Below are 72,089 nucleotides of genomic sequence, written 5' to 3' on the forward strand. Positions count from 1 at the left end.
GGACAAGGAGAGGGGGCGGCGCGCCCCCTTCCTTCCTCTCTCCCTCCTATTTCCCCCTCCCAAGTCCTAATCCAATTAGGAAAGGGGGGAGTCCTACTCCCGGTGGGAGTAGGATTCCTCCTGGCGCGCCCTCTCTCCTGGCCGGCCGCACCCCCCTTGCTCCTTTATATACAGGGGCAGGGGGCACCCTAGAGATACAACAATTGATCAGTTGATATTTTAGCCGTGTGCAGTGACCCCCTCCACCATAGTCCACCTCGATAATATTGTAGCGGTGCTTAGGCGAAGCCCTGTGTCGGTAGAACATCATCATCGTCACCACGCCGTCGTGCTGACAAAACTCTCCCTCAACACTCGGCTGGATCGGAGTTCGAGGGACGTCATCGGGCTGAACGTGTGCTGAACTCGGAGGTGTCGTGCGTTCGGTACTTGATCGGTCGGATCGTGAAGACGTACGACTACATCAACCGCGTTGTACTAATGCTTCCACCTTCAGTCTACGAGGGTACGTGGACAACACTCTCCCCTCTCGTTTCTATGCATCACCATGATCTTGCGTGTGCGTAGGAATTTTTTTGAAATTACTACGTTCCCCAACATATGTTACTAGTGTATGCTACTCTCCACTGTGGCTGGTCTAAAAGTCCCTCCTGTTTGGTATAGATGGGACTGAAAGGGACTTTTTTTAGTCCCTACACCAAAAAGTCCCTGTAAACAAACACCCTCTAATAATGCCGCTAGAAAATTGATGCAATGCCACAGTTAAAAGCAAATTACATGTTTAACGAATTTTATTGTTAATATAATCTCTCTATTAATATGAATCAATGCCACCGTTTGAGAAATGCTATTGTCTTGCTTTCTTTCCCATTTAGATAAGTTAGATGCTTCTTTTTGTTGGCTTATGTGTCACTCCACCGTTATTGACCACGTGTTGTTTCCTTTGAACCTCTGTGTAAACAGGGTTATCTACTTCACCTCGTTGCTATTGTGACCTTTTGTTGCATTGAACAAAACACTTTTGTTTTAAGAGTGTTTTGTGCAGTTCAACCAAAATGTCACACCGACAATGTTGCTTGATTGCTTGATCTTAGCGGAACTGCACAAGAGGAGATCTTACTTCCTATCCGTGTTGGCAAATTTGGTTCAGATCTTCTTCTTGTGAGTTGTTTGAATTCCGCGTCACGAGACGTCAGTACTAGCCTTCTTTCACATGATTGTGCAGTGTGCTTTCATATGGTGTGCTACTTGTATGGTAATGTTGCTTGATTTTAGTGAAGTGCACAAATGGAGACAAGACTTCCAATCTATATGTGCACCATAATATCCCATTGAGGTAAGATAAGGTTATTTCAGAACTGTTGGCCTGTATTTTGCCACTTTCATCAGAAAATTAATGTCGTTGTTTAGTACTATACTTGTGCTCCCTTATTGACATGCCAAATCTTACATTGAAGGCGAAGCTTGTCTGTTATTGAACCAAGTGATGAAGGGAAAGAACAAGCGGAAGAAAAACAAAAATCAACTGTCGATGCTGTAATGAAGCACTGGAACTATGATGACACAAGTAATGATATAGTTTTGCATCTTAATTTATTGCTATGGCTGGAACGAGCAACTATTTTGCCATTGATTTGATGTCACTCTTAATGTAATATGTAATTATCTCTACTTGTGCAAACAGGGATCTTCTTTGAAGATACCATATATTTTAGTGGAACTGCACAAGAAGATGTTGGAAACATTAAACTAATCGAGTATATAGTAAGCATGGCAACCACAGTAGATAACAACAGATGGTTCCGGAGAAGTGCTTGATCTGTATACTCTACACAATAAGCCTCCTCACAAAGGTTGGTACTCGCCCACGGATTTCATCCATATGATTGAGCTTTGTCATCTCTATTGGTATTGTGCTACTATTTAGATATTGTCATGAGAAAGTGGTATTTTCCTTGAGAAGTGCTTCATCTGTGTTGTTTTAAATATTTTCTTTCCTTTTTCGAGCAAACAGGGATGCTAGCATTTAGTTGTCCTCTTGTCTTTGCACAACAGGATCATCCTCCTCTGAAGAAGAATATGGAGTACGTGAAGTGACTAGATCCGATTATGCCAGGATGAAGAAGCCATGTCTATCTTCTCGTCAGAAGGAGCAGTTGAAGGATGGTTACATTACTCCCCACAAGACCAAACTAACTTCAGCTCAGAAGGACTGGCAGATCTCCATCTTTTTTGCTGTGATGCGCAAGTACAATGTTGTTCTAGGATTCTTTCTGGTGAGTTCCATTTTTTTAAAGTCCGCTCTACATGGACCATGTAGGTGCCTATTTAAACTGTCAATTCATAGTACAATTTGCTTTATACTAATCACTTATTTTGTATTTGTGCAAACAGGGGTGCTCAGCTTGATTTCAATGGGAACTGCACAAAATGTTCATGAATACATCGAATCATTCATTTCCACCACAAGAGAGGTGGTGCCGATATGTTCAAGGCATTGCAACATATAAAGGCGAAATGATACAAGCTATGTGCGAATTTGGTTGATTTTGGTGGAACTGCACAAAAAGAACAGCTGGTTTATTTAGCAGGAGGTGCCATGTCAATGTCCGTACTGATGGCAAATCCTGCCCATTCCACAATCATAGGCATTTGATATTTTGGAATGGGAAAACCTTGTCAAAGTTTGCTCATTGATGTGTGCAAAACAACACGCATTTGACATTTTGGAATGGGACAACCTTGTCAAATTTTGCTCATTGATGTTAGCAAGAAGACATGCGTTTGATATTTTCGAATGGGACGCCCAGCATCGATTGATTTTTCTTTATTCTTTACTTGTGAAGTAAATATTGGCTCTGACATGTGAATCACTGAGATGCATAATCATCGATTGTTTTGAATGTTCTCTATGAATTGCCAGGCCTGTGTGTTTGATTGCAATGTACAGGAACGCTAAAAAGCTGCTCAAACTCTTTGTAGTCCCTCTGTTCCTTTTTACTTTGCATATTATATTTCTTTCAAGTCAGGTGATTTTACATTTTGAATGTTCATACTTCTTTCTATAAGATTGGTCAAAGTAGAGATACTTTGACTACACACAAAACTTGTATGCAGACTAAAAAGCACTGGAGGGAGTGCATGTGAAACTGCTGCAAATGAGGTGATCACCCTGGGAATAATGCTAGTACGTATTGTTTTGCTTGTTCATCCAATGCCAGTGATACAAGAATTCAAACTAATCAAACTAAATTCATTCATACACGGTCGGATTTCATATAAACATGCTGGATTTCATTACATTTCATGCATTCTTGAACTAAAAAGGAGTGCGCTGGAGGTATAATTAATTAACCGAAGCTACCCACATGTGTCTGGCTGAGTCGAACATAAGCTTCTTCTCCAACGGACCAAGCTTCAGTTACTTAACTGCTAGTGCAGTTGGGTCACTGACACATTGTTGGCGCAGCAGGTCCTCGGCGGAGAAGGGCCTCGCCAAAGCCGGCAAAATCCTTCACTTCGGTGCCAGTGGGGCAGGGCATCGGTGGAGCCGGTGATGTCCTCTGCCTCGTTGTTGGCGCCGCGGCGCCTCGGCTGAGCACAGCCTCGTCAACGCCAGCGGAGCGGGGACTCATCAAAGCCGGCATTGTCCTCTGCCTCGGCCTCGCCGAACAGCGCCTCACCCGCTTCATCGCCCTCTTTGTAGGCGGCCGCAGCCTCCGCCACCCGCATGCGGTACCGCTAGCGCTCGAGAAGGATGACTGGGCCACATGTCAGTTACGCAACTGCACCTACAGTTAAGTAACTGAAGCAAGGTCCTTCTCCAACATAGCTCTCCGCCTCCACGTCGCCGCCAAGAAGCTAATCGGCCATCAATGGTCAACCCGCCTAGCTTGGCTTCAACCGGAGGGTAGCAGCGGTGGCCTTACTTGGACGCGAGTAGTGGCGACCTACCGTGTTCTACTCTTCCTCGCTTTCTGTGTGGCGTGGCCTCGTTGGTAGCGGGGCGGGGCCTCGGCGGAGCCGGCGATGCCCTCTATCTCGTTGCCGGCGGGGCGGTGCCTCAGTGGAGCGGGGGAAATCCTCCCCCTCGTTGCCGGCAGGGTGGGGCCTCGGCTGAGCCCACGATGTCCTCTGCCTCGTTGTTGGCGGGGCGGGGCCTCGATGGAGTAGGGTGAGGGAGTCCTAGATTAGGGGGTCTCCGGAGAGACGGATTATATCCTTTGGCCGGACTGTTGGACTATGAAGATACAAGATTGAAGACTTCGTCCCGTGTCCGGAAGGTACTCTCCTTGGCGTGGAAAGCAAGCTTGGTGATACGGATGTGTAGATATCCTCCCTTGTAACCGACTCTGTGTAACCCTAGCCCCCTCCGGTGTCTATATAAACTGGAGGGTTTAGTCCGTAGGACAATAGACAATCATACCATAGGCTAGCTTCTAGGGTTTAGCCTCTACGATCTCGTGTTAGATCTACTCTTGTAATACTCATATCATCAAGATCAATCAAGCAGGACGTAGGGTATTACCTCCATCAAGAGGGCCCGAACCTGGGTAAATATCGTGTCCCCTGCCTCCTGTTACCATCCGCCTTAGATGCACAGTTCGGGACCCCCTACCCGAGATCCGCCGGTTTTGACACCGACATTGGCACTACTAGAAAAAGGGCTGCTAGTGGCGCACATGTTTTCGCTACTAATGGCGCACTACAGGTGCGCCACTAGCACCACGCCATTAGATTTTTTTCTAATGGCGCACTTGTGGTGCGCCATTAGTATCTGGTAAACTAATGGCGCACCGCTGGTGCGCCATTAGTATAGCCCACGGTGCGCCATTAGTATCTGGTATACTAATGGCGCACCACATAGAAGTGCGCCATTAGTAACAATTTTTTTCAGAATTTTTTTTAAAAAAAAATTCCAAATTCTTTTTTTTTCTTTTTTTCTTAATCTCCGGTCACTATGGCTTAATCTCGGGTCAATATGCTTAATCTCAGGTCTAATCGCACTCCGTGGTCAAACTTCCAGAAAGGTCACCCATCCTCACACTACTCCAGCCCAAGCACGCTTAACTTCAGAGTTCTATCCAACCCCAGCAACAGCTCACTTCATAGGCACTTGTTGATATATCTAGCATATCAATCCTATTACACCTTGTTGATGTCTAGGACTTTATTCATGTTCATGAAAATGATGAAATTTTGAAAAATATTTCAAACTTCCCGGTCATATTACGTATCATTTTTTGAAAAAAAAATCAAAACCATTTTTTTCTGTTACTAGTGGCGCACCACATCCACGGTGCACCATTAGTAAGTTTGAATTTTTTTGCCTCTAGATCTTGAAAGCCCCATAACTTTTTTTCTGTTAGGTTTTTGGGGATTAATCTGAGTTCGTATGCAAAAGTTATGCCCATTTTACAAATTTCTAGAGAGATTTTGCAAATAAAGTCAAAATTCATATTTGTAAATTTTGCCAACAACTAGACCACATATCACATGGGAAACTTATTTTCTTTTATTTTTTGACATTTTTATCATTTTATTTTATTTTTTAAACTGAAAAGCCGGTCCACGGGGGGATTTTGGGCCAAGTTAGTAATGGCGCACCGTGGGAGTGGTGCGCCATTACTAGTTCAACTAGTAATGGTGCACCACTCCCACGGTGCGCCATTAGTAGTTTTGAGAAAAAAATAAAAAAAATTGAAAAAAATTTACTAGTGGCGCACCGTGGATGTGGTGCGCCATTACTAGTTAAAACTACTAATGGCGCACTATCCCCTGGTGCGCCATTACTAGTTTTGAAAAAAAAACTTCGAAAAAAAACATTGAAAAAAAAACTTTAAATTTTTTTTACTAATGGCGCATCGTGGATGTGATGCGCCATTACTAGTTTAACTAGTAATGGCACACTATCCCCTGGTGCGCCATTAGTAGTTTTGAAAAAAAATAAAAAAATTGTTACTAATGGCACACCAGGGATGTGGTGCGCCATTAGTATTTGGACACTAATGGCGCACCAACACATGGTGCGCCATTAGAATATAGTAGTGGCGCACCACATGTCTGGTGCGCCATTAGTGTCCATTTCATCTATAGCCCTTTTCCTAGTAGTGTGGTGCTTTCATTGAGAGTTCCACTGTGCCATCACCGTAAGGCTCGATGGCCCCTTTGATCATTGGTAACGATGCGGTCCAGGGTGAGGTTTTCCTCCCCAGACAGATCTTCGTATTCGGTGGCTTCGCACTACGGGCCAATTCGCTTGGCCATCTGGAGCAGATCGAGAGCTACGCCCCTAGCCATCAGGTCAGGTTCGAAAATTTAAACTACACTGCCGACATCCGCGGAGACTTGATCTTTGACGGATTCAAGCCCATGTTAGGTGCGCCGCACAATCACGACGAGCATGTCGTAACTCTGCCGTCGGACAGTGTTTGGGAGATCGCATCTGCAACTACTCCGGCCTTCAATCTGGAGCAAATTGCACCATCCGAGGACGGAGGGATAGACCCCTCCATGAAGGCCGCACTCTCAGTGGCGATAGATCCAGATACTGACTTCACCCCTTACGACAGCCGTGTTGCCGAACCACTAGATTCGTCTCCGGCCACGGACTCCGAGCCGCCTGTATCCACGCCTATCGAATCCGATTGGGCGTCGATCAGGGAGTTCACCTCCGCGGATATCTTTCAGCACTCGCCTTTCGGCGATGTGCCAAATTCATTAAGGTCTCTCTCCTTGTCAGGAGAACCTTGGCCGAACTATGTCCGACTAGAATGGGATGCGGACAATGAAGAAATTCGCTGCCCACCCACCACCCACTTAGTAGCCACTGTCGACGATTTAACCGACATGCTCGACTTCGACTCTGAAGACATCGATGGTATGGACGACGATGCAGGAGACGAACAGGAACCACCGCCCACAGGGCGCTGGACCGCCACCTCATCATACGATATATACATGATGGACACCCCAAAGAAGGCAATGGCGACGAGACAGTGGAGGATGACCCCTCCAAGAAGCAACCCCAAGTGCTGACGTCAGCGGCGCCGTTCTAAGTCCCACCATAGCAAAAGTAGTGATATCGGCACAAGAGACAATAACACTCCGGATAGTGCCGAAGACAACCACAATCCCCTCCAGCATGATGTAGAGCGGGAGGGTGAACAAGCTAGCCCTCCAGAGAAGGCATCAGATGGAGAATCGGAGGAGGACAATTACATGCCTCTCTCCGAAGACGAGGTGAGCCTCGGCGACGAAGAATTTATCATGCCTGAGGATCCCGTCGAGCAGGAGCGCTTCAAGCACCGGCTTATGGCCACAGCAAATAGCCTGAAGAAAAGGCAACAACAGCTTCAAGCTGATCAAGACTTGCTAGCAGACAGATGGAACGAAGTCCTTGCGGCTGAGGAATACGAACTCGAGCGCCCCTCCAAGAGTTACCCAAAGCGTAGGTTGCTACCTCACCTCGAGGAGGAAGCATCGAAACCTCCATCACCAGTGTACGATGCGGCTGACCGGCCACCGCGTGGCCGAGCCAGAGAGGCCTTTCAGCCTGAAGTTCATCCTGCACCCCGCCGCCACTCAATCAAAAATACCAAGGCTCGGGGCAACACACGGGACCTGCGAGACATATTGGACAGTAGGGCAAAACATGCAAGGTCAATATACGGGTCACGGGGGCACGCGCCAACGCGGGACGATGACCGTCGCGCTGGATACACTAAAAGTAAATCCGGCCGGGCCGAATACAGCAAACAAGACTCATATGAACTGCGTCATTATATAGCCCGGCACAGAAGCGCCGCACACCCCCTATGCTTCACTGACAAAGTTATGGATCACGAATTCCCGGAGGGTTTTAAACATGTAAATATCGAATTGTATGATGGTACAACAGACCCCGTTGTATGGATTGAGGATTTCCTCCTTCATATCCACATGGCTCGCGGTGATGATCTGCATGTCGTCAAGTACCTCCCACTAAAACTCAAAGGACCAGCTCGGCATTGGCTGAATAGCTTGCCAGCAGACTCCGTCGGTAGTTGGGAGGATTTGGAAGACGCATTCCTTGACAACTTCCAGGGCACTTATGTGCGACCACCGGATGCTGATGACTTGAGCCATATAACTCAGCAGCCAGGGGAATCGGCCAGGCAATTCTGGACATGGTTCCTAACTAAGAAAAACCAAATTGTCGACTGTCCGGAGCAATTGATAAAAGAGTGCATAGTTATGAGAATATCTAGGCATGATTATGAAATATAGGCATCACGTCTGTGTTAAGTAGACCGAAACAATTCTGCATCTACTACTATTACTCCACACGTCGACCGCTATCCAGCATGCATCTAGAGTATTAAGTTCATAAGAACAGAGTAACGCTTTAAGCAAGATGACGTGATGTAGAGGGATAAACTCAAGCAATATGATATAAACCCCATCTTTTTATCCTCGATGGCAACAATACAATACGTGCCTTGCTGCCCCTACTGTCACTGGGAAAGGACACCGCAAGATTGAACCCAAAGCTAAGCACTTCTCCCATTGCAAGAAAGATCAATCTAGTGGGCCGAACTAAACCGATAATTCGAAGAGACTTGCAAATATATCAAATCATGCATATAAGAATTCAGAGAAGAACCAAATATTGTTCATAGATAAACTTGATCCTAAATCCACAATTTGTCGGATCTCGGCAAACACACCGCAAAAGAATATTACATCGAATAGATCTCCAAGAACATCGAGGAGAACTTTGTATTAAGAACCAAAGAGAGAGAAGAAGCCATCTAGCTAATAACTATGGACCCGAAGGTCTGTGGTAAACTACTCACACATCATCGGAGAGGCTATGGTGTTGATGTAGAAGCCCTTTGTGATTGAATCCCCCTCCGGCAGATCGCCAGAAAAGGCCCCAGATGGGATCTCACAGGTACAGAAGGTTCCGGCAGTGGAAAAGTGGTTGCGTGGCTCCCTTGGATGTTTTAAGGGTATAAGAGTATATATAGGCGAAAGAAGTACGTCAGTGGAGCTACGAGGGGCCCATGAGGGTGGGGGCGCGTGTCGGTGTCAAAACCGGTGGATCTCGGGTAGGGGGTCCCGAACTGTGCGTCTAAGGCGGATGGTAACATGAGGCAGGGGACACGATGTTTTACCCTGGTTCAGGCCCTCTTGATAGAGGTAAAACCCTATGTCCTGCTTGATTGTTCTTGATGATATGAGTATTACAAGAGTAGATCTACCACGAGATCAGAGAGGCTAAACCCTAGAAGCTAGCCTTTGGTATGATTGTCTGTTGTCGTAGGGACTAAAACCCTCCGGTTTATATAGACACCGGAGGGGGCTAGGGTTACACAAGGTCGGTTACAAAGGAGGAGATACCCATATCCATATTGCCTAGCTTGCCTTCCGCACCAAGTAGAGTCCCATCCAGACACGGGACAAAGTCTTCATTCTCGTATCTTCACAGTCCAACAGTCTGGCCAAAGGATATAGTCCGGCTGTCCGGAGACCCCTTAATCCAGGACTCCTTCAGTAGCCCCTGAACCACGCTTCAATGACGATGAGTCCGGCGCGCAGTGTTGTCTTCAGCATTGCAAGGCGGGTTCCTCCCCTGAATACACCATGGAAGAGTTTGAATACAAGGATAGTGTCCGACCTTGCAAAATAAGTTTCACACACCACCGTAGAGAGAATAATATTTCCACAAATCTAATCTGCTGACACGTTTTGACAGCATGACATCACGCCATGGCCCGGTCATTATTTGAACCATTTTACTTTAACCAGCCCCGCACATAACACGAGGTGGTTTCTTGACATGTCTTGTCAAAGCAGAGATCGTGATCCCCTTATCACAGGATTCTCATCAATACAAATGTGGGTAACCAAACCGTGCATGTTGGTATGACTCCTAGATCTTAGGTAAGTCTCAAACGGCCACGAGGGGGACGCCTGATATTCACCCTCTTTATAAAGGGATAGGGCTTTTTGTTTTTCCCCTCCCGCGCTCAATTGAATCCTTGCCCCGCCTCGAGTTCTAACAACCAAAGCTCAGGTCAGGCGATACGGACCTTCAATCATGTCCGGATCCAACCTTCAAGGCCGGTGGATGCCTTCCTCCATCACAGAGGAGGACATCAAGAAGTTGAGGGAGGCCAGATATCTGACCGCCGAAATTTCGCATAGGCTGCCCGCCCGAGGGCAGGTCGTCCCTACTCCCGAACCCAACGAGAGTGTCGTGTTCGTCTCCCACTTCCTCCGAGGACTAGGCCCCGTTGTGGATCCCTTTGTTAGGAGTCTTATGTTCTATTACGGGCTGGATTTTCACGATCTGGCCCCGGATTCCCTTCTTCACATCTCGTCTTTTATCATTGTATGTGAGGTCTTCCTCCGTATTACCCCTCACTTCAGCCTGTGGCTCAAGACCTTTGATGTGAAGCCGAAGATGGTCGAGGGGCAGTACGCAACGTGCGGAGGTGCTTTAATAAGAAAAATTGATGATGCTCCATGGCCAAAGGGTTCCTTTCCAGAGGTGTCCGGATTGTGGCAGCGGGAGTGGTTTTACATCACAGCTCCCCGAAGTGCCAAATGGGTAGCTGCCCCCGCCTTTCGCTCGGGCCCCCCACCACAACTGATGTCATGGATCAGCAAGGGGCTGAGCTGGGGTCCAGCCAAGGACGTGCCAATACTGCAGAGCCATATCCGAGATCTCTTCGAGGGCGATTTCAGTCTGGTTATCATAATGCAAGTTATGCTGGTTCATCGGGTCCAACCTTGCAAACGCCGACCCCTCCGTATGTGGGAATTCAACCCGGAAGGACCACGCGCTATTCAGCATTTCCTCGGCATGATGCATGAGGAGATGTACAAATCGTTCTTTGGAGCCCAAATAAAGTGTCCGGACACCACCGAGGACGTGGGCCTAAGCTGCAACCGCCCCGCTGCCCAAGTAAGTAATCCCATGGCCGAACACACTGTCATTTTATTTATCATGACATCATTCTGAAGAATCGCTCTTTGACCAGGACTGGATAACAAAGGCAAAGTTGATCCGGTGTTTGGCTCCCCTTCCTGAGGGGTTGGACAATCCGATGCTGGAAAAGATGCTCGAGCCAGCACCTTGTCTAGTGCCCTCAAAGGAAGATGAAGGGGGAAGAAAGAGGGCGAAAGCGGGCCTCCATCGCTATCTATTCCAATCGAGGGAATGAGCGCCTCTGCGAGGGAGGATAACCAAGGGGAAGAATCTGGCATTCTTTCTCCCCGGGGAAGGAAGAGGACTACCTCTGAAGATCCGGAAACTAAGGTTTCCAAACGGGAGAAGAAATCTCCGCCAGAGGGTCCTGCCTCGGAGGGTATTCTGGCCGCACAATGTCCGCGTGGGGATCAGCCCTCTACCGAGTTGTAAGCAATCAAAAAGTACTTAATAGTGAAGATATCCTATCTTACTTCTGAAGACAATGATCGATGCATATAAATTGTAGTCCGGATCGCAGCCCTTCTCGACAGAGTTCATCTTTGGGGGATCTTCTCCCGGAGATGATGGAGAGCGAAACGCCTCCCCCGGACTCCCCAACTCAAGAAGTGGGCAACCTTGAAGTGTCGTCGCGAAGGGTATCTCCGGATCCACTATTGCCAGAGGATAACCCTTTGGCTGCCCGGCATCCCCAGTATCCGGCTCCTAAGGGGAGCGACGGCAAGGGTCCGTACAGTATGCGGTCAGATGCGTTGAAGGATCTTCTGGGGCAAGTTGTCGTCTCGGAAGCGCATCGTACGCTAATGGGTACGGTAATTGAAAGGATTTCATTCGCTGAAAGCGGTTTGCACGAAGCTTTTATGAGTCTGCTGAAAGGCTTCGAGGTATGTGAAACAATATATGCCTTTAACAGTACCGCATACGTTAGGTATGCCCATGCAGATAGTAGCCCCTGAGACTCTGGTTGTCATCGGGAACGGCGGCAAACAGCGGATCATAATCCCAGGTAATAACCAGATCGCCTTTATGTGCAGGTATTTGAAGCTCCGATGGTGAGCCGGACTGATGGTTTTGCCGAACTAAAGCAGCAACAGGATGCGGCAGATGCCGACATTGTGCTTTTCAACAAGCGGCTTGACGAGGCATAGGGTGAGTGATTTTTCTGGTGATCGTCACATAATAAGAGCAGCATGATGCCAGCATCGTTAACATGTTGTGACTGCAGATGGAGCTGCCACCGTGGAGACCCTTCGGGCGGAGCTTGCCCGAGCCAAGGAGCAAGCAAGGAGTAGCAATGTGGCTGCTTTAAAGGCGGCCGAAGAGTTAAGGGCCGAACAGGCCGTGCATTGCAAGAGCAAGGAAAAAAATAGCCAAGATGGTTGTAGAGTTAAAAGATGCTGCTGACCGTTACCGGCTTCTTGAAGAAGAAAACCGGGCAAAGGCGATCGACCTGGAGAAGGCCCGGGTGGCTGCCAAGGAAGCCCGCTCCAAAATTAGAGCGACGAAGGAGGAGCTGAATCAAGCTGCAGATATCGTGTCTGGGAAGCCCTGCTTGTTGCGGACTAAGTTCGGAGATCCGAAATATGCTCCTCTTGACCGGCTATGGAGTTCTATGGAGGCGTACATGGATTTGGCTGCAAGTGCTGGTGACGCAGCCGAGTACTTCAAGTATCAGAAAGGTCCTGAAGTGGAAAAGCTGTTTTGGTCTCAGTTTTATGCTCCAGTCCGTCCGCTGCTGCTGAATGAGCGATTGACCGGTTGGGCCGAGCTCCATAGGTTGTCGGGACTTTCCATGAGGTCCGTTGTGGATCACCTGTCGCCGAGAGGGCCAAGGCCGAGTAGCTATTTTAGCTTAGTGCAACAATTCCTTGAAGTTGTGCCACGCGTCGATGCTGTAAAGAGATCAGTGTGCATAGAAGGTGCGCGGATGACCCTTGCCCGTGTCAAAACACATTGGGCGGATATGGAGGCCACCACTGTTGCGGCACAAGGTTCGGCCATAGGCCGAGTTGCTGCCGAGCACTATTTGAGGAAGTCCTTGAAGGTGCTCGTTCGATAGAGGCTCAGTGCTCGAAGAATATTATTTTCCAGTAACATGTAGTCCCATTGTACAAACAATGTTTTTCTGAATTAATCAAGGTTGTATTTATACTTTTGCCCAAAAGTACTATTATGCCTCATGTCACAGCCCTAGAATACCTGAGTGGAATAGTTGCATCTGCACTCATGCATCATGGCCAAAATTTCTGAAAGTTGAATTGAGGTTTGTTCAAACCCTCAGAAACCAGTTCAAAAATAATCAACATTTAATTCTCATCAAATGAGTCCAAGGAAATGTTCCTGTTACTCTGAGAAAATATTGGTAGGAGGTAAAATTCAAACCAATATTTTTGGAGTCACAGAAATATTTATTTTGCGCATTTGAATTAAATCATAATGTATTTGAATTGGCTTTATTTCTGTTATAAAAGAAATACATGCCCAATAATTTTGGAAATTATTGTGGGGCTCTAGAATAATATCTCTAGTCCATACAATAATTTACAGAAGCAAATAAATTTGTTTAGTACCCCTACTAAATCAAACAAACAGACAGAAAATAGAAAACATAAATAAAAGGAGAGAGAGAGGTTACCTGTGCACCTCACCTGGGCCTTACCTGGCAGAAGCGGCCCAGTCCACCACCTGGCGCTGCCAGTCGTCGTCCAGCTCCCGCCAGTCAGTCGCCGCGCGCCGGCACGCGCCCGAGCCACCTCCTGCTTCCGCCGCTGCCTCGACGCCCTGGACAACGCCACGCTTTCCCCTGGACCGCCTCGTCCTCTCCCGTGCCTCCTTTCTCCTCTGCTCTCCTTCTCCCGCTATTGCCGAGCGCCTCACAGCGTGCCGACGACCACCACCGCGGCCACCGGCCACCCCACACCTCGCCGACGCGCCAAGAAGCTCCGCCTCGTCCCCCTCTTCCTCCTCACCAAGATGTAAGGCGCCGGAAGCCCCTGGACGCTGCCAGCTCCGCCGTTCCCCTCCTCGGCCACCGAGGACCGCCGCCATTGATTCGTCGCCGTCAGGTCTTCCCCGAGCCGGCTGAGCAGCTCGTCGCACCGCCGTGAGCCCCTGCTCCTGCTCCCCCTATCCGTTTTCCCCTCGTGTGCCATAGCCATCGCCTCGCCTGTAACCGAACGCGCCACCGCCCATGCTCGCCACCGGTGATGCTCCGGTGACCATTTGGTCTCGGGCATGCGACCAACGTACTCACCGCATCACGTAGGCCACCGCTAGCGCCTCAGCTCGCTTGCTCGCACACCGCAACGCTGCCCGCACCCACGCCCAAACTCCAGCGGCCGCAACCGAGCTCGCTGTCGTCGGCTCCGGCCTCCATAGGCCTGGCCTCCACCATCACCCGATGCGCGCCTGCAAGAGCTTTCCAACGAGCCCAAGAACGGCCTCGTCCGTGCCCTGTGGGCATTTTCCGAGCCGCACCGCCGTCTCGGGCCTCGCCGGCGTCGAGTCGCCGGTGAGTTTGACCCCACTGACCGTTGACCCCGGGTGGACCCAGTTTGACCCTCTGGGTCACTGACATAGTTCAGGTTAGCCACTGAGTCAAAGCTGGCTTGCTGCAGTTAAACTCCACTACCCTTTTGTTGATACCGATGCATATGTAGTTAGTTCTGATGTAAGTCTTGCTGGGTACATTTGTACTCACGTTTGCTTAATTTATGTTTTGTAGAGAGACTTCAGTCTCGCTAGTAGTTCCACGTGGACTTCGACATTTAGCTTGATACCTCAGCTATGATCTTGTGCCCTCGGCAGGATCTGGTAGATAGTCAGGCTTCTTAGCCTTTTTCATTTGTAGATGTCTGTACTCAGACATGTTAAGCGTTCGCATGTGCTTTGATTTGTATGCTATGATTGTTGGGTCATGAGACCCATGTTTGTAATATCTCGCTCCTCGGAGCCTAATGAATAAATACTTGAGTCGTAGAGTTATGTTGTGATGCCATGTTGTATTTACACATATCGAGCATATTGTGTGTATGATTGAAATGCTTGGTATGTGTGGGATCCGACAATCTAGTTGTTTATCCTTGGCAGCCTCTCTTATGGGGAAATGTAGTCTAGTGCTCCCATGAGCCATAGTAGTCCGCTACAGCCCGGTTCACTGGAGTCCTGCTAGCCAGCACTACTGCTCAAGACACTTGACTGGTCGGCATGTGTTTCACTTCGTTCCTGTGTCTGTCCCTTCGGGGAAATGTCACGCGGTGACATCCGGAGTCCTGCCTAGCCAGCTACAGCCCGGGTTCCCGGAGTCCTGTTAGCCTAGTGCTACAGCCCGGATTCACACGCTGCTGACTGACATGCTCGATGTGATTCATGTATACCTGTCCCCATAGGTTGGTGCCGCTTTGGGTTCACGACTAGCCATGTCGGCCCGGGTCCTCTGTCATATGGATGCTAGCGACACTATCATATACGTGAGCCAAAAGGCGCAAACGGTCCCGGGCCATGGTAAGGCGACACCCGTGGGAATACCGTGCGTGAGGCCGCAAAGTGATATGAGGTGTTATCGGCTAGATCGATGTGACTTGGAATCGGGGTCCTGACAGCGTTGGTATCAGAGCCTGACTGCCTGTAGGATTACCAAGCCAAACTGATCGAATTTGTGTCTAGAAATGCTTTAGTTATGTAAGGGAATTGATTGGGGAAGGGAACGTAAGGCTCTTCTTACTTTTTTACCTTATGCCCTTCTGATCTGAGTCATCCTCTTCCTTTCTACGGAGATTAAGAACTAGGCTTTCTCATCTTCTATCAGGATCACATGTTACTAATCTGTAGACTTATATGCTTGTTGGTTTCAAGCCCCAGTTCAGTTCCTACTACTTCTGTGTGTTGACAGTTGATCTCAGAACCTTAATATTGTGTTGTTGAGTGGTTATGCCACCATTTTGCAGGATGCCTCAAATATCTTTAAGCATTTATAGCCGTTATGCTGTCCAAGTCATCCCAGGTTTCTACATAGTCTGATGCATTTGCAAATCCATTCTTTCCGTTCCCGCTGTCGCTTTGGGCCAGATTAACCACACTAACCAGTGTGTTGAGGTACCACTGCCTCAGTATGTTGGGGAACGTAGTAATTTCAAAAAAATTCCTACGCACATGCAAGATCATGGTGATGCATAGCAACGAGAGGGGAGAGAGTGATCTACGTACCCTTGTAGATCGACAACGGAAGCGTTTGGTTGATGTAGTCGTACGTCTCCACGGCCCGACCGATCAAGCACCGAAACTACGGCACCTCCGAGTTCTAGCACACGTTCAGCTCGACGACGATCCCCGGACTCCGATCCAGCAAAGTGTCGGCGAAGAGTTCCGTCAGCACGACGGCATGGTGACAATCTTGATGTACTACTGTCGCAGGGCTTCGCCTAAGCACCGCTACAATATTATCGAGGACTATGGTGGCAGGGGGCGCCGCACACGGCTAAGAATATGATCACGTGGATCAACTTGTCTCTAGGGTGCCCCTTGCCTCAGTATATAAAGGATGGAGGAGGAGGAGGCTGGCCAAGGCAATTGGTGCGGCCAGGATGTGGACTCCTACTAGGACTCCAAGTCCTAGTAGGAGTCCACCAAGAGGGGAGGAAGGGAGAAGGAAGTAGAGGAGAAGGAAAGGTGGCCGGCCCCCTTTTCCCTAGTCCAATTTGGACCATAGGGGAGGGGGGCGCAGCAGCCCCTTGGCCCTTTCTCCTCTTCCCACTAAAGCCCATCAAGGCCCATTGCTTCTCCCGTAACTACCCGGTACTCCGAAAAATACCCGAATCACTCGGAACCTTTCCGATGTCCGAATATAGTCGTCCAATATATCGATCTTTACGTCTCGACCATTTCGAGACTCCTCGTCATGTCCCCGATCTCATCCAGGACTCCGAACTCCTTCGGTACATCAAAACTCATAAACTCATAATATAACTGTCATCGAAACCTTAAGCGTGCGGACCCTACGGGTTCGAGAACAATGTAGACATGACCGCGACACGTCTCCGGTCAATAACCAATAGCAGGACCTGGATGCCCATATTGGCTCCTACATATTCTACGAAGATCTTTATCGGTCAGACCGCATAACAACATACGTTGTTCCCTTTGTCATCGGTATGTTACTTGCCCGAGATTCGATCGTCGGTATCTCAATACCTAGTTCAATCTCGTTACAGGCAAGTCTCTTTACTCGTTCCGTAATACATCATCCCGCAACTAACTCATTAGTTGCAATGCTTGCAAGGCTTAAGTGATGTGCATTACCGAGAGGGCCCAGAGATACCTCTCCGACAATCGGAGTGACAAATCCTAATCTCGAAATATGCCAACCCAACATGTACCTTTGGAGACACCTGTAGAGCTCCTTTATAATCACCCAGTTACGTTGTGACGTTTGGTAGCACACAAAGTGTTCCTCCGGCAAACGGGAGTTGCATAATCTCATAGTCATAGGAACATGTATAAGTCATGAAGAAAGCAATAGCAACATACTAAACGATCGGGTGCTAAGCTAATGGAATGGGTCATGTCAATCACATCATTCTCCTAATGATGTGATCCCGTTAATCAAATAACAACTCTTTGTTCATGGTTAGGAAACATAACCATCTTTGATTAACGAGCTAGTCAAGTAGAGGCATACTAGTGACACTCTGTTTGTCTATGTATTCACACATGTATTATGTTTCCGGTTAATACAATTCTAGCATGAATAATAAATATTTATCATGAAATAAGGAAATAAATAATAACTTTATTATTGCCTCTAGGGCATATTTCCTTCACAGTATTTATGTTGGAGCTATTATTATGACCCTAGTTGTCTTAGAGAACCTCTCAGTAATCTAGAAATGCTTTGTATCCCAGTGTGATGATTCTGGCCATCATTCTCGAAAGCATCTCGTGGTGCCATTTAGTAGTAGGTATTCTACTCCTGGGTTCTTGACCCAAGATTCACTCTACTTACCTCGTGTTGATAGTGTTTGGTAGTTCCTTTAGGATATTAGTAACCTTTGCGATAGTCCTCGAGGTCCGTGGTACATCGTTCTTCCAACTACCATGAACTACTTATGGCAGAAGTTCCTCGTTGAACCGAAAGATCACAACTAGAGTGCTCTTGGCGAGTTCTCGATTCTGTGTTGTTAATCTGCCAGTCCTTCCTTTTTTGCATGGGTTTTATCCGGAAGAAACATGTTGAACTTGGTTCGACATACTAATCTATGCATCCACAACCCAGAAAGTTATATGTTCCTTGAGTTGACCCTCCTCAGTTGTATTCCGACCCTAGTCTATCAATTGATAGTCAGGAATAGTTGTGCATTCGTGTTCATCGATGCCTATTATTCTTGTGGTCCGTCGAGCCATTCTATTTAAGAATGACTAGGAGAAACAAACTCCAGTACCTCATCCATATCTAGGGTTGGGTCAAAGCAGTTGTATTCCGCAGATCAAAATGCCAATCCAGCTTTTGATTCTGTTCTACCCTGAAGTATTGCCCTCTTTATGTCAGGATTGTCATGAGAATTGCACCACCTCTCATAAATTCTTGATGCAGTGATACTTCTTGCCATCATGTTTCATTCCTCGGTGTTGTGTTGTCGCAACCGGAATGCTGACAAGGGAATCATGGTGTGTGAAATCAATACTCCTAGCAACTGTATTGCTTGGTCGTTAATGGACATTAATATCATTCTTAGCATGTTGGTTATCGAATTACTATACTAGGATTGGTCGTGCTACCTTGTCCTCATTTCTGGTACACTCTTCGATCAAGAGTTGGGATTGTATCAATCCCTTTCTTATTTAGCTATATCATCTTGCCCTCAAAAGCAAGATTGTTCTCGAGCTTAGAGACATATCGGTGGTTCGTGATGTTTGGAATATCCTCTCAGAAGTATTACCAGGTTGTTCCCTGACCGCTATGTTGAGTTCATGATCATGTTGGTTTTTCGCTAAACCAGCCATCCTCCAAGAATCTGTGTTGGATATCCCTGAGGTAGTTGGTTGAGCTAGACAACAACTTGGAGAGTTGGAAGATGAAAGATTGTTCCGCTTAGTTCATCTCCAAACGGATATCTTTGTGTTTGTGTGTGTTGAAGAAAGATGATATCTTCATCAACTGGTCCTCGTATCAGTTGTTGGATCTATTGTCTTGTCCAAACTTTGATTTGAGTATGGGCTATCATCAAATCAAATCAGAACCAACGATATTTGTAACGTTGTCTTACTCGTGGTTGATCCCTCGAGCATACACCATTACATCCTTTGGTCTGACCAATGCTATCACCGTGTTCACACGATGGTGGTAGTCCGATGATATGGAAATTCCGATGAGTTGCTGTTGAGCCCATCAGCAGCATTTTGTCTCCCCCATGATTCGTGTTAAACATTAAGCTAGTGTTGGAAACTTTGTAACAATGCCTTCATGTTCCGTTCATGAAGCATATGTTTGGATGGAAGTAGTGACTTCCTCTAATTCATGTGCATCTGATGCAAGTTGCCACTGTGGATTCGAGAAAGTCAATGTTGCTTCTTTTGGAATCATCCCAAATCGGTCATGCATACGTGCGAAGTATTCTATGGCTCGGAGACTTGCAACCTTCGTTCTATATGTGTCCCTAGCACACCAAGCCATTGATTGATTTGTTCAAGGAAAAGGAGTTTTTGTGCAAATCCTAGGTCATGCACAAGACTTCGTTACCCTAGATGATGGTTCCCCACCTGAACTCGGTAGTGTTTTATCATAAGACTACTATGTGGTCATGCTTGTCTGGGACAGCGTGTTCACATGTGTTTAGCAGAACCAGCTCATGTTTTGGAGCTTGCTATCTTAGTTCATTCCTCGAGAATCTCGCAATGCCATCTCGTCGAATTGTGTTGCAAATTTTCTTCTAGACTCGGTGAATCTGGAATATCCCGTTACCAACCAGATCTGAATCTCAGGCAGATATGATGGTTGGAACATCTTCCAAGAGCTATAATATTGGTCCCTCTGTAACCCGGTAAAGTGGATGTCGTGACTGACACACCCAGCCGGAAGACCTATTATTGTAGTATCTTGATTGAAGAAGTTGGCCACCTCCCCATAAGGATCTCGTAGGGTTTACACCAATAGTTGTTCCTTATGGATTTTTGTGCTCCCGAAGTCCGACCTTTTACTTGATGTCCTAGGTACCAAACCATTTTAATAAATGGGTGTTGCTAGCACATCAAGGACAACATTAGAAGCGGAGTGCTAAATGTCTCTCGGTCGATTATCCAGATTTTGTCCCCTTGGCCTCGCTAAGGTGAAATCTGAGAAAGTGTTATCTTCCTTTGCATCTGCATCCTCCACCAATATCCATCATGGTGGTATGTTGTGTTGCCAGGATCCTTGCCACGGATATTGGTAAAACCTCGATGAATATGGAAATGCTCAAGTTCTTGAGAGCACGTGCAAGCACTAGGATTTATCGTCGGCATTAATTGGGATCCACTCTTAGTTTCTTCGATTATGCCATAACTTTTCTAATGATGGAATCACTCTCTTCTGTTGAGTTTCTCCCAGTTACTAGAATCATTCCCAGCATTAGCATTTTGTTCCTAGCTTGCGCCGCCATTGTGCCATTCAACCATGGACTACCCTCCTCGGTAATTTCTGGTCAGATCATCTTCAAAAGTGGTCCTACCATGGGTCCCATCCATTTCCGATGATAAGCAAAAAAATTCATCCATTGGGTTGTCTTCAACAAGGTAGTCCACATCATCCATCCTAGTTTGAGTATGCCATTCTTCCGAACTCCCTCAAACGATCGATTGTGATTTTCCTTAGGCTGGTATAAAGATTTTCAATGATCTAGATATCAAAAGTAATTCCTTTTGCCACTTAAGGGAATAATCCTACGAGTCACCTCCCCCGAGGTGTCCCGTAATGGGATCATGGCAGTTTCTCCTCGCTACTTTGAAACCCTCGTCAATTGTTTCTTCCATCCTTTTTAAGGTGTGTTTTGTGTCTCAGCTCAAGAGATGTTCAACGTCTCATTCCGTGAGTTGATCGTGAGTTTCTCGGTCTTTAAGAAGATCGATTCCTATAGAGTTATCTTGCTCTTTTGTCCTCGTGTAGGGTAAAGATCTCGCAAGCAAAGATGCCAAGATCAATATGACGCAAGGAGTCGACATCTTTAAGAAGGGCGGTTGGATCAAGAAGATCATGTTAGCTTGTGTCCCTCTGTCTTCTTACCTCACGACTTGAATCTCGGGACGAGATTCTTGTTTAGTAGGGGTGAGTTGTCACATCCCTAGAATACCTGAGTGGAATAGTTGCATATGCACTCATGCATCATGGCAAAAATTTCTGAAAGTTGAATCGAGGTTTGTTGAAACCCTCAGAAACCAGTTCAAAAATAATCAACATTTAATTCTCATCAAATGAGTCCAAGGAAATGTTCCTGTTACTCTGAGAAAATATTGTTAGGAGGTAAAATTCAAACCAATATTTTTGGAGTCACAGAAATATTTATTTTGGGCATTAGAATTAAATCATAATGTATTTGAATTGGCTTTATTTCTGTTATAAAAGAAATACATGCCCAATAATTTTGGAAATTATTGTGGGGCTCTAGAATAATATCTCTAGTCCATACAATAATTTACAGAAGCAAATAAATTTGTTCAGTACCCCTACTAAATCAAATAAACAGACAGAAAATAGAAAACAGAAATAAAAGGAGAGAGAGAGGTTACCTGTGCACCTCACCTGGGCCTTACCTGGAAGAAGTGGCCCAGCCCACCACCTGGCGCTGCCAGTCGTCGTCCAGCTCCCGTCAGTCGGACACCGCGCGCGTGGTCGTCGCGCGCCGGCACGCGCCCAAGCCACCTCCTGCTTCCGTCGATGCCTCGACGCCCTGGACAACGCCACGCTTTCCCCTGGACCGCCTCGTCTTCTCCCGTGTCTCCTTTCTCCTCTGCTCTCCTTCTCCCGCTGCTGCCGAGCGCCTCGCAGCGCGCCGATGACCACCACCGCGGCCACCGGCCACCCCACGCCTCGCCGACGCGCCAAGAAGCTCTGCCTCGTCCCCCTCTTCCTCCTCACCAAGATGTAAGGCGCCGCAAGCCCCTGGACGCCGCCAGCTCCGCCGTTCCCCTCCTCAGCCACCGAGGACCGCCGCCGTCGATTCATCGCCGTCGGGTCTTCCCCGAGCCCGCTGAGAAGCTCGTCGCACCGCCGTGAGCCCCTGCTCCTGCTCCCCCTATCCGTTTTTCCCTCATGTGTCGTAGCCATCGCCTCGCCTGCAACCGAACACGCCGCCGCCCGTGCTCATCATCGGTGATGGTCTGCTGAACATTTGGTCTCGGGCATGCGACCAACGTACTCACCGCATCACGTAGGCCACCGCTAGCGCCTCAGCTCGCTTGCTCGCACACCGCAACGCTGCTCGCACCCATGCCCGAACTCTGGCGGCCGCAACCGAGCTCACCGTCGTCGGCTCCGGCCACCATAGGCCCGGCTTCCACCATCACCCGATGCGCGCCTGCAAGAGCTTTCCAACGAGCCCAAGAACGGCCTCGTCCGTGCCCTATGGGCATTTTCCGAGCCGAGCCGACGTCTCCGGCCTCGCCGGCGTCGAGTCGTCGGTGAGTTTGACCCCACTGACCGTTGACCCCGGGTGGACCCAGTTTGACCCTCTGGGTCACTGACGTGTGGGCCCCAGGCCACTAACTAAACTAGGTTAGTATTAGTTTAACGCTAACTAAACTTAGTTAGTTTATTTGACACTGACAGACGGGACCCACAAGTCAGGGTTGACCTGGACCGTCTCAGTTGACCGCTGATGTCACACTGACTCCAGGCTGACGTAGTAAATCCTTTTCTGGATTTATTCTTATATAGAAAACTCGAGAAAACAATTAAAACTTCTAAAAATCATATAAAATCATCCTTAGCTCAGAATGAAATAAATTATATATGAAAAATGATCAGAAAAATCCAAAGAATCTGTTTATGGAATTTTCATGCATGTTAGAGCAACTTATATCCTCTGTTTAGGACAATTCAATTAAATGGCATTTAAGAAAGCACATATGGAGTTTGAATTTGAACCTAGTGTTCAAACCAACTTCATTTAACTTGTTGCTAGTTGCATTAGGCCAATCAACAGCATATTGCCATGTCACATTCATGCATCATATTGTTGCATTGCATTGATTGTGTCCTTCTCTGTTTGCCGGTAACCGTCCCCTCTCAGTCGACGATGTTTCCGACGACGTGATCGATGACACCGATGAAGAACTATATTATCTTTAGAAGTGTCAGGCAAGCAAAACCCCCTTGTTCATTCCGATACAATCCCACTCTCTCACTCCTGCTCTCTTTTATTGCATTAGGACAACAACGATTCAACGGTTACATGTTGCGGTAGTTGAACCCCTTTCCTCTGCATGACCTGTCATTTCCACAGTAAATAGATGAAACCCACTAGCATGGGTAGGAGTTGTTTGAGCCTTGATGTGCCTACTCATTCATATTTGTTTGTCATGCCTGCTATTGCTTAGAGTTGTGTCATGTATGATTCATCGGGGATGAATTGGAAAGTTGTGAACATGTCCTACTATGTGTGAGCTAAGTGTGTTGAACTCGATTTGGTAAAGGTATCGATGAGAGGCCATGTAGGAGTACATGGTGGGTTGTTTCATTGGAACCTTCCTTAAGCACCGAGATTTGTATGTGTGATTTAAGAACCAGCTACTACCACGCATTGGGCCTGAAACCAATGGACCCTCTCGGCTTCTTAACCACCCTAGTTCTCTGTCTAGGAGTTGCAACTAGTTTCTGGTGTTTATAGGATATGTGTTGGCCGCCGTGCGTAGCGCTGACCCTAGGGGTGGGCTATGATGCGGTAGATACACCGTGGCCGGGCATGCCGGGCGCCCATTTGGTGTCTCGGAACCCTATACACATCATCCAGGGCCGTATGTGGAAACCTCAGCCGGACTCCCTACTGATGGAACCTGGATAGGCGATAAACCAGGACTAGAGACTTGAGTGTTTAGGTAGGCCGTGGCCGACACCCTCGTTGGGCTTCTGCTTGAAGGTTGCCGAGTACATGTCGTGTAAGCGGCGGTAAGTGGTGAGAGCATGTGTGAAGAAGTACACCCCTGTAGGGTTAACATCATCTATTCGAATAGCCGCGTCCGCTGTAAAGGACTACTTGGTTGCCTATACAGTTCATAGACAAGTGAAAGTGGATACTCTAAGATGCACAAGATAAGCGTGAGTGCTATGGATGGCGTTCTCGTAGGGAGACGGGAGTGGATCCATAGTGGTGTATTGATATGGTGAATATGTGGACTCGTGTGCGCCACCTCAAAAGAGTTGCTTGCAGTCGTAGTTCAGGTTAGCCACTGAGTCAAAGCTGGCTTGCTGCAGTTAAACTCCACTACCCTTTTGTTGATACCGATGAATATGTAGTTAGTTCTGATGTAAGTCTTGCTGGGTACATTTGTACTCACGTTTGCTTAATTTATGTTTTGCAGAGAGACTTCAGTCTCGCTAGTAGTTCCACGTGGACTTCGACGTTTAGCTTGATACCTCAGCTATGATCTTGTGCCCTCGGCAGGATCTGGTAGATAGTCAGGCTTCTTAGCCTTTTTCATTTGTAGATGTCTGTACTCAGACATGTTAAGCTTCTGCATGTGCTTTGATTTGTATGCTATGATTGTTGGGTCATGAGACCCATGTTTGTAATATCTCGCTCCTCGGAGCCTAATGAATAAATACTTGAGTCGTCGAGTTATGTTGTGATGTCATGTTGTATTTACACATATCGAGCATATTGTGTGTATGATTGAAATGCTTGGTATGTGTGGGATCCGACAATCTAGTTGTTTATCGTTGGCAGCCTCTCTTATGGGGAAATGTAGTCTAGTGCTCCCATGAGCCATAGTAGTCCGCTACAGCCCGGTTCACCGGAGTCCTGCTAGCCCAGCACTACTGCTCAGGACACTTGACTGGCCGGCATGTGTTTCACTTCGTTCATGTGTCTGTCCCTTCAGGGAAATGTCACGCGGTGACATCCGGAGTCCTGCCTAGCTTGCTACAGCCCGGGTTCCCGGAGTCCTGTTAGCCCAGTGCTACAGCCCGGATTCACACGCTGCTGACCGACATGCTCGATGTGATTCATGTATGCCTGTCCCCATAGGTTGGTGCCGCTTTGGGTTCACGACTAGCCATGTCGGCCCGGGTTCTCTGTCATATGGATGCTAGCGACACTATCATATACGTGAGCCAAAAGGCGCAAACGGTCCCGGGCCATGGTAAGGCGACACCCGTGGGAATACCGTGCGTGAGGCCGCAAAGTGATATGAGGTGTTATCGGCTAGATCGATGTGACTTGGAATCGGGGTCCTGACACCTCATGTGCGGCCGTTTATGTATATATGTATATAACCTAAAAGTTTGCAGTCGTCGGCTTCCGCCCCCACGCATATAATGCGGGGGTGTTCTCAAAAGATGCATATCCACACTTGATCCAATGTCTTGGTCCGTTAAGGAGGTGATATCATAGCGAACGAGGCAATCGGACTATATTGCTTTAACACTTTCACTTAGCCATAGGAGTTTGACAGTGGGGCTACTATATAGCCCCTGATACTTCTGCACTCGTCCGAATACGGTGCGCATACATACATGACTGGGAAACGGCCCTTCATTAATGCGGAGGAATCCCGAAGATTCCGATTTGTCATCGAGTGGTTGACCAGTCTCTCGCTATATCATGACAGTCGGTTTTTGGCTTTCTCTACTGAGGTGCTCATCCGGATGAACCATGGCACAATCGCAGTAGTTCTCCCAGTGCTACCTTAGCCAATATAACGGAACGTAAGGTACCAAAACTTGAGAGCCGGGGAAACCCAACATTTGACCAAAAGACATGATTCGGAGCTGATGCATATAGAGCCAAACTCGCGACGCCGAACACTCCCTAAGGTGTTTGGCCTTTATAACATATACCGGGCTAAACAATGCCCTTTATAAGAAACCCCATGTGTCCAGGTACGTGCAAAATCCTGGCGTGGCCACATGCCAATAACGTCGGCATCCTTCTCGATTGTGTGGAGTATCCGGAGGATGTGCGCAACAAGAGACAGTAAAAAAGGTTTACGCAGGGCCTTAATCTAAAAAGAAACCTTTGGGCGGGTCCCTGCTGCACGTCTGCGCCTGTGTCTCCGTTGTGCCATGTCCTGGACGGGTGTAGCACGATTGTAACCTGCAAAAAGAAAGAACTTAGGTGAAAGTTGTCGTGCCGAAAAGAAGAATGAGTTATCAGAATTCCAGAGAAGCCTAGTTGAGTTGGGTTGGCCCTGATTACACGTGGGAAGCCCCTGGTATCGTGTTATGAGGGTTCGAAAACCAATCTCATGCATGTATGATGGGACTCCGGACTCGTCTAACCGTGTCTGTGGTCTTGACGACCTGCCATTTTTTCTGGTTGGTGAGGTCGTCTAGTGTGCGGCTGTTAAAGCCGCCGCGTCCTCTTTCGTACGTGAAGAACGGTTGGTGTTTCCGCTAACTGTAATGACGCCTCGTGGACCATGCATCTTGAGCTTGAGAAAAGCATAATGCGGTATTGCGTTAAAACGAGTGAAAGTCGCCCTTCTGAGTAGCGCTTGAAAATCACTTCGGAATGGAGCGATGTGAAATGTTAATGTTTCACTTCGGAAGTTATCGGGAGAACCGAATACCACCTCTAGTAGTAGAGAGCCTGTGCAGTGGGCCTCTTGGCCAGGTATTACTCCCTTGAAGGTAGTATTACTACGGCTTATTTGTGTCGGGTCTATCCCCATTTTGCGGACTGTGTCCTGATATATCAGATTTAGATCACTGCCATCGTCCATTAGGACCCTTGTGCAGTGGTACCCGTTTATTATTGGGTCTAACACCAAGGCCGTCAGTCCTTGGCGCTGGATATTTGTATTGTGATCCCTACGATCAAAACTGATCGGGTAGGCCAACCAGGGGTTGATCCTAGGGGTGACTGGCTTTATGGCGCGTGTGCATCGGGGTGCGTGATTGCTTCCCCCCTTTGTCACCTGGATCACGTTTACTGTTTTAACCTCTGGTGGGAACTTTTTCTGTCCTCCGGCGCTTTGCTGGCGAGGTTCATCCTCATCTTCGCTTGGTGTCTCTTCCCCTTTGTGTTCGGCGTTTAGCTTACCGGCCTGCTTGAAGACCCAACATTCTCTGTGGGTATGATTTGCAGGTTTGTCTGGGGTGCCGTGAATCTGACAGAGTTTGTCAAGAATTTTGTTTAGGCCAGATTTTCCTTCTCTGCTGCCCTTGAAGGGCTTTTTCCGCTGATCTGGTCGAGAGCCCCTGAATCCGGCGTTTATCGCCGTGTTATCTGGGCTACCTTCTTTATTTCGACGCTTGTTTCTGTTGCGTCATGGTTTACCACTGCCATCCCTGACTTCGGATGTGCTTGGGTCGCTGGTGCTACTACGGGCCAAGCAGCTGTCCTCACCCGCACAAAAGCGGGTCACGAGGCTTGTTAAGGCTGCCATTGTTCTCGGTTTTTCTTGACCGAAGTGTTTGGCGAGCCATTCATCTCGGATGATGTGTTTGAAAGCCGCTAAGGCTTCGGCGTCCGGACAGTAAACAATTTGGTTCTTCTTAGTGAGGAACCTGTTCCAAAGCTTTCGGGCAGACTCTCCGAACTGTTGGATTATATGACTTAAATCGTCTGCATCCGGAGGTCGGACATAAATCCCTTGAAAATTGGCCCGGAAAGCGTCCTCGAGCTCCTCCCAACTTCCAATTGAGTTTTTGGGGAGGCTTTTCAGCCAGTGCCTAGCTGGCCCTTTAAGCTTGAGGGGCAAGTATTTAATGGCATGGAGATCGTCTCCACGAGCCATATGGATGTGGAGGATGAAGTCCTCTATCCAGACTCCAGGGTCTGTGGTTCCGTTGTACGCCTCTATGTTCACCAGTTTGAATCCCTTTGGGAATTCATGATCTAGCCCCTCATCAGTGAAACATAAGGGGTGTGCGGTACCCCTGTATTGGGATGCGCCATGGTGTTCTGATGGTTGTAGTATTCGGTGTTGGTTGTGTACCGTAGAGCACTTCCTAGATCCATAGATAGATCTAGTCGCGCCAGATTTTTGATGCAAGTTCTCACGTAGATCGTGTGTTGACTTATGTGTGACTTTGTTAGCCGCTCTATCGCGTTCACAGGGTGGTGGATCCGACCGGTTGGCCGTATCGCTTTTCGGCTGTATGGGCTCTAAGGCATCATCGTCGAATTCCGGTAATAGCTTGTGCTTTGGGTAGCTTTTTGGATGGTAACTTCCACCATACTTTGTTACTTTATTCCACTTGCTGTTGAGCGTATCTTGTGCGACCTTGAGCCTTTGCTTCTGTTTCTTCAGGCTTCTCGTTGTGGCAGTAAGCCTTCTGCAGAGGTTCTCTTGCTCCAAGTGTGTTTCCGGGATGATGGGTGCATCTTCGTCCGGACTGCTTTCTTCCCTAGATGGGGATTGATGAGGCTTATCTTTGGCCTCATCGTGTTCGGATGTTGGATCCGCACTATGTTTGCAGTTTGCATCTTGATCGTTTTCTGCCACCGGGGTGGTGCAGTTCTCGTCTCTTCCAGAGTCGCGTGGACTATTATTATCGTTGTTCTTGCTATGGTGGGGCTTAGAGCGGCGCCGCTGACGTCGGCGCTTGTGTTGCTTCTTGGAGGGATCATCCTCTGTCTTCTCATCGCCATTGGCTTCTTTGGGGGTGTCCACCATGTATATATCATATGATGAGGTGGCGGTCCGGTGCCCTGAGGGTGGTGGATCCTGTTCGTCTCCAGCTTCGTCGTCCATACCGTCGAAGTCTTCGGAGCCGAAGTCGAGCGTGTCGGTTAAGTCGTCGACAGTGGCTACTAAATGGGTGGTGGGTGGGCAGTGAATTTCCTCGTCGCCCACATCCCATTCTAGCCGGACATAGTTGGCCAAGGTTCTCCTGACAGGGAGAGAGGTGTTAATGAATTTAGCACATCCCCAAAGGGTGAGTGCTGAAAGATGTCCGCGGAGGTGAACTCCATGATCGGCGCCCCGCCGGACTTGACGGGCACGGATATGAGCGGCTCGGAGTCTGTGGCCGTAGATGAATCCAGTGGTTTGGCGACACGGCTCTCGTAAGGGGTGAAGTCAGTATCCAGCTCTATCGCCACTGAGAGTGCGGCCTCCATGGCGGGGTCCATCCCTCCGCTCTCGGATGGCGCGACTTGCTCCGGATTGATGGACGGAGTAGCTACGGATGCGATCTCCTGAATACTGTCCGACGACAGAGTTACGTCATGCTCGTCAAGACTGTACGGCGCGTCCGACATGGGCTCGAATCCGTCGAAGATCAAGTCTCCGCGGATGTCGGCCATGTAGTTCAAGTTTCCAAATCTGACCTAATTGCCAGGGGCGTAGCTCTCAATCTGCTCCAAATGGTCAAGCGAATTGGCCCGCAGTGCAAAGCCGCCGAATATGAAGATTTGTCCGGGGAGGAAAGCCTCACCCTGGACCGCATCGCTAGCGATGATCGAAGGAGCCATCAAGCCTTATGGTGACGACACAGTGGAACTCTCAATGAAAGCACCAATGTCGGTGTCAAAACCGGCGGATCTCGGGTAGGGGGTCCCGAACTGTGCGTCTAAGGCGGATGGTAACAGGAGGCAGAGGACATGATGTTTTACCCAGGTTCGGGCCCTCTTGATAGAGGTAAAACCCTACGTCCTGCTTGATTCTTCTTGATGATATGAGTATTACAAGAGTAGATCTACCACGAGATCAGAGAGGCTAAACCCTAGAAGCTAGCCTATGGTATGATTGCCTGTTGTCCTACGGACTAAAACCCTCTGGTTTATATAGACGCCGGAGGGGCTAGGGTTACACAAGGTCGGTTACAAAGGAGGAGATACCCATATCCGTATTGCCTAGCTTGCTTTCCACGCCAAGTAGAGTCCCATCCGGACATGGGACGAAGTCTTCATTCTCGTATCTTCACAGTCCAACAGTCCGTCCAAAGGATATAGTCCGGCTGTCCGGAGACCCCTTAATCCAGGACTCCCTCAGCGCGCCTACCCCCCTGGGCGCGCCCTCCTACCTCGTAGCCACCTCGTTGCGTCTCTGACTTCTACTCCAAGTCTCCTGGATTGTGTTTGTTCCAAGAAAGATCCTCGTGAATGTTTCGTTCCGTTTGGATTCTGTTTTATATTCCTTTTCTATGAAACACTGAAATAGGCAAAAAAAACAGGAACTAGCACTTGGCCATTGGTTAATAGGTTAGTCCCAAAAATAATATAAAAGTGCATATTAAAGCCCATTAAACATCCAAAACAGATAATATAATAGCATGGAACAATCAAAAATTATAGATAAGTTGGAGACGTATCACGCTCCTCCACTGGCTACTGTTCAACCACCCCTGTCCACGGGGTCCTATTCAACCACCCCTCCACGGGCTACTGTTCATCCAGCCCTCCACCGGCTACTGTTCAACCAGCCCTCCACGGGGTCGTCCTGTTCATCCAGCCCTCCATAGGGTCCTATTCATCCACCCCTCCACGGGGCCCTGTTCATCCACCAGCTAGATCGATCGGGGTAATGTTCATCCAGCGGCAACACCACGGGGTCATGTTCATCCAACCCCCCACCGGGAACTGTTCATCCAAACCCCAACAACGCTCACTGTTCATCAAGAGGCAGCATCGATCGGCTTCAGTTAGCAGCAGTAGCAAAGGAATCACTCAAGTTTAGTTAACAGCAAGGGATCGGTCGCTCGGGTTCAGTAACGTAGCTAGTGCAATCACTCGGGTTCAGTTAGAGCCCAACGCCTCACTCGCGTGCAGTTAGAGGGCAACGCCTCGCACACACGCGCGTATGTACGAGAGGAAAGCGCATCGCTCGGCCCCCGACCACCCACCGTAACCGGGAACTCCCCCGATATTTTCCTTGCCCTCGCTTCTACCATGGTTTTTTCCATCATGGACGGCCCAAAGAATGTCATGCAGCTGCGTCTCCGGCCCGCCCAGGACGAAAAGCCCATTTTCTGTCATGATTTTTTGTCATAGAAGTAGGAGCCCACCACATCTATGATGATACTGGGTTTTGTCAAAATTATCGTCATAGAAGTGTCATAAGCATGACAAAAAATTCGTTCGGCCCAAAATGTCACGGATGTGTCTTTTTTTGTAGTGTACTCAGTCAACTTTGCAACTACAATTCACCATCTTTTTAGGAAGGGTCGCGTATCAGAGCCTTTAGGCAAGTCCACATACTCAACCATCATATAGTCTTCTATGATTTCTAACACTCACCTCGTACCCATGAGCAAAACGTTTCAACCGGACACATAGGAAGATAGGGGCTTATAGTTTCGCCTCCCAATGAACTCACCTCAAGGGTGATGTCAACAATAATAACTCATGCTATCTATATTCAACTGGACATATGTGCCTAGATCTTTCCTCACCACATGATGCTTGCCAAAGAAGAAAATAAAAGGAATAGAAGCAAAACTTTGACTCTTTGCATAAAAGTAAATGCATAAAATTAAAAGATAGGCCATTCGCAGAGGGAAGCAGAGGTTGCCATGCGCTTATTTGTTTGTATGCTTAATCCCTTAGTGCAAGAGAACGTCACGTTGTATTGCCCCTTAAGATGATTACCTTTATTATACAATCTGTCGCTTTTATTCTTTGTCGACGAAGTTCGTAGAACGCTCAATTTTCTCTTACACTAAATTATCTCACACTTTTAGAAGCATTTTTATTGCCTTTTTGCATCGATGACAACTTACTTGAGCGATCTTGCTCAATCCCTAGGTAGGTATGGTGGACACTTGAAAATAAGATTTGGGTTTAAGGGTTTTCGGAGGCACAAGTAGTATCTCTACTTAGTGCGGAATATTTGGCTAGCAAAGATAGGGGGCAAGCACCACATGTTGAAGGATCTATGACAATATGACTTCTATGTGAATATAAACAAACATAAACCATTATGTTGTCTTCCTTGTCCAACGTCAACAATTTTGGCATATAATATTTTTATGAGGGCTCACAATCACCAAAAGATTTCTAGGATAGTATATTTATATGTGAATCTTCTCTTCCCTTATTAATTCTTTCATGAGTTGCATCATTGACTAATGCTATGTTTATCAATCTCTAATAAAATTTTCTACTTATACTTTTCCTTATGTGGTGCTATCACCTACCATAGGATTAGTATATAATCTTATTGATTTATTTCCTTTCTCTTTTTATTTCTTTATTTATTTTCTTTTATTTGAAACATGCAAGTAAAGAAAGCAAAAACTCAAGCTAAACTTTATTATATAACTTGCACACGATTACAAGGATAGATCACTAAGCAAACTCTCAAAGAAGAAAGGATTGAACTAAACTTTTATTCATCTAATGCAAAAGATCAAACTAAAATAAGTAAAAGTAATAAGATAGTGGGATGATACGATACCAGGGCACCTCCCCCAAGCTTGGCGGAAGCCAAGGGGAGTGCCCATACCCGATACTCAGTTCTCCTTTGGTGGTGAAGAAGATGATAGTGGTGATGACAATTGTGCCTTCGGCTTTTTCATGTTGTAGTTGAGGAGAGCAATAACCTCCTTTAAATCATCGACTTCCAACTCCAGCTTCAAGATCTTGTCACATAAATCCCCTTTGCATTTGTGCCTAAAACGAAAAGGAATAGATCAGTTTTTAGAACGGTTAGCTCTCTTAGGGAGACTTGACTTCTTGAACTCCATGTGCATATCCCTAGGTTGAGGTAGAGGAACATCCTCCTCCTCCGAGCTTGAATCATCAACCCTCATCAAGTGAGCATCCTCCTCGTCATCTGTAGTTCGACCATAAGGAGATAGATCCCCATAAGTCTTTGGGTCAGCAATGAGATGTGAGACATAGCCCTCTCCGTCAGAGTCTTGAGACGACATACTTTCAAAACTGCGCAGAAAACAGCAAGAAAAGAGAATGGAGGATTTCTCCGTGATACAGTGATCAACAGGTTCGGGAAGTATATATAGATTTTTTATCTTGGAGGACAAGCATACCGAAGAAAAACGGACTACGGAAGGTGTCCCAGGTGGGCACAACCCACCTGGGCGCACTAGGCTGCCTGGAGCGCCCTGGTGTATTGTGCCCACCAGGGTACGCTTCCTGGAAGTTTCTTTATTCCTAAAATACTTAAATATTCCAAAACTGATAAAAAAATATTTTTGTGGATTTTTCGGCGTCCGTTTACTTACCGTATCATGTACCTCCTTATTTTCACGATTTGGGGGTGTTCCGGAAGGACTATTTTATGTGCTCTTCCGGTGTCAAAGTTTGGATAATATTACTTTCAACATTAATGGGCATACCTGAGATATAATGCTTTATTCGTTGCCCATTGACAACCTTCGGGATTATTTATTTTGATGGCTCCAGACCGGTAAACCTCCTCAATGACATATGGGCCTTCCCATTTTGAGAGGAGTTTTCCTGCAAAGAATCTAAAACTAGAGTTTTACAAAAGAACATATTCTCCAACTTTGAACTCACGCTTTTTAATCCTTTTGTCATGCCATCTTTTAACTTTTTATTTAAATAATTTTGCATTTTCAAAAGGCTGGGTTCTCCATTCATCTAGAGAGCTAATATCAAATAACCTTTTTTTCACTAGCAAGTTTGAAATCATAGTTGATCTCTTTAACTTCCCAATATGCTTTATGTTATAACTCAAGAGGCAAATGACAATCTTTTCCATAAACCATTTTATATGGAGACATACCCATAGGATTTTTATATGTTGTTCTATAAGCCCAAAGTGCATCATCTAATTTCTTAGACCAATTCTTCCTGGACCTATTAACAGTCTTTTGCAAAATTAGTTTTATTTCTCTACTGCTAGGTTCAACTTGACCACTAGAATGAGGATGATAGGGTGATGCAATTCTATGGTTAACATCATACTTGGCAAGCATCTTACGGAAAGCACCATGAATAAAGTGTGAACCAGCATCAGTCATTAAATATCTAGGGACTCCAAACCTTGGGAAAATAACTTAAGCATTTTAATAGAGGTGTTGTGATCAGCACTACTAGTTGGAATAGCTTCTACCCATTTAGTAACATAATCAACAGCAACCAAAATATGAGTATACCCATTAGAGGAAGGAAAAGGTCCCGTTTAATCAAATCCCCAAACATCAAATGGCTCAACAGCAAGTGAATAATTCATAGGCATTTCTTGACGCTTACCAATATTACCTATCCTTTAACATTAGTCACAAGATGAGACAAACTTACGGTCATCCTTGAAGAGAGTAGGCCAATAAAATCCAGACTGCAATACCTTGTGAGCAGTTCTATCTCCAGCATGATGCCCTCCATAAGCTTCGGAGTGACATTTCCATAGGATTTGTCCCTGTTCATGCTCAGGTACACAACATCTAATAATACCATCTATTCCTTCTTTATAAAGATGTGGGTCATCCCAAAAGTAATGTCTTAAATCATAGAAGAATTTTTTTTTCTTTTATTGGTATGTAAAGCTAGGTGGTAAATATTTAGCAACAATGTAATTAGCATAATCAGCATACCAAGGAGTACTGTGAGAAACATTTATTGCAGCTAACTGCTCATCAGGAAAACTATCATCAATAGGTAGTGGGTCATCAAGCACATTTTCAAGCCTAGACAAATTATCAGCTACTGGGTTCTCAGCCCCTTTTCTATCAATGATATGTAAATCAAATTCTTGCAACAAGATAACCCATCGAATAAGTCTAGATTTAGCATCTTTCTTTTCCATAAGATATTTAATAGTGGCATGGTCTGTGTGAATAGTTACTTTTGAATCAACAATATAAGGTCTAAATTTATCACAACCAAACACCACTGCTAAAAAATCTTTTTCAGTAGTAGCATAATTTCTTTGAGCACTGTCTAGAGTTTTACTAGCATAATGGCTAACATTCAATTTCTTATCAACTCTTTGTCCTAGAACAGCACCAACAGCATAATCACTAGCATCACACATAATTTCAAAAGGCAAGTTCCAATCATGTGGTTGAACAATAGGTGTAGAAATTAAGGCTTTCTTGAGTGTTTCAAAGGCTTCTAAACAATCATCATCAAAAACAAAAGGAATATCCTTCTACAAGAGACTAGTAAGAGGCCTAGAAATTTTAGAGAAGTCTTTGATAAATCCCCTATAGAAACCAGCATGACCTAGGAAACTACGAATACCTTTTATATCTTTAGGACATGGCATTTTCTCAATGGCATCAACCTTAGCTTGGTCCACTTCAATACCTCTTTCGGAAATTTTATGACCCAAGACAATGTCTTCATTAACCATAAAGTGGCACTTCCCCCAATTCAAGACAAGATTTGTTTATTCACATCTCTGCAAAACTCGCTCAAGATTGCTTAAACAATCATCAAAAGACTTCCCATAAACAGAAAAGTCATCCATGAAAACCTCAACAATCTTTTTACAAAAGTCAGAGAATATAGCAGGCATACATCTTTGAAAGGTAGCAGGTGCATTGCATAAACCAAAAGGCATACGTCTATAAGCATAGGTTCCAAAGGGACAAGTAAAAGTAGTCTTTTCTTGATCAGGCTTAGAAACAGGTATTTGTGAAAAGCTAGAATATCCATCAAGGAAGCAAAAGTGTGTTTGCTTAGATAATATTTCAAGCATTTGATCAATAAAAGGCAAAGGGTAATGATCTTTTCTAGTTGCTTTATTTAATTTTCTAAAGTCAATTACCATTCCATAGCCTATAACAATTCTTTGTGGAATAAGTTCATTCTTATCATTAGGAACAACAATAATACCTCCTTTCTTGGTAACACAATGAACTGTTGGAAATATGCCCTAGAGGCAATAATAAAAGCATTATTATTATATTTCCTTGTTCATGATAATTGTCTTTATTCATGCTATAATTGTGTTATCCGGAAATCGTAATACATGTGTGAATAATAGACACCAACATGTCCCTAGTAAGCCTCTAGTTGACTAGCTCGTTGATCAACAGATAGTCATGGTTTCCTGACTATGGACACTGGATGTCATTGATAACGAGATCACATCATTAGGAGAATGATGTGATGGACAAGACCCAATCTTAAACATAGCATAAGATCGTATAGTTTGCTTGCTAGAGTTTTTCCAATGTCAAGTATCCTTTCCTTAGACCATGAGATCGTGTAACTCCCGGATACCGTAGGAGTGCTTTGGGTGTACCAAACGTCACAACGTAACTGGGTGACTATAAAGGTATACTACGGGTATCTCCGAAAGTGTCTATTGGGTTGACACGGATCAAGACTGGGATTTGTCACTCCGTATGACGGAGAGGTATCACTGGGCCCACTTGGTAATGCATCATCATTATGAGCTCAAAGTGACCAAGTGTCTGGTCACGGGATCATGCATTACGGTATGAGTAAAGTGACTTTCCGGTAACGATATTGAACAAGGTATTGGGATACCGATGATCGAATCTCGGGCAAGTAACATACCGATTGACAAAGGGAATTGTATACGGGGTTGCTTGAATCCTCGACATCGTGGTTCATCCGATGAGATCATCGAGGAGCATGTGGGAGCCAACATGGGTATCCAGATCCCGCTGTTGGTTATTGACCGGAGAGCAATCTCGGTCATGTCTACATGTCTCCCGAACCCGTAGGGTCTACACACTTAAGGTTCGGTGACGCTAGGGTTGTAGGGATATGTATATGCAGTAACCCGAATGTTGTTCAGAGTCCCGGATGAGATCCCGGACGTCACGAGGAGTTCCAGAATGGTCCGGAGGTAAAGAATTATATATAGGAAGTGCTATTTCGGCCATCGGGACAAGTTTCGGGGTCACCGGTATTGTACCGGGACCACCGGAAGGGTCCCGGGGGTCCACCGGGTGGGGCCACCTATCCCAGAGGGCCCCATGGGCTGAAGTGGGAAGGGATCCAGCCCAAAGTGGGCTGGGGTGCCACTTCCCCTAGGGCCCATGCGCCTAGGGTGGGGAAACCCTAAAGGGGGGGCGCCCCTTGCTTGGGGGGCAAGCCCCCCACCCCTTGGCCGCCGCCCCCCTAGGAGATTGCATCTCCTAGGGCTGGCGCCCCCCCCCCTAGGCCCCCTATATATAGTGGGGGGGATGGAGGACCTCTTACCTTTGCCTTTGGGGCCTCCCTCTCCCTCTCCAACACCTCCTCCTCCTCCATAGAGCTTGGCGAAGCCCTGCCGGAGTACTGCAGCTCCATCACCACCACGCCGTCGTGCTGCTGCTGGAGCCATCTTCCTCAACCTCTCCTTCCCCCTTGCTGGATCAAGAAGAAGGAGACGTCACGCTGACCGTACGTGTGTTGAACGTGGAGGTGCCGTCTGTTCGGCGCTAGGATCTCCGGTGATTTGGATCACGTCGAGTACGAGTCCCTCATCCCCGTTCTTTGAACGCTTCCGCTCGCGATCTACAAAGGTATGTAGATGCATCCGATCACTCGTTGCTAGATGAACTCATAGATGGATCTTGGTGAAACTGTAGGAAAATTTTTGTTTTCTGCAACGTTCCCCAACACGCCGGCCCTAGGAGATCCAATCTCCTAGGGGGGCGGCGGCCAAGGGGGGTGGAGTGCCCCCCAAGGCAAGTGGGGAGCCCCCCCCACACACACACCCTAGGGTTTTAACCCTAGGCGCAAGGGGTGGGCCTTGGGGGCGCACCAGCCCACTATGGGCTGGTTCCCCTTCCCACTTCAGCCCATGGGGCCCTCCGGGATGGGTGGCCCCACCCGGTGGACCCCCGGAACCCATCCGGTGGTCCCAGTACAATACCGGTGACCCCGAATCTTTCCCGACGGCCGAAACTTCACTTCCTATATATAATTCTTTACCTCCGGACCATTCCGGAACTCCTCGTGACGTCCGGGATCTCATCCGGGACTCCGAACAACTTTCGGAATACTGCATACTCATATCTCTACAACCCTAGCATCACCGAACCTTAAGTGTGTAGACCCTACGGGTTCGGGAGACACGTAGACATGACCGAGACGGTTCTCCGGCCAATAACCAATAGCGGGATCTGGATACCCATGTTGGCTCCCACATGCTCCATGATGATCTCATCGGATGAACCACGATGTCGAGGATTCAATCAATCCCGTATACAATTCCCTTTGTCAATCGGTATTATACTTACCCGAGATTCGATCGTCGGTATCCCAATACCTCGTTCAATCTCGTTACCGGCAAGTCACTTTGCTCGTACCGTAATGCATGATCCCGTGACCAGACACTTGGTCACTTTGAGCTCATTATGATGATGCATTACCGAGTGGGCCCAGAGATACCTCTCCGTCATACGGAGTGACAAATCCCAGTCTCGATCTGTGTCAACCCAACAGACACTTTCAGAGATACCCGTAGTATACCTTTATAGTCACCCAGTTACGTTGTGACGTTTGGTACACCCAAAGCACTCCTACGGTATCCGGGAGTTACACGATCTCATGGTCTAAGGAAAAGATACTTGACATTGGAAAAACTCTAGCAAACGAACTATACGATCTTGTGCTATGTTTAGGAATGGGTCTTGTCCATCACATCATTCTCCTAATGATGTGATCTCGTTATCAATGACATCCAATGTCCATAGTCAGGAAACCATGACTATCTGTTGATCAATGAGCTAGTCAACTAGAGGCTTACTAGGGACATGTTGGTGTCTATGTATTCACACATGTATTACGATTTCCGGTTAACACAATTATAGCATGAATAAAAGACAATTATCATGAACAAGGAAATATAATAATAACCCTTTTATTATTGCCTCTAGGGCATATTTCCAACAGTCTCCCACTTGCACTAGAGTCAATAATCTAGTTACATTGTGATGAATCGAACACCCATAGAGTTCTGGTGTTGATCATGTTTTGCCCTAGAGAGAGGTTTAGTCAATGGATCTGCGACATTCAGATCCGTATGTACTTTACAAATATCTATGTCTCCATCTTGAACATTTTCACGAATGGAGTTGAAGCGACGCTTGATGTGCCTTGTCTTCTTGTGAAACTGGGCTCCTTGGCAAGTGCAATAGCTCCAGTGTTGTCACAGAAGAGTTTGATCGGCCCCAACGCATTGGGTATGACTCCTAGGTCGGTGATGAACTCCTTCACCCAAATTTCTTCATGCGCTGCCTCCGAGGCTGCCATGTACTCCGCTTCACATGTAGATCCCGCCACGACGCTCTGCTTGCAGCTGCACCAGCTTACTGCTCCACCATTCAACATATACACGTATCCGGTTTGTGACTTAGAGTCATCCAGATCTATGTCGAAGCTAGCGTCGACGTAACCCTTTACGACGAGCTCTTCGTCACCTCCATAAACGAGAAACATGTCCTTAGTCCTTTTCAGGTACTTCAGGATATTCTTGACCGTTGTCCAGTGTTCCTTACCGGGATTACTTTGGTATCTTCCTACCAAACTTACGGCAAGGTTTACATCAGGCCTGGTACACAGCATGGCATACATAATAGACCCTATGGCTGAGGCATAGGGGATGACACTCATCTCTTTTATATCTTCTGCCGTGGTCGGACATTGAGCTGAGCTCAATTTCACACCTTGTAACACAGGCAAGAACCCCTTCTTAGACTGATCCATATTGAACTTCTTCAATATCTTATCAAGGTATGTGCTTTGTGAAAGACCTATGAGGCGTCTTGATCTATCGCTATAGATCTTGATGCCTAATATATAAGCAGCTTCTCCAAGGTCCTTCATTGAAAAACTTTTATTCAAGTAGGCCTTAATGCTGTCCAAAAGTTCTATATCATTTCCCATCAAAAGTATGTCATCTACATATAATATGAGAAATGCTACAGAGCTCCCACTCACTTTCTTGTAAACGCGGGCTTCTCCATAAGTCCGCATAAACCCAAACGCTTTGATCATCTCATCAAAGCGAATATTCCAACTCCGAGATGCTTGCACCAGCCCATAAATGGATCGCTGGAGCTTGCATACCTTGTTAGCATTCTTAGGGTCGACAAAACCTTCTGGCTGCATCATATACAGTTCTTCCTTAAGATAACCGTTAAGGAATGCCGTTTTGACGTCCATTTGCCATATCTCATAATCATAGTATGCGGCAATTGCTAACATGATTCGGACGGACTTCAGCTTTGCTACGGGAGAGAAAGTCTCATCGTAGTCAACCCCTTGAACTTGTCGATAACCCTTAGCGACAAGCCTAGCTTTATAGATGGTCACATTACCATCCGCGTATGTCTTCTTCTTAAAGATCCATTTATTTTCTATGGCTCGCCGATCATCGGGAAAGTCAGTCAAAGTCCATACTTCGTTTTCATACATGGATCCTATCTCGGATTTCATGGCTTCCAGCCATTTGTTGGAATCCGGGCCCGCCATCGCTTCTTCATAGTTTGAAGGTTCACCGTTGTCCAACAACATGATTTCTAAGACAGGATTGCCGTACCACTCTGGTGCAGAACGTGTCCTAGTGGACCTACGAAGTTCAGTAGCAACTTGATCTGAAGTTTCATGATCATCATCATTAACTTCCTCTCTAGTCAGTTCAGGCACCTCAGGAACATTTTCTTGAGTTGCGCTACTTATCGGTTCAAGAGGTAATACTTCATCAAGTTCTACTTTCCTCCCACTTATTTCTTTCGAGAGAAACTCTTTCTCTAGAAAGGATCCATTCTTGGCAATAAAGATCTTGCCTTCGGATCTGAGGTAGAAGGTATACCCAATAGTTTCTTTAGGGTATCCTATGAAGACGCATTTTTCCGACTTGGGTTCGAGCTTTTCAGGTTGAAGTTTCTTGACATAAGCATCGCATCCCCAAACTTTTAGAAACAACAGCTTAGGTTTCTTCCCAAACCATAATTCATACGTTGTTGTCTCAACGGATTTCGATGGAGCCCTATTTAAAGTGAATGCGGCAGTCTCTAAAGCATAGCCCCAAAATGACAGCGGTAAATCGGTAAGAGACATCATAGATCGCACCATATCCAATAGAGTGCGATTACGACGTTCGGACACACCATTACGCTGAGGTGTTCCAGGCGGCATGAGTTGTGAAACTATTCCACATTTTCTTAAGTGTGTGCCAAATTCGTGACTCAAGTATTCTCCTCCATGATCTGATCGCAAAAACTTGATTTTTCTGTCACGTTGATTCTCAACCTCACTCTGAAATTCCTTGAACTTTTCAAAGGTTTCAGACTTGTGTTTCATTAAGTAGACATACCCATATCTACTCAAGTCATCAGTGAGGGTGAGAACATAACGATAGCCACCACGAGCCTCAACACTCATTGGACCGCACACATCAGTATGTATGATTTCCAATAAGTTGGTTGCTCGCTCCATTGTTCCTGAGAACGGAGTCTTGGTCATTTTTACCATGAGGCATGGTTCGCACGTGTCAAATGATTCGTAATCAAGAGACTCTAAAAGTCCATCTGCATGGAGCTTCTTCATGCGTTTGACACCTATGTGACCAAGGCGGCAGTGCCACAAGTATGTGGGACTATCATTATCAACCTTACATCTTTTGGTATTAACACTATGAATATGTGTAGCATTACGCTCGAGATTCATAAAGAATAAACCATTCACCATAGGAGCATGACCATAAAACATATCTCTCATATAAATAGAACAACCATTATTCTCGGATTTAAATGAGTAGCCATCTCGAATTAAACGAGATCCTGATACAATGTTCATGCTCAAAGCTGGTACTAAATAACAATTATTGAGGTTTAAAACTAATCCCGTAGGTAAATGTAGAGGTAGCGTGCCGACGGCGATCACATCGACCTTGGAACCATTCCCGACGCGCATCGTCACCTCGTCCTTCGCCAGTCTCCGCTTATTCCGCAGCTCCTGCTTTGAGTTACAAATATGAGCAACCGCACCGGTATCAAATACCCAGGAGCTACTACGAATACTGGTGAGGTATACATCAATTACATGTATATCACATATACCTTTTGTGTTGCCGGCCTTCTTGTCCGCTAAGTATTTGGGGCAGTTCCGCTTCAAGTGACCACTTCCCTTGCAATAAAAGCACTCAGTCTCGGGCTTGGGTCCATTCTTTGGCTTCTTCCCGGCAGCTTGCTTACCGGGCGCGGCAACTCCCTTGCCGTCCTTCTTGAAGTTCTTTTTACCCTTGCCTTTCTTGAACTTAGTGGTTTTATTGACCATCAACACTTGATGTTCCTTTTTGACTTCTACCTCTGCTGATTTCAGCATTGAAAATACCTCAGGAATGGTCTTTTCCATCCCCTGCATATTGAAGTTCATCACAAAGCTCTTGTAGCTCGGTGGAAGCGACTGAAGGATTCTGTCAATGACCGCGTCATCCGGGAGATTAACTCCCAGCTGAGTTAAGCGGTTATGTAATCCAGACATAGTGAGTATGTGCTCACTGACAGAACTATTTTCCTCCATCTTACAGCTGAAGAACTTGTCAGAGACTTCATATCTCTCGACCCGGGCATGAGCTTGAAAAACCATTTTCAGATCTTCGAACATCTCATATGCTCCGTGTCTCTCAAAACGCTTCTGGAGCCCCGGTTCTAAGTTGTAAAGCATGCCGCACTGAACGAGGGAGTAATCATCAGCACGCTGCTGCCAAGCGTTCATAACGTCTTGGTTCTCTGGGATGGGTGCGTCACCTAGCAGTGCTTCTAGGACATAATCTTTCTTGGCAGCTATGAGGATGATCCTCAGGTTCCGGACCCAGTCCGTATAGTTGCTGCCATCATCTTTCAGCTTGGTTTTCTCTAGGAACGCGTTGAAGTTGAGGACAACGTGGGCCATTTGATCTACAAGACATATTGTAAAGATTTTAGACTAAGTTCATGATAATTAAGTTCATCTAATCAAATTATATAATGAACTCCCACTCAGATAGACATCCCTCCAGTCATCTAAGTGTAACATGATCCGAGTTAGCTAGGCCATGTCCGATCATCACGTGAGACGGACTAGTCAACATCGGTGAACATCTTCATGTTGATCGTATCTTCTATACGACTCATGCTTGACCTTTCGGTCTTCTATGTTTCGAGGCCATGTCTGTACATGCTAGGCTCATCAAGTCAACCTAAGTGTTTGCATGTGTAAATCTGTCTTACACCCGTTGTATGTGAACGTTGGAATCTATCACACCCGATCATCACGTGGTGCTTCGAAACAACGAACTGTCGCAACGGCGCACAGTTAGGGGGAACACTTTCGTGAAATTATTATGAGGGATCATCTTATTTACTACCGTCGTTCTAAGTAAACAAGATGCAAAAACATGATAAACATCACATGCAATCAAATAATAATAGTGACATGATATGGCCAATATCACATAGCTCCTTTGATCTCCATCTTGGGGCTCCATGATCATCTTGTCACCGGCATGACACCATGATCTCCATCATCATGATCTCCATCATCGTGTCTCCATGAAGTTGCTCGCCAACTATTACTTCTACTACTATGGCTAACACGTTTAGCAATAAAGTAAAGTAATTTACATGGCGTTTCTCAATGACACGCAGGTCATACAAAAAATAAAGACAACTCCTATGGCTCCTGCCGGTTGTCATACTCATCGACATGCAAGTCGTTATTCCTATTACAATAGCATGAACATCTCATACATCACATATATATCATTCATCATTCATCACAACTTTGGCCATATCACATCACAAAACACTTGCTGCAAAAACAAGTTAGACGTCCTCTAATTGTTGTTGCAAGTTTTACGTGGCTGCAATAGGGTTCTAGCAAGAACGTTTTCTTACCTACGTGAAAGCCACAACGTGATTTGTCAACTTCTATTTACCCTTCATAAGGACCCTTTTCATCGAATCCGCTCCAACTAAAGTGGGAGAGACAGACACCCGCTAGCCACCTTATGCAACTAGTGCATGTCAGTCGGTGGAACCAGTCACACGTAAGCGTACGTGTAAGGTCGGTCTGGGCCGCTTCATCCCACAATACCGCTGAAGCAAAATAAGACTAGTAGCGGCAAGAAAGTTGACAACATCTACGCCCACAACAAATTGTGTTCTACTCATGCAAAAGAGAACTATGCATAGACCTAGCTCATGATGCCACTGTTGGGGAACGTTGCAGAAAACAAAAATTTTCCTACGGTTTCACCAAGATCCATCTATGAGTTCATCTAGCAACGAGTAATCGGATGCATCTACATACCTTTGTAGATCACGAGCGGAAGCGTTCAAAGAACGGGGATGAGGGAGTCGTACTCGACGTGATCCAAATCACCGGAGATCCTAGCGCCGAACGGACGGCACCTCCACGTTCAACACACGTACGGTCAGCATGACGTCTCCTCCTTCTTGATCCATCAAGGAGGAAGGAGAGGTTGATGAAGATCCAGCAGCACGACGGCGTGGTGGTGGATGCAGCAGTACTCCGGCAGGGCTTCGCCAAGATCTATGGAGGAGGAGGAGGTGTTGGAGAGGGAGAGGGAGGCACCAAAGGCATGGGTCAGAAGCCCTCCCTTCCTCCCACTATATATAGGGGGCCTAGGGGGGCGCCGGCCCTAGGAGATCCAATCTCCTAGGGGGGGCGGCCAAGGGGGTGGAGTGCCCCTCCAAGGCAAGTGGGGAGCCCCCCCCCCCCACCCTAGGGTTTTAACCCTAGGCGCAAGGGGTGGGCCTTGGGGGGCGCACCAGCCCACTATGGGCTGGTTCCCCTCCCCACTTCAGCCCATGGGGCCCTCTGGGATGGGTGGCCCCACCCGGTGGACCCCCGGAACCCATCCGGTGGTCCCGGTACAATACCGGTGACCCCGAATCTTTCCCGATGACCGAAACTTCACTTCCTATATATAATTCTTTACCTCCAGACCATTCCGGAACTCCTCGTGACGTCCGGGATCTCATCCGGGACTCCGAACAACTTTCGGATTACTGCATACTCATATCTCTACAACCCTAGCGTCACCGAACCTTAAGTGTGTAGACCCTACGGGTTCGGGAGACACGTAGACATGACCGAGACGGTTCTCCGGCCAATAACCAACAGCGGGATCTGGATACCCATGTTGGCTCCCACATGCTCCACGATGATCTCATCGGATGAACCACGATGTCGAGGATTCAATCAATCCCGTATACAATTCCCTTTGTCAATCGGTATTATACTTGCCCGAGATTCGATCGGCGGTATCCCAATACCTCGTTCAATCTCGTTACCGGCAAGTCACTTTACTCGTACCGTAATGCATGATCCCGTGACCAGACACTTGGTCACTTTGAGCTCATTATGATGATGCATTACCGAGTGGGCCCAGAGATACCTCTCCGTCATACGGAGTGACAAATCCCAGTCTCGATCCGTGTCAACCCAACAGACACTTTCGGAGATACCTGTAGTATACCTTTATAGTCACCCAGTTATGTTGTGACGTTTGGTACACCCAAAGCACTCCTACGGTATCCGGGAGTTACACGATCTCATGGTCTAAGGAAAAGATACTTGACATTGGAAAAACTCTAGCAAACGAACTATACGATCTTGTGCTATGTTTAGGATTGGGTCTTGTCCATCACATCATTCTTCTAATGATGTGATCTCGTTATCAATGACATCCAATGTCCATAGTCAGGAAACCATGACTATCTGTTGATCAACGAGCTAGTCAACTAGAGGCTTACTAGGGACATGTTGGTGTCTATGTATTCACACATGTATTACGATTTCCGGTTAACACAATTATAGCATGAATAAAAGACAATTATCATGAACAAGGAAATATAATAATAACCCTTTTATTATTGCCTCTAGGGCATATTTCCAACAAGCCTCTGCGGTGACTTCGCTGGATCACGACCGCGGCGCTCGTCCTCAAGGCCCAGCCGTCCGCCTCGCCAACAACGGACCACCGCTGCTACCCACGCGGCACGCCCCGTCCTACGCGGGCGTGGGGCAGACGAACGCGTTCGTGGCGGGTCGCGACGCACACACCGGGCAGCGCGAGGAGTACACGGTCAAGCCACCGAAGCACGACTTCCCCCACTTCGACGGCGACGCACCCAGCCTCTGGATCGACCGCTGCATCACCTACTTCGACCTCTATCGTGTTCCTCCACACAGCTGGGTGACAACGGCGTCGCTCTACATCGACTGCCACGACGCGCACTGGTACCAAGCGTACAGACAGACTCATCGCCCGCCGTCGTGGCAGGAGTTCACTGCGGCAATCATCACAGAATTCGCACCTGACGAATTCGAGATGGAGATGCACAAATTGCTGCAACTACGCCAAACCGGCACCGTCGCCGAGTACCGCACGGTGTTCGAGACCCACATGTACCATTTGCACGCCCTCGACGCGTCGCTCAACACCAAGCTGTTCGTCACCCAATTCCTGTTGGGCTTGCGCGACGAGTTACGGGCTGCAGTTCGCCTTCAGGAGCCGTCAAGCATCACGCGTGCGGCGGTGTTGGCTCGAATCATCGAAGAAGAAGCTAGCACGCAACGTGCTCGACCGCGGATCACTCCGGCTGGGCGACCACCTCCTCCACCACCGCCGCCACTACCGCTTCCTCCTCGAACCATGGGGGCGCCACGGCCAGGCGGCACGGCCGCCCCCAACGACGACCTGGCGCGCGAGCGGCAACTGCGGGAGCACCGCCGCGCCAACGGACTCTGCTTTAAGTGCGGTGATCGCTACTCCCGTGACCATCGATGCAAGCCGGCCATGCAACTCCTCACGATTCAGGTTGGCGACTACGGAGAAGTACTGAGCGACGACGCGGTGCACGCCCTGGACCTGCTCGACGCACCGGCTGATCCGGACCCTGAACCAGAGTGCTGCGTGCTCTCCACTCACGCGGTAGCCGGCACCGAGTCGCCGCGCACCATTCGTCTGCGCGCACTCGTCGGCAATCAAGTCATGCTGCTGCTGGTGGACTCCGGGAGCACGCACAGCTTCATCTCCCAGGCGTTCGCCGAGCGCGTGCATGCCCAATCCGTTTCCGTGCCCGCGGTGGAGGTCCGTGTGGCCAACGGCGAACGCATGACCTGCAACAGTATGGTGCAAGGACTGAACTGGTGGATTCAGGGTCACACCTTCACCACCGATATGCGTCAACTGGAGTTGGGCGCCTACGACGGCGTGCTCGGCATGGATTGGTTGGAGCAGTTCAGTCCCATGAGCTGCCACTGGCTTGACAAGACGCTGACATTCGAGTACCACGGCGGCACGATCACCCTGCAAGGTGTTCGACAGAAGCAGCTCGAGCAAGTGGAGGAGATCGAGCCCGAGCAGCTGTGCAAATGGCACGCCGGCAATGACATTTGGTACATGGCCGTGCTGGATTTGCCCCGCGCACCCGAGCCACCTGCAACCAAAATTCCACCAAGTGTTCAGAGTGTTCTGACGGACTTCGCCGACGTGTTCGCTGACGTGTTCGCCGAGCCAAAGGGCCTACCTCCTCACCGCCGTTACGATCATGCAATCACCCTGGTGGACGACGCGCGCCCCGCCAATTCGCGCCCGTACCGCTACTCGCCCCTCCAGAAAGACGAGATCGAGCGCCAAGTCCGCGAAATGCTCGAGTTAGGTGTCATCGAGCACAGTATGAGCCCGTTCGCCGCGCCGGTGCTGCTCGTCAAGAAGAAGGACAGCACATGGCGCTTTTGCATCGACTACTGCCGGCTCAACGACGCCACGGTCAAGAACAAATTTCCACCACCCATCGTCGACGAGTTGCTCGATGAACTGGCTGGAGCGGCCTTCTTCTCCAAGCTGGACCTCCACGCTGGTTACCACCCGATACGCATGCGCGCAGGCGACGAAGAGAAGACGGCGTTCAAGACACACCATGGCCACTTCCACTTCAAGGTCATGCCGTTTGGGCTGACGAACGCACCAGCCACGTTCCAATGCCTCATGAATGCAATCTTCGCCAAGTACGTGCGTAAATTCGTGATCATATTTTTGGATGACATCTTGATCTTCAGTGAAACCCTGGAGGAGCACCTGGAGCATCTTCGCCTCGTCCTCGCTTTGCTTCGCGAGCACCAGCTGTACGCCAAGGAGTCCAAGTGCTCGTTTGCTCAAGACAGCATCTCCTACCTAGGCCACATCATCTCCAAGGACGGCGTCGCCACGGACCCGGAGAAGACACAAGCTATGGTGGCATGGCCGACCCCTGCAACTGCCACTGAGCTCCGCGGCTTCCTCGGCCTCACCGGCTACTATCGCAAGTTCATCGAGCACTACGGCATCATTGCCAAGCCGCTCACGAGCTTGCTAACCAAGAAGGGCTTCGAGTGGACCGAGAGGGCGCAAGTGGCATTTGACCTCCTCAAGCACGCCATGGTGACCGCGCCGGTGCTCGCGCTCCCAGATTTCGCACGACCGTTCGTGATCGAGACGGACGCTTGCGACACTGGCGTGGGCGCGGTGCTGGCACAGGAAGGGCACCCGGTGGCGTTTCTCAGCAAGGCCCTAGGCGTGCGCAACCAGAGGCTGTCGGCGTACGAGAAGGAGTTCATCGCCGTCATGATGGCCGTGGAGAAGTGGCGCGCGTACTTGCAACCATCATCACGGCAAGATCAGCGGCTCGCCACCGATCTGCAGCGCAAGGCCATGGCCAAGCTGGTGGGACTCCAATTCAAGTTCCGCTATCGTCGCGGCAGCGACAACGGCGCTGCGGATGCTCTCTCTCGCGTGGGTGCATCTCTGAACCTGGATGCGCTCTCCATCTGCCAGCCCGCATGGGTTCAAGAGGTGGCGAACTCCTACGCCACGGACGCCGAGGCGCAGGATCGCCTGGCACGGCTCGCGATCCACAGCCCCGACGACGACGGGTACGAGCTCTACAAGGGACTCATCCGCAAGCAGGAGCGTTTGTGGATCGGTAAGAACACGGCCTTGCGCACCAAGATCATCAGCGCTCTGCACGACAGCGCGGTCGGAGGCCACTCTGGCGCGATGGCCACATACCAGCGCATCAAGAAGCTTTTTGTGTGGGATGGCTTGAAGACCAACGTCACCGATTATGTGCGATAGTGCCCAGTCTGTCAGCATGCCAAGCATGAGCAGTCCAAGCCGGCGGGCACGCTCACACCCTTGCCCGTGCCGACCGCTCCCTGGTGCGACCTCACCATGGATTTCGTGGAAGGATTGCCGCCATCGGAGGGCTTCGATTCTATCATGGTGGTCGTGGATCGCCTCACCAAATCAGCGCACTTCATCCCGCTCCGTCATCCCTGCAAAGCTCCTCAAATGGCCAAGGTTTTTTGGGATCACGTCGTCAAGCTGCATGGCATTCCAAGCTCCATCGTCTCCGACCGCGATCGCGTCTTCACCAGCGCTCTCTGGCGCGAGCTCTTTGCCAGTGCGGGCACCAAGCTGCTCTTCTCCACAGCATACCACCCCCAGACGGATGGCCAGAGCGAATGCGTCAACCAGTGCATGGAAATGTACTTGCGTTGCGCGGTGCACGACGCGCCCAGGCAATGGCGTCGCTGGCTGCCGACCGCTGAATTCTGGTACAACTCGTCGTTTCACTCCTCGATCAAATGCTCCCCCTTCAAAGCCCTGTACGGCATCGAGCCCAATCTGGGCGCCATGGCGCTCTGGGACGACAAGACGATGCCCATGATCGACGGAGAGCCATGGGACTGGGGCGTGCACACGGCAAGGCTGCGAGATCACATTCTGCGTGCCCAGCACAGATTCAAGAAGCAGGCCGATCAGCATCGCACGGAGCGCTCCTTCGAGGTGGGTGACAGTGTTCTCCTCAAGCTCCAACCTTACACGCAGTCATCGGTGGCAAACCGGCCCTGTGCGAAGCTGGCGTACAAGTACTTCGGGCCATTCGTGGTGCTCGACAAGATTGGCAAGATGGCGTACAAGCTGGAGTTGCCGGCGGACAGCAGAATCCATCCAGTCTTCCACGTGTCCCAGCTCAAGCCGTTCACCCCGAACTACACCCCGGTCTTCTTCGAGCTGCCGCGCCCCCCAGACCTCGCCGGCCACGACGACGAACCGGTGGAGATCCTGGAGCGCCGCATGGTCAAGCGTGGCAGCAGTGCTCTGGTGCAGATCAAGGTGCGCTGGCGCAACGATGACACGGCGACGACGTGGGAAGACTACGACACCCTACGCCGCCGTTTTCCTCAAGCACCAGCGTGGGATGAACCAGTTTCCCGCGATGCGGAGCACCACGCTGAACCTGAAGATGGCGCCCGTTCTGAAGGAGTGGGGAATGTCACACCGGCATCGCCAGGAGGTGATGCGGTGGACGCGTGATGGTGAGTCCCTTGAGGCCAGCTGGCACGGGCCCACCAGTCAGGCCAGGCGGACAAGTGGAGCAAGTCTATTTAGCCAGCTGTAGACCAGTAGACAGGGCATGTGATGTGTAATCTGAATTCTGAACCTCTCCCCACCTAATCTGTACCTCTTCCCTTGACGAGAACCTTCTCCCCCAAGTCTCGATCTCATCACCTTCCCCTTTCTATCCAACCCTACGAGGATGAGTTCGTGACAGCCTCACCTGAAGAAGGGGAACAAGCCTGCAGCGCGGCGGCGGCCGCGGGGACTGGGCCGCCGGGGCAGGTGCGAGGCCGGATTGCAGGAGCAGGCCGCGGGACGGCACGACGCGGGCTGCGTCGGGAGAGCGGCAGAGGTGCGTGACAAGGGCGCACAAGGCGGCGGTGCCGGCACACAAGGCGGCAGCAACCTATCAACACGGCGGCGGAGGCGCGTGCGCGTGCATCGTGGCTCTGGCTAGCTGCCAGATTGCGCGTGCTGTCTCCCTCTGCCTTGGGCCCATTAAAAATAGTGCTGAGTTGTTTTTTCTCCAAATCCAGGGCTGTGGGGAGCTCTCTAGCGCCTTCAGGCCCCAATAGACCCTGTAGCACACAGTTGGGCTAGCCCATTAACGCACACGTTCGTCAGGAGCAACTACGCAAGCGCTACCTATAGACTAAAAAAGAGAGTTATTTTCTCTTCTCTCGCAAGAGTCACTTTCTTGACATACGAGCATACGAAGTGGTGGGCCCAGCAGTCATCATGTGTCATGTACTGGCCACTTCCTCTGAATTTTTTCTTTAATTTTCTAAACACATTTTTTGTGTATTAGATGGTTTTTCTCTTTTTGGTTTTTGTTTGTTTTTTCTACTAAAAACTGTTTCATTTTGTTGTTTTGCGAACCACACCTGTGCTTCTCAGGAAAAAGTTGTGCTTTCATGAGAAACACATATTTGGTTCCTAAATAAGTACAGGTGTGTTTCTCGAAAAGAAAACAAATATGTGCTTCCCAGAAACACATATTTGCTTTCATGGAAGCACAACCCTTCTTCTCGAAAAACAAAAACAAAAATTACTTGAACAAGAAGCACAAATTTTCTTGTCATAGAAATATAGATTTCATTCCGTGAGAAGCACTCTGTTTTCACAGAAAACAGATTGTATTTTTCAAAAAAGGAAAATAAATGAAAAACCGCAACCGTGCTTTCGGCTTCATTTTCTCTTTTGTTTTTTTCGTTATTCATTTGTTCCCTTTTTTGGTTTCCATTTTTTTACCGGATTCTATTTTTGTCGGCGTTTTTGGGTTTTTTTGTTTCTGTATTTTCTTAGTTTTTATGTGAACAAAAGTTTGTCGAGATCTATTAACATAGGATCTAGTTTAGAAGATCTTGATGCGAGAAATCCAATGGTGAAAATGGTTCAGGATTAGGACGCACAGTTCAAGAGATAAAACGTTTTGAATAAACAAATCTAAAAAAAGAGAAAACACTAGGTTACTACAAGTGGTGCACCTCCTGAGAAGGTAGGAGTGACCTTTGCAAGTGGTACCCGTTAACTAGTGATTGTGCCACTCGTCCTGATTGTCGGCTCGCTCTATCGTTGCTCGTTCAGAAAAAACCAGCAGAAGAAAATATGAAGCATTTTGGCTGATCTCATTTTGACCAGTTTTCCTTTAGTGATGAGATGCATTCTATGGACGACGGCTTGATGCAGACGGTTTGGTGGTGCAGCAACGGCAACGGATTTGTAGACCACTGCATGGAGCTGTTGGGATGCGGAAAAGTGGTGACAATAACACATGGTTGACTTTGATTTGGTGGTGCTTCTTGAGCACCCGGTCTTGAGCTTCGAGGTGAAAACCATATGTCTGACCTGAGGTTATACCTGGCAATGACAATGTTTTTGCATCCTTACCTGGTTGAAGGTCTTGCTCGGATGTACTTTCGACTCATTCTTCAGGGTGTAAATCTTGATTCTAACATTTGGTTGTTTAATCAGATGATGACGATGTTTCAACGCCATTCCCTTTCTGAAGGTCTTGTTGTTGAAGAACTTTGTTGTTCTTACGGTGTCAAGAGATGGTTGGTGCAGATATGATCGTTGTGGTAGTTTGCCGGTTGTTGTTTTGATCAGGGTTTTTTTCTCGCTTAGGCGTAACTTTGGTCTTGTATGACTTTGCTATTTGTCGACGTGTTTATTTGTGTGCGCGTGTTGCTGTTAATTGTGTGTATCCTACCTATGCAGAGGTCGGGTATGTGATCATTATGTATGTATTCACCTGATGCTTTATTTTGAGTCAATAAAATTCACCCTTTATCAACAAAAATACCATATTTGTTGCATTTTTCTTTTCCTGAGGCCTTAGGATTTTCTTTCATATCTCTCAAGTAGCACCTCCTATGTACTTTAAAAAGGAATGCAGATCGAACAATGATGAAATCAATTAAACTTCCAAAGGAGATATGATAAGACATGCTCAGAGTATTTGCAGAAAATATGCTTCTCATAGAAACAGAGAAGACAAACATTCCAGCACAAAATTAGTAATTAGTAGCAAACAGACATACATATAGTGCAAGATCAAATATGGCATCAATAAATAAGAGTAAATCCGGTGCAAGATCAAATAACGCAGCTAAAGTTCAAATATGAGACAGAGTGCTTTCCACTCACACATTGGTCGTTGTGTATTTTCTTTTCTTATTAATTCCTTGATGAAATTATTGCCAGTTGTTGAGTTTGTTAATTCAAAGCCAGGGTCTCTCGAGCCTATTCTCTAAAATGTTCACGCATTTGACCAATTCACCTTCGTGATGACCTGCAAGTGCACAAGGTTATTGTAGCACTTTCATGATAAGTAAGTATCGAACCCACAGGGAGCGGAAATGAAGGCACCACAAACCCCATAACTATGTTATCACTTAACACACTCACGTAACCATCCAAGTCGGAGTTTGGAAATAGTCTACTCTATCAGTTGCTAGAAAAACAGAATAAAAGGCATTTACTACAGTATGAACTAGGAGGTAAAAAAGGAATAAAAAGATATTATTAAGTTAGTAGAGACGGTACCTGAGCAGTAAAGTTCTCTAGGATTCCGAAGTCATCACTACAAATATGACCTGCGCAATAAGTTCGGAGCAAACGCTCTCTATCGTATCCTCTATCCATCCTTCATATGCATAAGTGGTCGATTCTGGTATAGAACATGTTACTTTAACATAGACTTCATGCACATACGCCACCAACCGTAGCTTCTTCAAGCATGTTATCACATACGGTTAATTAAAGGTTTTCTCGTGGACGCAGTCAGATGTGGGTTTACCTGTACTCCTCTATCAATTGCAAAGACTCTGGATTGAGGATTGTACTGTCGCCCCAAATTACCTCAACATCCTAACCCGTGCAACGACAGTAGTTCCTCCACGACCAATTCCTCCACGACCAATCACAAGCGGTAATGCGAGCGTGGTCTCCTCTCAACACTCATGAATAATACTAACTTGAACATGGACAAGAGCATATTGGATGGTATGGAAATAATTATTCTAAGCATAACAGAGTTAATTCTCAACACTCATGAATAATACTAACTTGAACATGGACAAGAGCATATTGGATCGTATGGAAATAATTATTCTAAGCATAACAGAGTTAATTCTTATCCTCGAGAACAAATACAACTACTCAAACATAAAAAAGAGGGTCAAGTTACAAACTGGCATTGAGCCGGTAGTAGTTAGGCGCGGGGTGGAGTAGACGTCGTGCCAGACCGCGCGCGAGAGAGGGCACCCAATGAGGATATGTTGCATGGACTCGTCGGCTTGATCACAGAAGATGCAAGGTGGGCTATGAGGCAGGTCGTGTCGGGCCAGACGCTCGCTAGTCCAGCAACGGTCCAAAAGAGCCAGCCAGATGAAGAATTTGGCGCTGAGCGATGCCCAAGTCAACAAGTAATATGGATCAGAGAAAATACTAATTTCCATGATACTCCCTCCGGTCCTTTTTAGTTCGCATATAAGATTTGACTGAAGTCAAGCCTCGTAAAGTTTGACCAACTTTATAGGAAAAAGTACCAACATTCACAATCTGAAATCAATATCAATAGATGTGTCATGACTTAAAGTTTCATATTGCATAACTTTAGCATGGTGGATGTTGATATTTTTTCATATAAATATGGTCAAACTTTGTGAAGTTTGACTTCAGAGAATTCTAATATGCAGAGTAAAAAGGACCAGAGGGAGTATTATATGTGCTCTGGATCATCTAATCTCCCGAGCGATTGGTACAACGTATGTGTCGTCAGAAGATCCCAACATCCACGTGCGTACGTGCAGACAAATGGGCATCACATAATATTCACATGGCCGATTTATTTGCTCTCCAGCCGACTGCTGCTGAGCCATGCATGTCTCCGCTTCAATACAGCGCGACTCGTGCGACGACACAAGGCCCTTCTATACGTATCTCCTGTGCGTGTGTCGCCTGCAGATCACCCCCACCTACATGCCATCTTCTATCCCTTCAAAAAAAATAAACATGTCATCTTCCACCTCTACCAGTTCTTCCCGCCGTCGTCCGCCCGCGACGGCGCAGGCGCCTATCGCATCCTGGTCGTCATGGGCATGCGCCGGTCCACGCTCGAGCCGGACCTTTAAATAAAAAGTACAGTCATACAAATAGATATTACATATTCTTAATAAAATGATACAAATCTGAACCCACACAATTCAAATAGAGTTACGAGTAAAAAAAATACTCCCTCTATAAACAAATATAAGACATCTTTACATTTGTTTACAAAGGTAGTACTCTGTAAACGCTAAAGGTGGTACAATAATAGAAGAATGCACATTTTTGTGGATCTATTTATTTGTTTTCTGCCGCAACCCATGTACATTCAACTAGTAACACAACCAAAGTTCGAATACGAAACGAGTGATTTACCTTTGCAAGTTCGACCAAGTCACCTTCACTGAGATAGAGGCAAGCTCAAGCATGATTTGCTGATAGTCGTGCCCATGCTTTTTTGCTTTGAAGGAACAATGGTGATCAAGATCATTTTTACAACTATTCTGGCCTACCTTGAACTTCAAATACATCAAAGTATCCTTCTTTACAGCAATCACATATCTTCTTAAACCACATGACTCAACAACACTGCCACGAAAGAGTTGAATCTCATGTAAACCATTCATTAGGAAAACACACGAACTGAGAGATAAATCAAATCCACACTGCACTTTCGATATGACAACATCTATTGTGGCCTCAAATGCCCAACGAACGAGGGCTAAAGTGATGTCAACCGCACCACAATCTCCATTAATCCGATGCGTGAATGGATACTCAGGTGTGACTAGATCATGGTACTCCACTGCACCATCAATTAGTTGTAGATCATCTTCTTGCTTTCCTTTCTTGATCCTCATGTCAAACTCAACTAGAGCAGGGGCTACCATTGCGATGCCTCTCTTAGGGCCAGTCATCTCAATAAGAGAACCCTGTAAACCTATTATTATTTAGTAGCTCCTCATGGAAAGTAAGAAATATGTGAAGCATATGCTCTACGTTGTGTCAATTGACAAAGATCTCAAATAAATGATAGCATAAAATCAAAACCCTCCAAAATAAAATTATTTGAGATATTTTACCAACAAACATAATTTGACTGCATATAAAACATAACTTTGATAAATCACGCAAAGATAACTAACCACAAACTTGCATAACATATGCAAAGGAAAAAACACATCAATGTATAAGATCCTCAAAGCACATGCATTTGCATAAACGAATGCATATAGTGATACTCCCTCTGCTCCTTTTTAGTTTGCATATAAGTTTTTGTTCAAAGTCAAAGTATCTCTACTTTGACCAAACTTATAGAAAAAAGTATCAACACTCACAGTGCCAAATTAATATTATTAGATTCATTATGAAATGTAGTTTCATAGAATATATATTTGGTATTGTAGATGTTCATATATTTTAATATAAATTTGTCAAACTTTGCAAAGCTTGACTTAACACAAATCTAATACACGGAGTAAAATGGACCGGAGGGAGTACAAATAAGATCATCAAAGTGGTGCCACCATCACCAACACCGCAAATGTTTGACCTCTTTGGTTGCAGGATTCAGAAAAGCGTTACACTAAAGCACAAGATTAGAGTGTCACCCCCTCTTCAGTACAAGAGACTGAAAGGATGTTTGATTGTGGACAGGAAAAGCATAGGAGTCTTCCTAAAAGGTAGAAGTGAATAGAATTTCAATAAACTATAGCGCAAATGAATCCCAAGAGAGAGAAAATCCAATGATTTCAACCCTATATCAAACAATAGAGGTAAGGGAACAACTCGAGCGGATATTGACTTGTATTATTAAATGAATGAAATATCAAATATAATTGCATATATATGTAAAAATGTGCACCTGTTCCACAATGATGGGATCATCTCTGCTACGATTGAAGACATAATTAAGCAATGAATCATGACAATCACGCACTGCTATATATCCATATAGTTGTACCAAGCCGATGTTGGTACTAGCTTTTTCCAATTTCAGCGAGAAAATCTGCATCATAGCAGTTGCAGAATGTACCATGCATCTATCCCTATCCGGGAAACAATTCATGGGATTTGAGAACATCATCGGCTCTAGTTGTGCTTCATGAAAAAAAATACATGTTATATTACAACAAATAATGTTTTATACAAACAATTTACACAAAAAAAATTATAATTATGCTTGTCAATACATATTTGTGCAATTTAGAAAGAAGAATAATGTCGTTTGATTTTCTGAGTCATGGAAGTTGTTGGTGTATGAGTACAAGGGAAAGTTATTTGTAGGACTAAAACTAGTGACAAGATCCTAATCATGTATGGTATATCGACAAATTTATATATCCAAATGAAGCATGCTATTTTTTTGCTAATTCATAAATTCTTTATAACAATCCAGATATATATTGCATTTTTTAAAATACAAGAATTCATTTTAAATCAATCAACCAAACTATATAGCTGGTAAGCATCCTAAAAATAAAATGGAACATGATAGATGACTTACTCTCATCACGTTGAGTAAGATGCCATAGCTTTAGAATACCATAGTTTATCTTGTATATAGAACCGTCCCGATGGGTGGTTTTCTTAAGGATGTTGCCTTCAGATACAGGATAAGAGGCATGGCTAACAAAGACTTGCTTTGTTCGCCCCTTCATCTCTGATCTATCCATTCCCTTGGTGATGTCAAATTGTTTGCCTTTGGTGGCATAGAAGGAGGTGCAGAAATAATTACTGGCACAAGGGAGGACGCGGAGCCAATTTGGCCTGCCCCAATTATTAACTCCTTTTACTGCAATGTTGCTTGCCATGACAAAGGATGCATAAGCAGATCGGTCACCAAAGAGCAATCTTAGAACCTGGTCATTAATCCGTGTTAGTCTCATTCCAGATCCAAAAATCTCCAGCAGAATGGTCCTGACGAGAATAATCTACAGAAGGTCAAAACGCACCCTAAAAAAGGTCCAGATTATGGCATGAGTGGAGCATCCCGGTTTAGTCAACATTGCCCAGTAAATCTAGATTTTCCCAAATAGATAAAACATGACAGAAACTACAAATAACAATACGGAGATACAAAAGGTAGCAAACAGAAAAAAAATCTCCTGATCTTCTATTTGATAATTACCACAAGAGTTAACAACAAGATGTCAGAATAGTCCTGCACATTCACACAGGAAACCGAAAACAAAATCTCTAAATCTTCTATTTAAGCTCGGCGCTAAAGTATGGCACATCGCGATATACTGGACACATACACATGATACGGAATGTCAAAAAGACAACCACCACCGCCGGCTGCCTGAAGCCATGAGCCTCACCTGAACCGAAGGGGACAAGCCTGCAGCGCGGCGGCTGCCGCCGGGACAGGGCCGCCGGGGCAGGTGCGAGGCCGGATTGCAGGAGCAGGCCGCGGGACGGCACGACGCGGGCTGCGTCGGGAGAACGGCAGAGGTGCGTGACAAGGGAGCGGGATCAGCAGGTGGCGGTGCCGGCGCACAAGGCGGCAGCAACCTATCAACACGGCGGCGGCTAGCTGCCAGATTGCGCGTGCGGTCTCCCTCTGCCTTGGGCCTTGTTGTGCCACTGGCTGTAGCAAGAAGGGTCCATTTAAAATAGTGCTGAGTTGTTTTTTCTCCAAATCCAGGGCCCTGGGGCCTAATAGACCCTGTAGCACACAGCTCGGCCGGCCCATTAACGCACACGTTCGTCAGGAGCAACTACGCAAGCACTACCCTATCTTTATCTTTACCTAATTAATATTAAAGGGAGGATTGTTTCTCCAGGTTTTTTCGTTCATGGTGAGACTCACATAATTTTCGTACGCCCCAGGCTTCGTACGTCTCAGGAGTTTCCTCGTTTTCCCCGATTCGTTTCTGTCAACAAATAAAAAGAACATTTTTTAGACATCCTCGCCGGGCTTTATTTAAATTGTCACAACATTTACAGAAATAAAATTCAAATCTTCAGGAAGGCCTAACCAGACACAGCGGCCTAACCCGAGCGAAAGTGCATGCCTAGCGAGATTGTGAGCCTTGAAATTCAAACTCCTAAACTCATGGACAAAATTACAAGCAATAAAAGCATTCGATCTCTCTATGATGAGTGCTGCTACACACACGACGGTTGTGAACGATCTCCGCACAATGAAGCACATCAACCCGTCCATGCGTCGATTCAAAGTGAACCTACACCGTTGAATACTTCATGTACGATTGCTGCATGATTCGATGATGTACCTTGCTTGATTTCATTCACCATGATCTTGTAATCAGACGTCACTTGTATCTTATGCATATATAAATCCTCCGCGAGCGCAAGCGTCTCTCTTACCACCAATGCTTCCAATGCAACAGGATCAAATATGTGTTGGAAAGTAAGAGAAGAGGCATCCAGGAAAGTGCCAGCGACGGCCCTGCATATTACTCCAACCGCACCAAAATTTTCACTTGAAACAGCGGCATCAACATTAAACTTCACATGCTCCAGTGGCGGAGGTTGCCAAAGAGCTGACCTGGGTGTCCGGCTTGCATTAGTTCGCTGTACCGGCGTTGAAAATATCTGTATCCCTTAAAAAAGCAAGAAGGCCCATTAAAAATAGTGCTGAATTATTTTTTCTCCAAATCCAGGGCCGTGGGGAGCTCTCTAGCGCCTTCCGGCCCTAATAGGCCCTGTAGCACACAGTTAGGCTGGCCCTAGACTCAAAAAAGAGAGTTACTTTTTTCTCTCTCGCAAGGTTCACTTTCTTTACATACGAGCATGCGAAGTGGTGGGCCCAGCAGTCATCATGTGTTGCATACTGGCCACTTCCTCTGGATTTTTTTTTCTAAACACATTTTTTGAGTATTAGATGTTTTTTCTCTTTATGGCTTTTGATTGTTTTCTCTACTTTTGAAGCAAAAAAATTTGTTTCATTTTGTTGTTTTGCGAACCACAGCTGTGCTTCTCAGGAAAAAGTTGCGCTTCCATGAGAAGCACATATTTGGTTCCTAGATTAGTACAGTTATGTTTCTCGAAAAGAAAACAAATATGTGCTTCCCAGAAACACATATTTGCTTTCATGAAAGCACAACCCTACTTCTCCAAAAAGAACATAATTTACTTGAACAAGAAGCAGAAGTTTTCTTGTCATGGAAATATAGATTTCCTTCCGCGAGAAGCATTCTGTTTTCACATAAAATAAAGTGTGTTTTTCGAAAAGGAAAACAAATGAAAAACTGCAACCATGCTTCCGGCTCCATTTTTTCTTTTGTTATTTTCGTTATTCATTTTTTTGCCCTTTTTTTGGTTTTCATTTTTTACCGGATTTTATTTTTGTCGGTATTTTTGGGTTTTTTTGTTTCTGTATTTTCTTAGTTTTTATGTGAACAAAAGTTCATCGAAATACATTAACATAGAATCTAGTTTAGAAGATCTCGATGCGAGAAATCCAACGGTGAAACGGTTCAAGATTAGGACGCACAGTTTAAGAGATAAAACGTTTTGAATAAACTAATCTACGAAAAAAGAAGAAAACACTAGGTTACTACAAGTGGTGCACCTCGTGAGAATGGAGGAGTGACCTTTGTAAGTGGTACCCGTTAACTAGTGATTTCGCCACTCATCCCGATTGTTGACTCGCTCTATCGTTGCTCGCTCAGAAAAAACCAGCAGTTCCTGGTTTGGGGGGAGGGGGTGGGATGTCTCCCTTGTATTTTATAGATTGAAACTTCATACTATAAAAATTGTACATGTATTTAAAAAAGGTTTATGAATTTGGAAAGTTAACACTAAAAAATGTATCAACTTTGCACTAAATCAGCGACACTTGTTTTGAGACTCGGGGAGTACTACCAATACAATCAAGAGTTCACCTTAGGTTGGCAAAATTGATCCATTGCCAAAGAGACAACGCTTATTATAAATTATGCTACATAGCCATGTGTACTTATAGGACGACGAGCTTTCATCGGCGGACACATCATCATGGAACTTGTTTGTCTGGGCTAGCTGACGTTTTGTTAAATATATGAGCAAATTACTACGAGATTTAATCTAGTTCTGGACTAGCTGATGTTTTGTTAAATATACGAGCAAATCACTACGATATTTAATCTGAATAAGCAGAAAGTAAATTATGAAAATAATAACAGAGATTAAATTAATCATGCGGACTAGCATAGTAGATGAACATATCGAATCTAGAGCACAGACTAGAAACATGAATTCTACCACGATCTCGAACAAGAAGGATGTAATCACATACGGTGCAACGGGAGCAGCACCATTGGCGTTGAAGTTGCCGGCCATGTCGTTGAGGAAGAGGTTGCCGAGGTCGGGAAAGAAGTCGTCACTGACGAAGTCGTCGCTGCCAGCTGTCGCACGAGCGCGCTCCCCAAAAACTATGATCGCCCCTCTCCCATACAGGATCACGAGAGGCAGGGTTCCGGAGGCCTGCTGTCCCTTCTCGCGGTGCACGCCGAAAGGAGGGGTGGAGAAGACTTGTGTGGCGACGCAATAATCTGGAACGGTGTTGCGCAACCATACAATGTGGCAGCGGCTAGGGTAGACGTCTGCCTGACTATATAATGTGTGTCGCGTAGGTCGTGGGAGTAAACCCCACGTCTGAGCCGCGATCCAAAAGAATTAGAAACGGTTCAGTAATTAAGCATCCGTTAATTATTAATTATGACTCGTTAATTTTTCCGAGCAGCAAAATATATAGACAACGTGCATAGCTTTGTCCTCGGCTTGTCTCATTCCTGAAACCCTATGCGGTGCGGCGCGTCGTGATGAGGCGAGCGAGCGAGGAGGAGCGCGTGTGTAGGTCTCTGATTGCTTGTATCTGCGTTAATATTTCCTCGAAAAGGAGAGGATGATGCAACACAGTAACAAAAAGTATTTTCCTCAGTTATGAAACCAAGATATCAATACAGTGGGAGAACCAAGCAACACTGTGTAAACGGTACCTACACGCAAAGAATAAATACTTGCAACCCAACGCGTAAGAGTGATTGCCAATCTCTCCCTGATAATAAGATAGATAAAATTGTATGCGTTTGGATAAATAGATCTTGCAAAAACACAAAATAAAATAAATAAGGAAAAGTGCAGCAAGATATTTTTTGTTTTTTGGAATAATAGATCTGAAAACAATATGATAGAAAATAGACCCAGGGGCCGTAGATTTCACTAGTGGCTTCTCTAAAAAGACTAGCATACGATTGGTAAACAAATTACTGTTGGGCAATTGATAGAAGAGCAAATAATTATGACAATATCCAAGGCAATGATCATGTATATAGGCATCATGTCCAAGATTAATAGACCGACTCATGTCTGCATCTACTACTATTACTCCACACATCGACCGCTATCCAGCATGCATCTAGTGTATTAAGTTCATGGAGAAATAGAGTAGCGCTATAAGAATGATGACATGATGTCGACAAGATCTATTCATGTAGAAATAGACCTCATATTTTTATTCTTAATAGCAACGAAACATGCATCCCTCGATACTCCTTCTGTCACTGGGTAAGGACACCGCAAGTGAAGGAAATATGCCCTAGAGACAATAATAAATTTGTTATTTATATTTCCTTATATCATGATAAATGTTTATTATTCATGCTAGAATTGTATTAACCGGCAACTTAGTACATGTGTGGATACATAGACAAACAGAGTGTCCCTAGTGTGCCTCTACTTGACTAGCTCGTTAATCAAAGATGGTTAAGTTTCCTAGCCATAGACATGTATTGTCATTTGATGAACAGGATCACATCATTAGAGAATGGTGATGGACAAGACTCATCCATTAGCTTAGCATAATGATCGTTTAGTTTTTCTCCTATTGCTTTCTTCATGACTTATACATGTTCCTCGGGCTATGAGATTATGCAACTCCCGAATACCGGAGGAACACCTTGTGTGCTATCAAACGTCACAATGTAACTGGATGATTATAAAGATGCTCTACAGGTGTCTCCGATGGTGTTTGTTGAGTTGGTATAGATCGAGATTAGGATTGGTCATTCCATGTATCGGAGAGGTATCTCTGGGCCTTCTTGGTAATGCACATCACTATGAGCCTTGCAAGCAATGTGACTAATGAGTTAGTCACGGGATGATGCATTATGGAACGAGTAAAGAGACTTGCCGGTGACGAGATTGAACTAGGTATGATGATACTGACGATCGAATCTCGGGCAAGTAACGTACCGATGTCAAAGGGAACAACGTATGTTGTTATGCGGTTTGACCAATAAAGATCTTCGTAGTATGTGTCTCGGTCATGTCTACATAGTTCTCGAACCTGTAGGGTCCGCACGCTTAACGTTCGTTGACGATATAGTATTATATGAGTTATGTATGTTGGTGACCGAATTTGTTCGGAGTCCCGGATGAGATCACGGACATGACGAGGAACTCCGAAATAGTCCAGAAATAAAGATTTATATATGAGATAATAGTGTTTGGTCTCCGGAAGGGTTTTGTAATTCATCGGAAGGGGTTCCGGATGTTTCCCGAAATGTTTGGGTACGAGAACACTTTATTTAGGCCAAAAGGGAAATCCCACAAGGTTTTTGGAAAGCGCAAAAGGAAGTTTTGCAGAGTCCAGGGGCCAGACGCCATGGTCCCTGGCGTCTGGGTCCAGACACCGGGAACCCAGGCGTCTGGCCCTGGAGTCCTAGAAGGACTCTTGCCTTTCGGGTGAAACCGACTTTGTGGAGGCTTTTACTCCAAGTTTTGACCCCAAGGCTCAACATATAAATAGAGGGGCATGGCTAGCACCCAAGACACATCAAGAAACACCAAGTCGTGTACCGGCAACCCCGTCCCCTCTAGTTTATCCTCCGTCATAGTTTTCGTAGTGCTTAGGCGAAGTCCTGCAGAGATTGTTCTTCACCAACACCGTCACCACACGTCGTGCTGCCGGAACTCATATACTACTTCTCCCCTCTTGCTGGATCAAGAAGGTGAGGACGTCATCGAGCTGAACGTGTGCTGAACGCGGAGGTGCCGTACATTCGGTACTTGAATGGGACGGGTCGTGAAGGTGTACGACTACATCAACCACGTTGACAAACGCTTCTGCTTTCGATCTACGAGGGTATGTAGACACACTCTCCCCTCTTGTTTCTATGCATCTCCTAAATAGATCTTGCGTGATCGTAGGAATTTTTTTGAAATACTGCGTTCACAATAGTGGCATTCGAGCCAGGTCTATGTGTAGATGTTATATGCATGAGTAGAACACAATGAGTTGTGGGCAATAATAGTCATACTACTTAGCAGCAATGTCTTACTTTGATTCAGCGGTATTGTTGGATGAAGCGGCCCGGACCGACATTACATGACCGCGTTCATGAGACTAGTTCTACCGACGTGCTTCGCACACAAGTGGCTAGCGGGTGCTGTTTCTCCAGCTTTAGTTGAATCAAGTTTGACTACGCCCGGTCCTTGTTGAAGGTTAAAACAGCACACTTGATGAAAAATTGTTGTGGTTTTGATGCGTAGGTAAGAACGGTTCTTGCTAAAGCCCATAGCAGCCACGTAAAACTTGCAACAACAAAGTAGAGGACGTCTAACTAGTTTTTGTAGGGCATGTTGTGATGTGATATATTCAAGACGTGATGATATAAATTGTTGTATGAGATGATCATATTTTTTAAATAGTTATCAGCAACTGGCAGGAGCCATATGGTTGTCGCTTTATTGTATAAAATGCAATCGCCATGTAATTGCTTTACTTTATCACTCAGCGGTAGCGATAGTCATAGAAGCAATAGTTGGCGAGACGACAACGATGCTACGATGGAGATCAAGGTGTCACCCCCCCACAAAAAAAGAGATCAAGGTGTCAAGCCAGTGATGATGGTGATCATGACGGTGCTTTGGAGATGGAGATCAAAGGCACAAGATGATGATGGCCATATCTTATTTTGCTTAGTACGGCGGTAGCATTATAAGATGATCTCTCACTAAATTTGAAGGTATAAGTGTTCTCCCTGAGTATGCACTGTTGCTACAGTTCGTCATGACGAGACACCACGTGATGATCGGGTGTGATAAGCTCTACGTTCACATACAACGGGTGCAAGCCAGTTTTGCACAAGCAGAATACTCAGGTTAAACTTGACGAGCCTAGCATATGCAGATATGGCCTCGGAACACTGAGACTGAAAGGTCGAGCGTGAATCATATAGTAGAGATGATCAACATAGTGATGTTCACTATTGAAAACTTCTCCATCTCACGTGATGATCGTACATGGTTTAGTTGATATGGATCACGTGATCATTTAGATGACTAGAGGGATGTCCATCTAAGTGGGAGTTCTTAAGTAATATGATTAATTGAACTTTAATTTATCATGAACTTAGTACCTGGTAGTATTTTGCACGTCTATGTTGTTGTAGATCAATGGCCCGTGCTACCGTTCTTTGAATTTTAACGTGTTCCTAGAGAAAGCTAAGTTGAAAGACGATGGTAGCAACTACATGGACCGAGTCTGTAACTTGAGGATTATCCTCATTGCTGCACAAAGAATTACGTCCTGAAAGCGCCGCCAGGTGCAAAGCCCGCTGCAGGAGCAACTCCAGATGTTATGAACGTCTGGCAGATCAAAGCTGATGACTACTCGATAGTTCAGTGTGCCATGCTTTACGGCTTAGAATCGGGACTTCAATGACATTTTGAACGTCATGGAGCATATGAGATGTTCCATGAGTTGAAGTTAATATTTCAAGCAAATGTCCGGATTGAGAGATATGAAGTCTCCAATAAGTTCTATAGCTGCAAGATGGAGGAGAATAGTTATGTCAGTGAACATATACTCAGAATGTCTGGGTACCACAACCACTTGACTCAACTGGGAGTTAATCTTCCTGATGATAGTGTCATTGACAGAGTTCTTCAATCACTGCCATCAAGCTACAAAAGCTTCGTGATGAACTACAATATGCAAGGGATGGATAAGACTATTCCCGAGCTCTTCGCGATGCTAAAAGTTGCGGAGGTAAAAATCAAGAAGGAGCATCAAGTGTTGATGGTTAACAAAACCACTAGTTTCAAGAAAAAGGGCAAAGGGAAGAAGGGGAACTTCAATAAGAACGGCAAGCAAGTTGCTGCTCAAGTGAAGAAGCCCAAGTCTGGACCTAAGCCTGAGACTGAGTGCTTCTACTGCAAAGGGACTGGTCACTAGAAGCGGAACTGCCCCAAGTATTTGGCAGATAAGAAGGATGGCAAAGTGAAAGGTATATTTGATATACATATTATTGATGTGTACCTTACTAATGCTCGTAGTAGCGCCTGTGTATTTGATACTAGTTTTGTTGCTCATATTTGCAACTCGAAACAGGGGCTATGGATTAAACAAAGATTGGCTAAGGATGAGGTGACGATGCGCTTGGGAAATGGTTCCAAAGTCAATGTGATCACCATCGACATGCTACCTCTACATCTACCTTCGGGATTAGTTTTAGACCCGAATAATTGTTATTTGGTGTCAGCGTTAAGCATGAACATTATATCTGGATCTTGTTTGATGCAAGATGGTTATTCATTTAAATCAGAGAATAATGGTTGTTCTATTTATATGAGTAATATCTTTTATGGTCATGCACCCTTGATGAGTGGTCTATTCTTACTGAATCTCGATAGTAGTGATACACATGTTCATAGTATTGAAGCCAAAAGATACAAGTTTAATAATGATAGTGAAACTTAGCTGTGGCACTGCCGTTTAGGTCATATTGGTGTAAAGCGCATGAAGAAACTCCATGCTGATGGGCTTTTGGAATCACTTGATGCTTGCGAACCATGCTTCATAGGCAAGATGACTAAAACTCCATTCTCCGGAACAATGGAGTGAGCAACAGACTTATTGGAAATAATACATGCTGATGTATGCGGTCCGATGAGTGTTGATGCTCGCGCGGGTATCGTTATTTTCTGACCTTCACAGATAATTTGAGCAAATATGGGTATATCTACTTAATGAAACATAAGTCTGAAACATTTGAAAAGTTCAAAGAATTTCAGAGTGAAGTGGAAAATCATCGTAATAAGAAAATAAAGTTTCTACGATCTGATCGTGGAGGTGAATATTTGAGTTATGAGTTTGGTCATCATTTGAAACAATGTTGAATAGTTTCGCAACTCACTCCACCCGGAACACCACAGCATAATGGTGTGTCTGAATGTCGTAACCGCACTTTATTAGATATGGTGCGATCTATGATGTCTATTACTGATTTACCGCTATCGTTTTGAGGTTATGCTTTAGAGGCGGCTGCATTCACGTTAAATAGGGCACCATCGAAATCCTTTGAGACGACACCATATGAACTGTGGTTTGGCAAGAAACCCAAGTTGTCGTTTCTTAAAGTTTGGGGCTGCGATGCTATGTGAAAAAGCTTCAACCTGATAAGCTCGAACCCAAATTGGAGAAATGTGTCTTCATAGGATACCCAAAGGAGACTGTTGGGTACACCTTCTATCATAGATCCGAAGGCAAGATATTCGTTGCTAAGAATGGATCCTTTATAGAGAAGGAGTTTCTCTTGAAAGAAGTGAGTGGGAGGAAAGTAGAACTTGATGAGGTAATTGTACCTTCTCCCTTATTGGAAAGTAGTTCACCACAGAAATCAGTTCCAGTGATTCCTACACCAATTAGTGAGGAAGTTAACGATGATGATCATGAAACTTCTAATCAAGTTACTATTGAACCTCGTGTTGGGGAACGTAGTAATTTCAAAAAAATTCCTACGCACACGCAAGATCATGGTGATGCATAGCAACGAGGGGAGAGTGTGATCTACGTACCCTTGTAGACCGACAGCGGAAGCGTTATCACAACGCGGTTGATGTAGTCGTACCTCTTCATGGCCTGACCGATCAAGCACCGAAACTATGGCACCTCCGAGTTTTAGCACACATTCAGCTTGATGACGATCCCCGGACTCTGATCCAGCAAAGTGTCGGGGTAGAGTTCCGTCAGCACGGTGGCGTGGTGATGATCTTGATGTACTACCGTCGCAGGGCTTCGCCTAAGCACCGCTACAATATTATCGAGGATTATGGTGGAAGGGGGCACCGCACACGGCTAAGAATATGATCACGTGGATCAACTTGTGTGTCTAGGGGTGCCCCCTGCCCCCGTATATAAAGGAGCAAGGGGAGGAGGCCGGCCGGCCCTTATAGGCGCGCCAGGAGGAGTCCTCCTCCTAGTAGGAGTAGGACTCCTACTAGGAGGGGGGAGGGAGAAGGAAAGGGGGGCGCCCCCCCTCTCCTAGTCCAATTCGGACCAAGGGGGGGAGGAGGCGCGCGGCCCACCCTGGCGCCCTTCTCTCTCTCCACTAAGGCCCATATGGCCCATTACTTCTCCCGGTAGGGTTCCGGTAACCCTCCGGCTCTCCGATTTTCTCCGAAATCACCCGGAACACTTCCGGTGTCCGAATATAGCCGTCCAATATATCAATCTTTATGTCTCGACCATTTCGAGACTCCTCGTTATGTCCGTGATCATATCCGGGACTCCGAACTAACTTCGGCACATCAAAACTCATAAACTCATAATATAACTGTCATCGAAACCTTAAGCGTGCGGACCCTACGGGTTCGAGAACAATGTAGATATGACCGAGACATGTCTCTGGTCAATAACCAATAGCGGAACCTGGATGCTCATATTGGCTCCTACATATTCTACGAAGATCTTTATCAGTCAGACCGCATAACAACATACGTTGTTCCCTTTGTCATCGGTATGTTACTTGCCCGAGATTCGATCGTCGGTATCTCAATACCTAGTTCAATCTCGTTACTGGCAAGTCTCTTTACTCGTTTTGTAATACATCATCTCGCAACCAACTCATTAGTTGCAATGCTTGCAAGGCTTATGTGATGTGCATTACTGAGAGGGCCCAGAGATACCTCTCCCACAATCGGAGTGACAAATCCTAATCTCGAAATACGCCAACCCAACATTTACCTTTGGAGACACCTGTAGAGCTCCTTTATAATCACCCAGTTATGTTGTGACGTTTGGTAGCACACAAAGTGTTCCTCCGACAAACGGGAGTTGCATAATCTCATAGTCATAGGAACATGTATAAGTTATGAAGAAAGCAATAGCAACATACTAAACGATCGGGTGCTAAGCTAATGGAATGGGTCATGTCAATCACATCATTCTTCTAATAATGTGATCCCGTTGATCAAATGACAACACAAGTCTATGGTTAGGAAACATAACCATCTTTGATTAACGAGCTAGTCAAGTAGAGGCATACTAGTGACGTTTAGTTTGTCTATGTATTTACACAAGTATTATGTTTCCGGATAATACAATTCTAGCATGAATAATAAACATTTATCATGATATAAGGAAATAAAATAAAAACATTATTATTGCCTCTAGGGCATATTTCCTTCAGTCTCCCACTTGCACTAGAGTCAATAATCTAGATTACACTGTAATGATTTTAACACCCATGGAGCTTTGGTGCTGATCATGTTTTGCTCGTGGAAGAGGCTTAGTTAACGGGTCTGCTACATTCAGATCCGTATGTATCTTGCAAATCTCTATGTCTCCCACCTGTACTAGATCCCGGATGGAATTGAAGCGTCTCTTGATGTGCTTGGTTCTTGTGAAATCTGGATTCCTTTGCCAAGGCAATTGCACCAGTATTGTCACAAAAGATTTTCATTGGACCCGATGCACTAGGTATGACACCTAGATCGGATATGAACTCGTTCATCCAGACTCCTTCGTTTGCTGCTTCCGAAGCAGCTATGTACTCCGCTTCACATGTAGATCCCGCCACAACGCTTTGTTTAGAACTACACCAACTGATAGGCCCACCGTTTAATGTAAACACGTATCTGGTTTGCGATTTAGAATCGTCCGGATCAGTGTCAAAGCTTGCATCAACGTAACCATTTACGATGAGCTCTTTGTCACCTCCATATATGAGAAACATATCCTTAGTCCTTTTCAGGTATTTCAGGATGTTCTTGACCGCTGTCCAGTGATCCACTCCTGGATTACTTTGGTACCTCCCTGCTAGACTTATAGCAAGACACACATCAGGTCTGGTACACAGCATTGCATACATGATAGAGCCTATGGCAGAAGCATAGGGAACATCTTTTATTTTCTCTCTATCTTCTGCATTGGTCGGTCCTTGAGTCTTACTCAATTTCACACCTTGTAACACAGGCAAGAATCCTTTCTTTGCTTGATCCATTTTGAACTTTTTCAAAACTTTGTCAAGGTATGTGCTTTGTGAAAGTCCAATTAAGCGTCTTGACCTGTGTCTATAGATCTTAATGCCCAATATGTAAGCAGCTTCACCGAGGTCTTTCATTGAAAAACTCTTATTCAAGTATCCCTTTATGCTATCCAGAAATTCTATATCATTTTCGATTAGTAATATGTCATCTACATATAATATCAGAAATGCTACAGAGCTCCCACTCACTTTCTTGTAAATACAGGCTTCTCCAAAAGTCTGTATAAAACCAAATGCTTTGATCACACTATCAAAGCGTTTATTCCAACTCCGAGAGGCTTGCACCAGTCCATAAATGGATCGTTGGAGCTTGCACACTTTGTTAGCTCCCTTTGGATCGACAAAACCTTCCGGTTGCATCATATACAACTCTTCTTGCAGAAATCCATTCAGGAATGCAGTTTTGACATCCATCTGCCAAATTTCATAATCATAAAATGCGGCAATTGCTAACATGATTCGGACAGACTTAAGCATCGCTACGGGTGAGAAGGTCTCATCGTAGTCAATCCCTTGAACTTGTCAAAAATCTTTTGCGACAAGTCGAGCTTTGTAGACAGTAACATTACCGTCAGCGTCAGTCTTCTTCTTAAAGATCCATTTATTCTCAATTTCTTGCCGATCATTGGGCAAGTCAACCAAAGTCCATACTTTGTTCTCATACATGGATCCCATCTCAGATTTCATGGCTTCAAGCCATTTTGCGGAATCTGGGCTCATCATTGCTTCCCCATAGTTCGTAGGTTCATCATGATCTAGTAGCATGACTTCCAGAACAGGATTACCGTACCATTCTGGTGCGGATCTTACTCTGGTTGATCCACGAGGTTCAGTAGTATCTTGTTCTGAAGCTTCATGATCATCATCATTAGCTTCCTCACTAATTGGTGTAGGTTTCATAGAAATTGGTTTCTGTGATGTACTACTTTCCAATAAGGGAGCAGGTACAATTACCTCATCAAGTTCTACTTTCCTCCCACTCACTTCTTTTGAGAGAAACTCCTTCTCTAGAAAGTTTCCGAATTTAGCAACAAAGGTTTTGCCTTCGGATCTATGATAGAAGGTGTATCCAATAGTTTCCTTTGGATATCCTATGAAGACACATTTCTCCGATTTGGGTTCGAGCTTATCAGGTTGAAGCTTTTTCACATAAGCATCGCAACCCCAAACTTTCAGAAACGACAACTTTGGTTTCTTGCCAAACCATAGTTCATAAGGCGTCGTCTCAACGGATTTTGATGGTGCCCTATTTAACGTGAATGCGGCCGTCTCTAGAGCATAACCCCAAAACGATAGCGGTAAATCAGTAAGAGACATCATAGATCGCACCATATCTAGTAAAGTACGATTACGACGTTCGGACACACCATTACGCTGTGGTGTTCCGGGTGGCGTGAGTTGCGAAACTATTCTGCATTGTTTCAAATGTACACCAAACTCGTAACTCAAATATTCTCCTCCACGATCAGATCGTAGGAATTTTATTTTCTTGTTATGATGATTTTCAACTTCACTCCGAAATTCTTTGAACTTTTCAAATGTTTCAGACTTATGTTTCATTAAGTAGATATACCCATATCTGCTTAAGTCATCTGTGAAGGTGAGAAAATAACGATATCCGCCACGAGCCTCAACATTCATCGGACCACATACATCTGTATGTATGATTTCCAACAAAGCTGTTGCTCTCTCCATAGTACCGGAGAACGGTGTTTTTGTCATCTTACCCATAAGGCACGGTTCGCAAGTACCAAGTGATTCATAATCAAGTGATTCCAAAAGTCCATCAGTATGGAGTTTCTTCATGCGCTTTACACCGATATGACCCAAACGGCAGTGCCACAAATAAGTTA

General features: G+C 46.2%; 2 protein-coding genes across 3 annotated transcripts; one reads left to right on the plus strand and one right to left on the minus strand.

The window, feature by feature from the left end:
• Nucleotides 1-21,999: 21,999 nt before the first annotated feature.
• Nucleotides 22,000-49,132, plus strand: LOC125506673. Its single transcript, XM_048671431.1, has 3 exons — nucleotides 22,000-22,088; nucleotides 45,898-48,619; nucleotides 48,740-49,132. The coding sequence occupies exons 1-3, from the start codon at nucleotides 22,000-22,002 to the stop codon at nucleotides 49,130-49,132; spliced, it is 3,204 nt and encodes a 1,067-aa protein (XP_048527388.1).
• Nucleotides 49,133-54,458: 5,326 nt separating this feature from the next.
• Nucleotides 54,459-58,504, minus strand: LOC125507447. 2 transcript variants are annotated; one of them, XM_048672023.1, is made up of 5 exons: nucleotides 58,276-58,504; nucleotides 57,459-57,871; nucleotides 56,817-57,052; nucleotides 55,328-55,884; nucleotides 54,459-54,902 (listed from the first exon to the last, which is right to left on the minus strand). In XM_048672023.1, exons 2-5 carry the CDS (start codon nucleotides 57,838-57,840, stop codon nucleotides 54,800-54,802), a joined length of 1,278 nt encoding a protein of 425 aa, XP_048527980.1. In that variant the 5' UTR covers nucleotides 57,841-57,871; nucleotides 58,276-58,504; the 3' UTR covers nucleotides 54,459-54,799. The 2 variants fall into 2 exon arrangements, with proteins under 2 accessions (XP_048527980.1, XP_048527981.1); XM_048672024.1 differs by having other exon boundaries at nucleotides 54,459-55,032.
• Nucleotides 58,505-72,089: the final 13,585 nt, after the last annotated feature.

Source organism: Triticum urartu, chromosome 5, assembly GCF_003073215.2.
Source record: "Triticum urartu cultivar G1812 chromosome 5, Tu2.1, whole genome shotgun sequence".
Taxonomy (NCBI): domain Eukaryota; kingdom Viridiplantae; phylum Streptophyta; class Magnoliopsida; order Poales; family Poaceae; genus Triticum; species Triticum urartu.

What these genes read in the sequence shown, in the direction of transcription:
- LOC125506673 (XM_048671431.1), top strand. Translation starts at nt 22,000, where the DNA reads ATGACCACCACCGCGGCCACCGGCCACCCCACGCCTCGCCGACGCGCC. An exon ending in CTCTTCCTCCTCACCAAGAT is followed by an intron (nt 22,089 to 45,897) that starts GTAAGGCGCCGC and finishes TATTGCCTCTAG; the next exon opens with GGCATATTTCCAACAAGCCT. An exon ending in ACGAGAAGGAGTTCATCGCC is followed by an intron (nt 48,620 to 48,739) that starts GTCATGATGGCC and finishes CTCCAATTCAAG; the next exon opens with TTCCGCTATCGTCGCGGCAG.
- LOC125507447 (XM_048672023.1), bottom strand. Translation starts at nt 57,840, where the DNA reads ATGAGACTAACACGGATTAATGACCAGGTTCTAAGATTGCTCTTTGGT. An exon ending in TCTTACTCAACGTGATGAGA is followed by an intron (nt 57,053 to 57,458) that starts GTAAGTCATCTA and finishes TTTTTCATGAAG; the next exon opens with CACAACTAGAGCCGATGATG. An exon ending in ACTTGGTCGAACTTGCAAAG is followed by an intron (nt 54,903 to 55,327) that starts GTAAATCACTCG and finishes TTTTTTTTGAAG; the next exon opens with GGATAGAAGATGGCATGTAG.